Source organism: Colius striatus, chromosome 5 (assembly GCF_028858725.1).
Source record: "Colius striatus isolate bColStr4 chromosome 5, bColStr4.1.hap1, whole genome shotgun sequence".
Taxonomy (NCBI): domain Eukaryota; kingdom Metazoa; phylum Chordata; class Aves; order Coliiformes; family Coliidae; genus Colius; species Colius striatus.
Window position 1 is genome coordinate 12,676,483 of NC_084763.1, and position 72,089 is coordinate 12,748,571.

A 72,089-nucleotide genomic window follows, 5' to 3' on the forward strand; every position below is an offset into this window, starting at 1 on the left:
CTCAAAACACTTCATAAGGTTCAGAGATGGTTAACCTCTTCAAAACAAACGTGCCTAACTCTTGTATGGCTGCACTGAAGGAGTGAGGAATAACACCCTTGTGTAGCAGCAAGCTGCAACTGCAGATTTGCAGAGCGTGTATGCTGGTACAGATGGCAGATCACATGAACTTAATTTTAAAGATGAAGAGAACAAAATAGATGGCCTCATTTGCTGCTCACTGCAGCCAGCAAAGCCAACCAGACATAGTGGTGTCCATGCTCTTTTGAGTGTTAGGAAAAATTAGGAAATAATTAGGGAAAATGTAAATTATCAGGAGCTTTAGCACCCATGTGCTTCTTTGAGAGACAAAGCCCCTTTGAGACACTACTCAAAGTTTGTGACACAGTATTTGGCCCTTGCTTATTCAGCTTTGTGTTTAAATAATTCATGGCTCATGCTAAAAACTTTCATGGTTTGTAGGAAAAAACTTGCCTACTTGCACAGCTTGGTAACAGAGGTGGAAAGAACAAAATCTGTGCTTTGGTGAATTGTGGATTTTAAAACATCTCATTCCAGATTGTCTCAAGTCTAAAGACTGTTTCCACAACAAAAAATGGCCACAAAAAAGGAGGTTCATATTACAGCGAATTTTCTTTGAAATAAGAGTGTGTGTGTGTTCATGTGTGTGTGTTAAATACTGAACCATGTGAACTAGCAAAGGGTGAAAAAAGTTGTATATAGGTCTCAGAACACTCAAGAAATGAAAGGCCTCATTAGGTGCAATAGTGTTGATATGGAGGTAGGAAACAAAAGACCTGCCAAAGTCTTCATTCAAGCATTGCTTTGTTAATGTTTTTAATTCAGTCCAGCATGGATGACTTTGTATGATTCAATCAGCTTTCTTCACGTCTCTATAAAGTAATTCAAAATCACTAACTGACTTTTAAAATTTGATTTCACTGAGGAAAAGGGGGAGACATCTAACACTTTCCAACCGGCAACTAGACAAGAATTTGTTCCTCTGGAGTCCATCCCGGGTTTTACACAGGCTTCAGTACAGGCAGGAGAGGATTTTGGTGTTTTAGTCAACACTAGGTGATTGCACATAGGAGTGTAGACATGATCAATAAGGTTTCTGGTTACAGAGGTTACTATTAAAACCTTTACAATTGCCATTCTCACGTAATTAACATTACCACATAGTTTACAATATTCCCCACACTATGAATGCTGCTGTAAAGATAATTAGGTAAGAGTCAGAATAGTAAAGATTTTAATTTGTGTATTCCTTAGTATGGAGTCTCAATGCTGTGATTTAAGGAACTCCCAATAACTGCAGAAGCAGCAGGGGGCTTTGCATGGGAAAGGACGAAGAATAACATTTCTTTTAAGAGCTCCTTAAAACTTTATTCCACTTACCAAATGCTCTATAGTCTGCACTATTATAGCCTAAATAGTCTATGCTATATCCCCAAATTAACATATTTTAATTACTTATTTTTCATTCTTACATAAATGCCTGTTTCTTCTGTTAGAAGAATTCTACTTGGGAATTTCAATTTCAGGATCCAAACAAACATAGCTCTAAGAGCTCCTGATGTTTCTGAGGTCAGAGTTTTTAAACAGGTTTTCATATTTGCCAGTTTTTACAGCCCATTTTAAAAATACGTGCTATTGTCACAGAAGCCTAGCTGGGTTGAAATGATAAACGTGACTAGAAGTGCTTCAGGCTGTGGATGACCTTTTCAGAACACAGGAGTAGGGTTTAACTTTTCAGGCAAGGGGAGAGCAGCACTTCTGGCATGCCAAGGAGTTCCTGCATTGTCCTAGGTGGGTAGTCACCTGCTTCCAAAATGTGGGCCCAGGGAATAGCCACGCTGCAGTAAGAAGCCATGAGCTTCTACCTCAGCTGAGATGTGATATCTATGTGTCACCCAACAGCCTGCAGTGCAGACAAGTCCTGAATGCGTTTGAGCTGGATAAACATAACCATAAGCTAAACAATTCCATTGTTCAATACAGCTTTCTGCTGTGCTTGGAATTACAAATACCCTTTCATAAAAGCATCCTAAGGGTAATGGATGCCTAAAATACATTGACTCCGTTATCAAGGAGCAGATTATCCCAGCTGAGTACACAGTATCACAGTTTCCTGATTTGTATATAATCTGCATTCTTAACGTTTTCCTGGAGTGCTATTAGTTTGGGTTAGTAGGACTTATTGTATTCTCAGCGTTGAAAGATGAATAGGCCTATCAACCAAACAGCATAATAAATTTGCTAGGCTGCACATGTCGTGCTCCACCTCTCCCTCATTCTTCATCCTCTATAATGTAGCTTAATGCAGTATGACAGCTGTTAGCAGAAAAATGGTGCAGCAGCCATAAAAAAGTGATTTATGGCTTATTACCAAAGCAGCTAAAATTAAGAAGCTGGTGTTTGGGAGGGCAGCAAACAAGTGAAATGTGAAACACAGCATATATATATATATATATATATATATGTATATATTCATGAAACATAGGAAGCTGTGAAATGCTTAGACTGACAGTGAAATTCTCCCTGGGTATCCACCGCAAGGTCAGACTAATAAAGGGGATAATTGGTGGTGATGGTTGTGGATGTTCAGAATTGCCTACATGTCACAGCTGCTTACGCTGGAGTATCAGAAGCATGTTAAATGCATCTCCTAGCATGAACCCAAAGATCCTTACTACCAAATGACATAAGAAAGGCTAATTTAAGGTGGCAGCTGGCAGAAATAACAACATATCAAGTAGGAAAGTTGTTCTTAGCAGTCACAATGTAGAGAGGAAACAGTGGGATGGGAGAAATAACGTGGGCCTCATTCCCTGCTTCATTTTTCTTCTGGTGTAAATCCCAATAGTTTAAGGCTACAGTCATGGATTAGGGATTTCTCCCCGGAAGCCGAAACTATGAGCATCAGAAGAAATTCTGTATTTATTTTACAACATACCTAATATGAGTCAATGCGATTGTGTAACTTCTTGTCAGTTTTGCCACTGAAGGATGTTACACGTTAATTTAGGATGCTGTGAATTATAACCAGTATGTCAGATCAACCCTTGGTTTCTGTTCAACGTACACTGTGTATATATACTATAAACACACATATGTCTATGTATGTGTCTATTCAGACTGCTGCTAAGTGTGATGGTTTTGATTCAGTGGGTGGCACTCTTCCTTCTCAGTCCGTATTAAACTAGTTCTTCACCCTCATGGTGCTTAATGAATAGTGGAATATGGTCAGGTCAGAGAGGTTAATAGCCCTACTTTTGTTAAAAGTGCCAGGGGATCTTTCTTAGCAAGCAATGAGAACTTCACATTAAATACCATCTGATGGATAGCCTGGGATCTGCTCAGAGTCACAGACTGAGGTCTTGCTGTAATGCAGGAATAGGGGGAACCATGCTACATATTCAAGTGACTGAGCTGTCCTGCCCCCACAGATATTTGCCAGGTTGCAGTTAAACGTTACTTACATGGACTTACAAAATAATAACCAAGGCTAATATAGCTGCAAATTACTAGAGCCTCTCTGTGACATTTTTATTTAAATAAGTATCAAAGAAGCTTTTACATAGTAGTGTGTAGTCATGTTGTAAACAAAGTGGGATGAGGATCTCTCAAACCCATTGTATTATACTCCTGGTTCATTAAATATTGAACGAGTTGGAACAAGTAAGATTTGTGTCAGGGATGGCCACATTTTGGGATGTGGTTAGAAGCCTTGCCTTGGACAACAGTTTCAGTCCTTTTTGGATTGTCCTGGTTTCTATGCATTCATTGTCCTGAGTGATTTTTTAGCTGCTGGGTAATCAGGATAGAAATTATTTTAACAGGATGTTTTATGTTTGGGTCATATCTATGGTAAAGCGAAGCTCTATTTTGTGAAGCTATGTTGCACTTCTGCCCTTTGCAACTCAGTGTGGCTAGAAGCTGCACAATGGTGGCTCTATGGGCCTCTGTGAGATGATAGACACTGATATTTAGCCATCAAGGAAGTTAATGTGACTGCACGATTACGTACAGATTTTGTAAATGGCAGCACTGCCTTGATATTGCACTAGAGAGGCATTTTTAACCACAGAGCATTTCTCCATAGAGACTTAGTAGGTCACTGATATCACACTCAATTTTTCAATCACTTTTCAAATCGCATCCAGGTCCTCAATTAGCCATTTCCCAAGGACACCAATGATACATTGTCATCTAACATACTGCTAACCAGTTTTCTGAGGGTTCAGCTCCCCTTCCCTCCTCAGCTTTTCTGTTCAATGCAAAAGGAAACTCTTTTGCATGTGCAGAGGAGCTCAGTCCCTGCCAGACTGCTGGTGGTGACTTCAGCCTCTACAAGCCATTTGGAGATTCAGGCACCAATTCTCAATACATGCTCATGTCTTAGAGGAGAATCTATGATTTTTTTGCAGCATTGCTCTATGACTGGGGGAAAGAACATTGTCTTGCACTGGGATGAACTGGCAGTACTGCATCATGCCAAGGAGCTGCACCCTTTGCTGGCTTTGTCTCTGCCATGAGCACCTTACATAGGGAACCTGCAGCTGCTAAATGTGACTAAATGGCTTCAAAGTGATCCTGTCCCACTGAGGCAAGGGGCCAAAAGTGACAAGAAACATATACCTAGTTTGGTGAAAATTCTTAGGAAAAAGGTTTAGCAAGGACAGCAGGATTCATCCGACTTTCTCTGTGGGCTTGAGACACCTCATAATCATGTCTTTTTACTGTAACTCTTTTCACAAGCTGCATGATTAAATTCTACTGTGTTAATCAGGGTACCATACTATTAAACATAAACTTTTTATCAATTGGTCTGCAATCTCTCTATTAGAGGATTCAAAATGCTATCTTTACATTTCTGGTAAAAATTAAATCATTCTATTAGTCAATATAGAAATAATATTGTTACATTTGTCACAAACACTGTTTGCTCACTAATTATCTCTTGGAAAGTGTGATTGTTTCAGGTATCTAAACAAAATGTTCATACTAATTCCAAGCACACAGTAGTTTGTCAGATAATAAGACCTTTACATTAATATCACCTGTTACCTGAATAGATTCCAGAAATTGAGCACAAACCATGTTAGGGATCACTTAAGCTGCCATTGCTTAGTGGTATTCAAGGTGAAACGAGGCAAATTTTAAATAGCACAAAGTAAGATTGCATAATACTTTAGGTCAAAAAATGAGTAACATGTCACATAACTGAGATGTTAGATGAGCAGAACATTGTGAATGTAGATCAGCAAATAACATGTGTCACTGTCATCATTCTAGATCCTTTTAGACTAACCATTTCTTGCAGTCTGAGTAAAGACAAACATTATCACTGCTGCCAGAAATAGTTTCTGCAAAGAGAGCGATTGATGACAAAGGATGGTTTGTATTTTGATGGGCACTGTTTAAAACATGTTTAGAGATATGAGGTGCAACTGGAAAGCTGAGGAACTTACTTTCTCATGAACGGCTTTAGTTAACTGCAATAGAAAGAAGTAACTCCTGCCCACTAGAGAAAGGGTTTGTTTTCCCAGTTTTAAAAGGGCATATGATATCACAAATGGAAGCAGTGCAGGCTGATCGAAGTAGAGGGTACTTCTTTGCCTTTACTTTTTGGAATGGCTGTGCTGCACGTGTGGATGAAAGCAAAGGGTCCTGTGTGTGGCTGAGGTCTTTACCATTTCTTCTTTTATGCCAAGTCACACAAAGGTGTTCCAACACCAGGCAGATTTGGCCAAATATTCCTAACCCTGAGGAATTATGATCAGAGGAATTTGTTAATCTATGTAATGGTTTTACTGAGCAATTTCTTTTTTTCTTAGCTAAGTGCTATATATCAGCTTGGTCAAGTATGCTGCTGAAAGTGAGAATGTTTCTACCTGTTTCCTGTCTTTCAGTGGCAATCTCTGCTTTGGTTCTGTGTGCTTCTGGCTTTGCATGAATTACTAAAGCACCAAATCCTTTACTTTTCAACAACTACCTAAGTAAGTGCAAGGTTTCCTTTGAGGGAAGCACCATAGTCACCTTCCTTAAAAAAGACAAGGGTAAGGCCATGTGTAATTTTGCACCTAGACAAACAGGTAGAAAGTTTATATGCAGCTTCAGTTCCACATAAGAATTTTTATGCTCCTCTTCAAAATCTACCTTGTTCTGCTCACTATATGTTACAATACTTCTTTGTCCTCTTTCCTCTTTACTCTCTTAATTGTACAGACAGGCATTGCTAGGATCGGCCTGACAAGTAACTTTATGTGCTCCTTCCACCCCAGAGTTTTCTTCAATAACGTCCCCAGCACCCTTGTAGCAGTCCAAAATTGGGGAATTTCTTCAACAGACAGAACTGAGCTGTAGTGCCTCTATTCTCTGTTGACTGAAAGCACCTGGGCTTGGATCCAGCCACCAGAAAGCTTTCTGAGGAGCCCTGTGCCTGTGCTTATGTACCTTTTTGCTTTATGTAACTTTTATTTGGGGGGTGTGACTGTCTTCAAGTGCTCCATAATGAAGCATATTTCTGCCTTTATTTATTTCAGAGTTTGTTAGATCCTGATTTCAATTATACTTGCCTACATCAGAAATAATCCTAATGCAGTAACTGTAAATCTCCTCTGATGTCCCTGAGATCAGGTCTGACTCACTTTTTCTATACCTAGTCTTTAAAATCAAATCTGTTCTTCTCTTTAAAACTGTCATTATGTTCTACTGTACTTTAAAGTGTAGTATTACTTTGAAAAAAAGAGCATAAAAATGACATTTCAGGGTTCTAAATTTGTCTGACAGTTGTTTCTGTTGCAGAAGTGTTCATTTGATAAGTTAAAAATCTGTCTTTCCAAACACTTAGTCCTGCAAAATGCACAGGGTGTTATGATTAGAGCTATTGACACATCATCATCAGATTCTGCAACCTGTGTAGATCGTCTTATATTGTAAAGCCTCTGTCTGCTTGTACCACCCTGTCTCCCTCAAATCATGCCCTTGGTGACACTGCCAAGTTCTTTGCATTGCATAAGTGTGTTACAGGTCTAATAGACCACATTAAGCAAGGAAAACATACACCATAGAACAAAATGCATCCCAGGCTTTGTGTTAGAATGGCAGGAATGATGAGTATTAATAACAGTAAAACTTTACTTCCCATACCAGATAAAAGTGTATACCCACTTGAGGTCATTCTTTGGGGGCCAGGTTTGAGGCATAGCACTTTTAGTAGACAGATCTGGTCAATATTCTGATAAATGTATTAGGAAAGCCTTAATTTGATCTCAAAGGTACGTCTAAGAAATTTAAAGTGGCACCTCTCAGTTCTGCACACATGATGATGTGCTCAGCTGCTTTGGCAGGAAATATGTTGCTAAGGGTGCCTAGGCATCAAGCAGCCAGGGAAGGAGTTAACTGAAAATGGTGATTGTAGCACATTATGGCACCAAGCAAGCTTCCACATCTTGTAGTCAAAGGTCTGTCTTTCATTTTCTTTTATAAAATGTATCAAACAATTTGGCATTAAAAGTACAACTTTTGTCATATTGAGAATAACAACGTGTTACAAGACAAAGGAACAAAGGCTGGAAGTTGAGGGAATTGAAAAAGAAACAAAGAGAAAAGGAAGATGTGAAACAGTTGTGTTTAGTTTGGGGGGGGAAGAGCCCTTCATCTTTCCCCTCCCTCTTTTTTTTTTTTTTTAATATACTTGAAAATGCATCATTTGGAAAAATCTACGTGTGTCTAAATTTACACTCTGTGTTACTTTACATTTCTTTATCACACTTTAGTCATCCATACATCATTTTGTAGAAAGTGTATGTGGCAGGCTGATGAATGTCTTATTTTATAAATATTTATTACCCACTGGTGTGTTCCTATCTTTGAAGTTACATCCACTTGTTCTTTTCAGTCTATGTTCCCTCCTTTTGCCTATTAAAAAATCCTCTTGTCAAACAGTTTGTTTATGTGGAAATAGTGTCAACACTAGTTTAATTTTGGTTTTAGCCTCATCTTTGTTTAAGCTTGCCTTGCTCCCCTTCCCCACCCCTTTTCCTTTCCTTTTTAGATAGTGTAGGCCAGGAATAATATAAACAACATAATCTGTGTTGCTGATGCATGAATTCAGTGAGGCAAACCTGGCCATTCGTAAGCTGATTTGCCCGTTCCTCTTTCTCCCCAGGGAATAATATGGCTGATGCAGTTGAAACATATAGGAGGCCTTGAACTTGAGCTTGAAGGAAATAGTGACTGTCCTTTGAAGAAAGCTCAGAACTAATCACCACAGCCTGTAGCTCTTTATCAATGAGGACCAAAAACCAACTATAGTTTTGTCTGGTGCTGTTAAGTGAATTCCCTCTGTACGCATAAGTTCAGTGCCTGATAATAACCTTGCTTTCTGTGCTGCTCAGTCAGTGTGGTATTATACCGAAGTAAAAGTGACATGATTGATGGAGAACAAGCAATGAGCTTTTCCAATAAGAAACACGATGACCTAAAGATTTTGTCTTCTTTTTCTTTGCTCTGCCTGTCCCTTTAAGGAGATTATACGAAGAGAGCGTGAGTGAGCTGGCCTTTCTCAGCCTGGAGGAGAGAAAGCAAAAGAGGGACCTAATTGCTGTCCTCAGTTACCTAATAAGAGCTTCTGTTTTAACATGAAGTCTACCATTCTCTCTTTCAATACCCAAAACTATGTCTGCATTTTCCAGCTTTAGAATCCAGTCTAATAAGCAACAAACTTTTTCTTGCCTAGCAATCCGTACTGTTCAGCTTGCATTTTTCAGTGATGATGAGCATTTAGTTGACATTGTTTGTTACAGTGCTCAAGTCCCTCTCCTGAGGGGCAGCTCACTCCTGTGCGTGCGAAGTCGGAATTGTTTTCTTCTATGCGTGCCCTGTGTTACCTCTCTTACTTTACAGTTATCAATACTGATTTCCAGCTGCTCTTTCATTATTTTGTGAAGTTCTTCTGCAATTCCATGCCACTAGTCATTGCCTTTGGTATTTTGATTAACTTAGTATTTTTGGGAGACAGTCATCTGACTTTTCATCCACTTTTCAGACTTTTGTGCTCATAGCACAGACCCTAATGGAGTCAGGCACTAATGGCTTCTCTCCATTTCTTTCATCTCTTCTAATTAAAACTGTTAGGTATGTGTGTGCTGCCTTCTTTATCCCTTGATGAGTTGATTTCTTTAGGAAAAGTTAGTGGGGTTCTTGATAAATTCCTTCTGGAAAATGCAAGCTGACTATGTCAGCATCCTTTCCTTTCCATGAATTTCTTGTTTCTTTCAATGAAATGAAACAGGTTTTCCACCTACAAAGCACAAATGGACTCTTACTGCACTTGTCCAACCTGTTCTAGGGCAGATCTAGTACTGGGCTTCTTTTCAGACCTAGAGTTTCTATTCGTAGCGAATGTCTCTTACTTGTTGACTTAATTATTTATCTGATCTCTCACTTTCCTGCCCAGACATATGGGGGTGGCATAAAGCTCCTGGGTTTGAGAGTATTTTCTTAGGCTATAGAAATACAAATGGAGAAGTGAAGCCTGAAGCCTAAATCTAGAGCTAGTTGTACCACAACAGTTGTGTACAAATGACCAAGGTGTCCACTGAAGCATGAGAAAGGAGTAGGATTTCCACAAAAAGGTATGCATTTGAAAGCATGACAAATTTAAACCTGATTCATACTAAGGTAATTTCGCAGTGCTGAGACAGGCCTAAATTGCTTCTGAGGGTTGTGTCACACACTTGAAATTTCAAAAAGTTGAAGTAGTATGATTTGTTACTTGTTAACCAATTTGTCTGCCCAATCTTTAGATAGATTTGTGGCCTCTGTACACTCAGAGTTGAAAAGACAGTGAGTGTCTGATGCCTGAAAGTGAGGCTGCATCTTCTTCTTGCATTGCAGCATTTCTCAGGCTGCATGACCGTGGGAAGGGCTGTGTCAGTGAAGCAGAAGATGCACAGGTCAGCTGAGAACTAAAATTTAATTTAGACCTTTGAATGGGCTCCTTATGTAGAATGAACCTGTGAAATTGCATTCTGTAGTTTGAGATTTTTCTACCTCTACCCTGATTTAGGTTATCTTCACGTTTTTCAAAGTCATTCAATTCTGATCTCTCTCACACACAGTTCATTACGTGCTCACATCATCTACCATCTTACTCTTTGCTCTTTTATACTCAATGATGTTTCTTGAAAAACAGAACTTCATTTTACTTTCAGTTAAGCCATCTAGGTCTGCAATAGCCCACTGACTTCATTAAGATCAAGCCCAGGCTTATAAACTGCATCCTACTGCAGCCATAAGAGGCATTCTTGTGTGTGCGTAAGTTGTGGAGGAGCAGTCTACTCCAGAGCCCCTCTGGGGACCTCTGCTAGTGTCTCTTGCCAGCTTTCCTCTGAATGTTTTTCTTGTTTAATAAAGCTGCTGTGTTGTTTTTGTCTGCTGTTATATGAAATTCTGGAGGCCGTGACTCTGGTGATACACATTCCTATCTTCTCAGAAACAGAGTCACTTTCTCATGCAATAGAGATTATATGAGTCAAATATGTTAAATAATCGCTATGCTGCTTCCTGATGCAGCACTGTAATGTGTACACTGAATTTGCCGCTGCATCCATAAGCTGCAGTGGCACTCTTCAAAGACAAAATAAACCCATTCTCTCTCACCATCCTTGAAGGAAGAAGATACATGGATAGGGTCTGCTCACATGGGCCTTTCTCATAACCCTTCCACTTTGGGTGCTTGGTGTTGCTGGCTGTTGGAGGGGAAAGGGAAACCTCAGTGTTTACTCTGCAGAGAGGATTTGAGATGCTCTTGCAAATGATTTTCTAGCAATTCTAGCCAAGCTGTTGAGAAGCTATAGCAGACAGGAGAGATGTGACCGAATTATGACAATGTGCAATATACCTCTTTTGAAATCATGAAATGCCCAGAGGTCATAGAAGTGGAGTGACAGGTATTTGCAAGCCATGGATTTGATCGCTATCCTATATTTCCATCAGCATTATAAGGGAAGACAGTCACTCTGAGCCATAGGCAGTACTCGTAATCAATCTGTGGTTGTATTTCAGGGAGTTAGACAAACTTAAGAAAGAAAGAGATCACTGAGGGCAGCCGTTGAGACTTCCAAAACATAGACTCTGTTAGCCTTGTAACAAGCATAGAAAGAATCACGATGCGCACTGAAACTAGCTCAGTGACTCCATAGTCCAAGCAGTAGCATGAAACTATTCCTCTAAGGTAAGAAAACCACACTGAGCAGATACTATCTGTGTATCTGTTTTGCAAAATCATTCAGTATTCTCTGCCTTTTTCTGTAAGTTATTCTCTTGGTCTAATTTATTTTGGGTGGGGTGGGGGAGTTCAGTTTTAGCAGATTGATCAATAACAACAATTCTCAATAACATTCTCAGAATAAAAAGAAAATCAAATGGCTGGAGAAAATGGAAAAAGATGGATTACACTGTCCAGTACTTCACTTTATGTCATGCCTGATAAAGGATAACTCCCCATTTTACACCTGAAGTGCAAGTTTCATTTACATCAAGTTAATGGAATAGCAGTTAGAATCAAGTAGCCCTTATGATCTTATTGTCATAGAGAAACTTCCACATCCAGTTGGATTTACCCTTAATAATAATAATAGTAATCATAACAAAGGAAAGCAAGCAAATATTCCATCATATCTTAATTATATCCAATTTCTTCAGCTCTTTTAACATGGATTTATTGAAAACTTATTCTCAGTAAGGGGAAAGCAATTCATTTCTCCAGCCTTTGTAGAAAGATTTTCAATGCCTGAGTATCAGAAGGCTTGCTTATAGCTGCAGTGGCCTGTGCTTGAGCACCGTGCAAATAATCCATTTAAAGATCAACCTCAAAATTCTTCTTTCCTGATTCTCACCCCACTGGAATGTAGCAGGAGTCCATTTATCACTGTAGGAATGCAATGACTGGTGGAAACCATTCCTAAGTTCACGTTACTTTCAAATATAAGAGTATTCAGACAATTTCTCACTCAGAACAGGTATCAGCTGCCTGTGATCGGGCCTCTTTGATCACTTCATCTGGCTACTACTCAGTTAATAAATTAGTGCATGTGAGCTGACAGCCCTGCAATTTTGTCTCAGTAGTACAAATTGTCCTTTATCTGTGTAAGCATTTACTTCTGGATTTTTCAAGGAAATTGTGTTGATGGTAGCTGAGAACCTAACAGCCTGCAGGCAAGGGGAAGCTGCAGTTGGCTTTAGCTTTTGTGCTTGGGTGCATTTCACAAGGAGAATTGAACAACCTAAAATTCCATTGCATGTAAGGCCATGAATTCGAATATCCATTTGGCATAGTCACACCAAAGAGAAAGGCATCACACTGTTCATGTCAAAGAGACACCCACACGTTTCACCTCTGAGAGTAATTTTTTTCTGTTAGTTCTCCAGCTGACACGAATTTCCTAACCAGGAATGCACATTAAGGAATGATTACACGAGGCTTGGTGAAACTCCCTTTATTTATTTCACTTGTGTTGTTGCTGCTGTTGTATAAGAAAGAGCAAAATAACAAAAAGAACAAAGTAAAATAAAATAGTAGCTGACCCAAACATTTTTAACACGTTGAAATCCTCTTCCAGATGCAAAGACTCTTTGTTTCTTTCTTACTTTCTTTCCTTCTTTCTCCCTTTTCTTTGCATTGATTCGCACAAGCATTTTCTCGGTGAGCCAAATACATCTCTGGTATAACTTCACTGAAGTCACTGGACTTACACCAGAGGTGATTTTGGTCCTCTGTCTTGGGTAAATACAGTAGAAATAAATTGGTCACGCAGGCAGAGTGTCTGACAATAAGTGCACTGAGTGGTCCTGGCAAACCAATATGAAAGATCTAAAATAAAAAATCCCAATCAGATCTCTTTTTTTTTTTTTTAACACAGGGCCTAAAAATCTACTGGGAGCTGCTGAATACTGCCCACTAACTGTACAAAGTATAGGTAGCATGCCTTCCAAATATCAAAATACCAGACGGAATGCCGTGAAAATAAATAACTTCTAATATAAACAAATGAGAACATATCAAACTGTTACCTCTTTAAACATAATGTAAATAAAAAAAATACCAGTCCTTCTACACAATAAATATTAAGAAACCATTGACATAGTTGAAATGTACTCATATAAATTAACAACTTTAATTACATTAGCCGAACAGACATTGGTTAAAGCACTGCATGTAGTATGCAAAATAATAATAATAATAACAACAATAACAATAATAATAATATCAACAACAAAACACAAATTGATAAAAACAAAATAGGCTTCATAATATCTTGGCTTTCATAATTTATATATATGTATATACATATATATAGTTGTGTGTGTATATATATACTGTAGATATATATATAATATGTATATATACATACATATATATATCTTCAACCCATCGTCAATCTATTGTTTTTGAAAGTATTTAAATACAAAGAAACCCATTGAGAATTAACACAGATTCCCTATATCTCAAAAAAATAAATAGCTATATAACCCAGAAGTGTTGTTTGTTTGCGCCCATGAAAATGTTGCTTATACTTCTTCACGAAAGGTCAAATCATGATATCACTTACTCGTACTGAAAAGTTTTTTACTCCACATGTAATGCAGTGAAAGCTGATGGGGAGTAAAGTTTTTTTCAGTATAAGGAAAGTGATTAGCATCTGATTCTTATACTGATGCACACTACTGACATGAGGCCTGACTTCAAAAACTTAATCATCTCTCCTACCTACACTTCGGACACAGATTTTGCTCACTTTATTGATGCTGACTCATAACCTTCTAGGAAAGCAGACCCTCTGAAATCAACAGCATTGCTTACAGGGTAAGGCACTATTCCACACGAGTCCATAAAAAAGTTCTTTTTGAGCATAAAGTTTACAGATGCCTGAACTTCTCTACCTTGAAGATATTGCTGCCAGCCTCTGTGTGGGCTTGTGGTGTCACACTTAAATGGACAATGGCTTAAACCTCAATGAAATGGAAAAAAAACTCAAAAAGGAGGTATATATATAATGGAGTCTCAGTTGGCAATGATTTGGCAAGAGACTGTTTCTATTGAAGTCAATGACAAAACTCCCATTTCATTCAGTTCTGTAGTTTTGGGCCCTAGATCAGTATTCTGCTGTGACATATGAGTGCAGAATAATTATAAGCATCTGTAAACATTTCCTTTTGCTAAACCTCAAGAATACAAATACATTCAACCCTCCCAAAGAAATATCTTAATGTGCATTTCTGCCAGATTCTTAGGCCTTGTATCCAGTGAGCATCTGACATGGAGAGGGGGGAAAGACAACCAAATGTGGTCAACTGTGAAGCAGGATAATTGTGGAGGTATTAAAAAAATATATTTCTATGATTAAGTATATACTGAAAATACATTTCCAATATAAACAGGAAGTAGGTTTTATGGAAAGGAATGTGCTAGTAGTTAAAATCTTCTTATTTTGGGGTTTTTTTGGTAGTCATACCTGAAAGGAGAAGTCATTTTTGAGACCGTATGCCCTTGAACAACAGTTTAAATATGGTAACAATTTCTAATGCTATTTTAAGTACATGCAGATTTAATTAAATCAAATTATCAGGGATGGGGTGTTTTGCTGGAATCAGTCAGTCTTGATTAACATCCAGATTTTTTATTCTATTTTATCATATAGTTTTTCATTTCCCCCTACTTTAAATAACTCTGACCACAAATCAAAACCCCATGACTGAATCTCTGGCAAGTATACACACAAAACGAAAGCTAAAAAGCAGGGTTTAGGAACAGTTACTTCTTGATTTGAAAACCTTCTTCTGGTTTTGGTATATCTATTACCATATCTAAAATCCTATTTTATTTCTTCGCTTGGAAATTGTCTCAGTTTAGTTTCATGCTTTCTAGGGCCAGTCTCATTCATCACGTAAAAGCTGCTATCAAAGTCAGCATCAGTCATCTTTTGAAAGGTTACTTCTGCTTTGTCAGGGAAAAAAACATGAGTCTAAACTTATGGTGCTTGCAGCCAATGGGAGTTTTGCCATTGTCATTTATTGGAGGGTGCTGGGCTTCAGGTCTCCAATGCTCTCTAACTAATCACACTGGAGAATAATATTTACCAACATGAGCCATCTCACCTGCTTCTCTTGCCCACTACATTCAGAGATCAGCCATGATGCCAGCAGCCCAGTTTAAACGAAACAAAGTTGCATATGGAGCCATTCATTCAGAATCCTTTCTCTCTCTTCACACTGACTACAGCAAAAGAACCTGTGATTCACTTACTCATGTAAGTAGTTTTACTGCTCTTGTAAGGAGACCGGTAGACAACGTCAAAGAGCCTGCTTACATGAGTAAGGGTTCTGGGACAATATGCATCCAATTTTAAGGCCAAGTCTAAAACCCAGTGAAATAAAAGATACTGTCCTCGACAAGTGTCACAGACTATGACTCTACTTCTGCTGTTCCAGTGCCTGGATCTACTTCTAGAAAATTTATCAGTAATTCTGCCACTTGCTTCAAATGAAGCAGGGTCGGGAACTTGGTTAGTTTAAGTTATAAAGATAAATTAGTTGTGCATCATTTTAGTTTTATTTTTTCATTTCCTATTAGCATTTGGTACCCCTCCTTTTACCCAGGGAAAAAAAACCCCAACACTAAAAATCCAACAAACTTCTGCAAATAATTTAAATCAGAAAGCCTTGATATTTTACAGAATACTTTAGTGACAAATTAAGTGTTTACCCAATCGTTATTTTTTTTAACTTTTTTTTTTTTTTTGCAAATTGCAAAGAAGTCTGTAAAAAAAATGCGCTGTATAAAAAGTACATAAATGTATAGCCCATTAGCTGTACTATGCAATCTAAATACTGTGGAATAAATTAGATAGAAAACTTAGCTACAAGCATGTATGTTGATATCTATCCAACGGAGGAAAGGGCTTTTTTTTTGTCTTTATTTCTTTTTTTCCTTTTTTTCTTTTCCTTTTTGTTTTTTTCAAATCTCTACTGATACATACAAATACAGACACACACACACACACACACATACACACACATGCCCACATGGAGAGCAGCCATGCACACATGCACACACAAACAGTTTTGGCTGACAAAAAACCAAAATGAAGGCCCTGATTACACTGTTCAAACATGGTTCTTGCCATGAAGGTGCTAACACGCTATCTCTAGCCAATGTGACTGGGTTAAATTGTGCTATTATTTTTTTCTCTTTTTTCTTTTTTTCTGTTTTTTTGTCTTTTCTTTTTTTTCCCTTACAGACTGTGCTCTCAGCAGGACGGGGAGCCACATTAGTGCTGCTTTCTGTGAGAGGCGTTTCAAAGCCTGTCCTGTCAGAAAGCACCTAACAGGGGCTTGGTCCTGTGAACCTGTGAGAGTCTGAAGCTTCAGGCTCAGGGTTATCAAACTCAGTGTAAACAGGGCCTAAAGGTTTCCCTCGTTCCCTCTTTTCATCTCCCCCTACCCAAAGACAAAGGTTGTAACTTAAACATTCTGGTTTTAAATATGACAGCGATAGAATATTTTTTAAAAAAACTATCTATTTATGCCCTATGGGTTGGACCCTTCAGGTTAGGTGTTGACACTGAAAATTAGGGTCTTACAGGTAACACACAAACCCATGAAGAGTTGTCATGCTAGAGGGTGGTGGTTGAGACAGCCAGTCTTTCACCAAAGACTGCATTTCAAACAGAAATCCTACCATAACTGACATTTTCTGTATATTTGCAGGGGTGATGGTGGGCAGGACCCAAAGCTGCTTACAATTTCACATCAAGACTTTCTTAAGTGTATATCAGCACTTTAGGTTTCTCTTGCACAAATACCATTTTGAATGTGTAGCCTCCCACTTGGTAGTAACAAACAATTTTCTAACATCCTGTGCTTTGCACACAAACATTCATTGTTTTTAGAACATTAAAGTGAAGCCACAAGTGCTTATACGTTGCTTATGCATACATATATACATACAGAAATATATACATATATATGTATATCCCTTATACAAAATTATTTCCCAATAATGCACAGTTGCTGTGCATCAGGGACAAGTCTTAGTGTTGTACATGCAAAAGAGTACAATTATTCTTAGCTGGACCGTGGATCCAATTCCAAGGGCTTTTCTGGGCTTTCTTCAAATGGCAATTTTCTGTTGAGGCCACTATTTGAATTTAAGTATTTAACAGGTATTCTGACTTGAGTGTAGTCAACCCGCTGACCCTTAATTCAAAGCCTAACTTAGTACAGGTGAATGGTACCAACCACAAACAGACTTTTTAGAGGCTCACAAAAATGTCTTTGGTGTATGTGTCTATTCATTTTAAGGTACAAAATAATAATAATTACTATAATAATAAAAATAGCTATTTTGTGTGCTGTAGCAGTTCTTGTATAGCTCACAATAAGTGCAGCTCTCAACCCCTCCCAAACCCAACCACCCTCCCTTGCAAATATTTGTTAAATAAGGATTAGACAGGTCAGACACCATTGTAGTGCAAATAGTAAACGATTAAATTTTTTTTTTTACAAAATATAGAAATGTTTGGCTCCAGTAACTGGACAAACATGTTCCTTTCAAGTATCTCTCACTGAAGAATTTTTTTAAAACAAGTTACTTCTGTTTAAAAAAAAAAAAGTCTTTCTTTTGTTCTGTTTTTTTTTTTCTTTCTCTTGCAGGTAAACAGTTTCAAACCAACTAGGTTGCATAGTTCTAACGTTGTAAGCACCTTTACAAAATGTAACATTTATTCTTTCGTTTGTTCTTTTTTACTCTGTTTTTTCTTCATTTTTCTTTTTTCCTTTTTTCTTTTAATTTTTTTTTTCTTTTTGTAAATGTAGTGCAGAAGATGAAGGTGTGTACACCTGCACAATATTGTCCCTTTACCATTAAGTATGTGTGTATAGCGTCTGTATGTATAGAGATATGTATTAAATACATAGCCATATATATACACACACAAACGCTACACACCTACTCAGTTCCAGGGTAAATTTGGGGGGAAAGTGCCAGTGAATGTAGTATTCATACACATGGCTTTTCAAGAAATTTCCATGACATTTGGACTTAGTCCAAATTGCTGCAGGTTAGATGAGCTGCTACCATGGCTTGAACTGATGGGTAACTAAGGGAGGCAGTGTTAACTCCCCTAGTAGTAACTAATGTTTAGTATACTATATAATAAGATAAGGAGCATACTGAAAGGAAGGGGAAATCCCCAACCCATACTGCCATTCAGACGTATCTCATTCAAGCCCGGTTTCATGAAGCTTTCTTCCTTTTTACAGCTGAAGTCTTTTCTAATCCTCCATAAGTCTTTTCTCTTTTTTTTAGTGTGTGTCTTTTTTTTTTTTCCCTCTCTCTTTTGTTTTAGCTTTTATTTCCGATGATTGTTTCATTCAGAAAAGGTTATACCATGCCTGGTCTTTCCTCTGCTCGGGCTTCTGATACATTTTCTTCTTGCCAATAAGGGTCTTGCACACACAGGCGTCTATGAACAGCCACATTCCTCCACAATCATATTCTGTATGTCTTTCTTAATGATGTTCTGGCCATCGTCGTAGTACAGCATGGACATAGGCCGCAGCTTGGTGGGCACACAGCATGACTTGAGGTTGGCAAAGGGGCTGTGGCCCCGCATGCGGTAATGGTTGATGACAGTGGAGTGGAAAGATAATGATGAACCAGATGTGCCTGCTATATGGCTGGGGCACTCTCCTTCGCAGTAATTGGCATGATAACCTGTAGGTGCAATGATCCAATCGCTCCATCCTATGTCCTTGAAGCTGACAAAGAACTGCTTCTTGCAGCAGATGTTGACTTTGCCATCACACTCCAGGCCTCGTCTCCGTCGCCTGTGCTGGCGGTCCTCTGAGTGCCGGGCAAGCATCATCAGGAAGGGTCGATGTGATTGCTCCTTCTCCTCTTCTCCTGTGAATTCTCCAGCTTCCTTTTCTCTCCCGTCCCCATCATCTTCCTTTTTCTTCTTCTTGCCCAGCAACACCAGGCTGGCACCAGTCTCCTGGCACAGGTCACAGGCGATCCGCACATCCAAAGAGCTCTTACCTTGGTCTAGGAGTCTCTGAACACTGCTGGAAACAGGAAAGATGTGCCAAGTGCTCTTACGGGTGTCCACTGCCTTTTCCGAAATCAAAGTCTCACTCTTTTCACCTTTCAGCCCCAAATCGTCTGTATCTTCTGCTCCTTCAGAGTTGCCTTTCGGCTGCCGCTGCTGTTGAAACAGGCGGATAGTGACTTTTGTCCTGCTCCGGTTGGCCTTGGAGACCTTGAGGAAGAGCCACACTTCAGCATGTTCCACCACTGATAGTTCACTGCCTTCCTTGGAAATCTCAAAGTGCAACATTTTCTTGGCTGTGCCTGATTTAGTAAATGGAAATAGACAGGAAGAACTTGTTAGTATGTCTGCTTGCATTCTGTTAAAGAGAATTCTGTTACTGTCACCACAGGCATGAAGATCCCTAGGTTTCCTACTTGGCTCTTTAAATCTTATTGATTCTTCTGTTCTAACCTTCCTTCACCTCATCCCCTTCTCGGTTTGCTTTTGTGAAAATTCTCTTTAGAAAACTGTTCCTTTGCCTGTTGTTTTCTGCTATCATGTTTTAATCAAATCATTTTGTTATAGTAATGATATAACAATTTATGTAAAGCACCTCAAGGCAAATAAAAGTCAGTAACTGCTAAGAGTTGGTTTGCCTGAGCTGTCTCTGTGATCACTGTTGGCTGAAAGGCAAAACTGGTTTTGTAATGACAGCCCATAACTATATGTACCACAGGCATACAAATCTGTGCCTAATAGCTAAAGTTAGGGAGTTCTCGCCCTGCCAATTCTTTGGCAATACTTTGGAAACCATGTGGGAATGATGTCTGCCCTTTCTTCCTTCATAAAATGCCGTTCTTCATATGCATCTTAAAACGACTTGCAAATGTCAATTGTTTCAAAAAACAAAGAACGACTAAAATGTGAGCCTCAGCCTTGAGAGGTTTGCAGAGTTACATTGTAAAGAATTGCATCAGGCAGACTCTTCATCCTGTGAGATGTTAGCTGTAGATCCTGTTCTTAATTTAACACAATGTACTAGCTGTGATTATAGTAATGGTGAATACACTGAGAAATGAGCTAAAGAACTGTATAATTATGGGGATGGTTCTCTGGCATAATTGTATCAACTTGCTGAGATGTCATGATGATGATTATGATGGTGAGGGGGTGTTGCTCTGATACAGAGCTCATATCCTGGCAGAAGTTGGAATGAATAATGAGGGCTGTTTAATGATTTGATCACTAGAGCATAAAAAAGTTAAGAGAAAATGAATTAGCTGAGGGGTTAGTGATGCTCTTATTTTTTTTTTTTTTTAAGACAAATACTTCTCTGTTTTCTTGGCAAAAGAAAAAGCCACATCGGCATCTTTTGTTCTTTCTCTGCACAGAGGCCAGGATGGACCAGGGTCACAGATTTTAAATGCCCAGGTGTCTGATCTTAGTAAGACTGAAACAGTATTCATAATTATCGATTTGCCATTAATATAATTCTTGAGCTACCCTCAATGGTTGATGTGATTCTCTGTGCAGTGGTTCTGCTTGTCAGGAAATCGGAACTTTGCACCCTAAAAGGGGCAAGTGCTGATCAAAACTGAAGTATTTATGCGTATTAAGGAAAAATTCCTCTCATGACAGCAAGACTCTCCTTGCTTCCCATTGCCACTGAACTCCACTAGTACGGGCTCCTTGACCATCTCCATGTTCCCCCATTCTCAGGTGAGACAGAAGTGGAACAAAATCTCAATCTAACCTCTATTCACTAGCAAATTCAAGAGTTCCTGGCTCCTAAAGACTGTAGGCAGACTGTGCTGTCCTTTGAGCTACCTGTTGCTTTCCTTCTCTGCCAAGTCCTGTCATTGACCCATTCAGCTTTCCCTGGTGGCGTTCCCAGGTCAAAGAGACGGGCGTTTCTGAATTACAGTGGTTAAAGGGCACAACATTTTGGTTTTGTTTTCCCTCTAAATGAGAGTGTGAAATTGTAGACTTTAACTGTCACTTGCTGAGATAGGGAAACACATGGTCTGCGTTAACTGTTTCTCACAGACTTGGCTGATGCCAGTCTCCAAAGTGAGTTATATTAATTTCTTAGGGAGCTGTGTGAAACAGTGAGACTGTGCCTTAGGAATTAAGTGGCTTACAGAAAAGATGAAGCAAACTGACCAGTACTGGGACACATGGTGGACTTACTGTTTTTCTATTATTTTTAAAATAAGATTAATTCAGTAATGACTGAAAGTTCGTTATTCAGCCTTTACCAGCTAACATTATTTTCTTCCATTCTGGAAATGAAACTATGGCAAAGCTGCCAGCTGTGTTGGAGCACAGGGCAGGTGATAGGCATTAATCCCCATCCTGTCTGGGTTTTGGAGCATGAGGAGGTGTACAGTGACATTCCTCCATTCCACAGGAAGTCTGGTCCAAGAAGCTGGTCTTCTGGTATGTAGAGATGTTATAGAATCATAGAAGGGCAGGGAGCCTTAGAGGAAGGGAGCTTTAGAGATCATTTAGTCCAAAACCTCTGCTAAAGCAGGAAGATATAGAGTTATAAAGAGAAACATAAAGAGTGTTCTCTATGAAGATGGATGCTCCTAAGGCCTGCAAGGACAATCCATGCAGCCTGTAGCTTCATTCACCCTGACTCTCTCTTCTAAAGCAAGCTTCTAACTTTAGCTTATCCCTTTCCTCTGCCTAGTCTTGATAAACTCTTCCTGAGGGACATCTGGGCTTCAGAGGGGTCGTTGCTGCCTTCAAGTCTCTCCATCTAAGCCCTGCTGCTTACTGCCTGTGACCAAGAAAACCTTGCAGGGGGGAAGGGGGGAAGGACAGTTTAGACTGAGCTACAGAAAGTGTTCTGGCACCAGCAGCCTCTTCCTAGTTGCTTTCTTTCCCCAGAGCTCACAGACTGGTGAGGGGAATAGGCATATATTGCTGGGAAGTTCAAAACTTACTCTCTGTTGCTGAGGTACCAAGCTGGGCATAGACAGCAGTTCCAGCACTGGAAGGGATCCTGTGCATGAGCAGATCAGCTGTGCTGGATGTGAACATGGAAAACTGTCTCAGTCATGCGCTCTGAAGAAAGCAGCCGGGGTGTGCTGACCTGACTCAATGGGGGAAGAAGCTGCTCAGCCCATCTGATTCGAAAAGCCAGACAACCCCGTGTTACAGAATAACCTAATACTGTTAAGTGCTAATGCATGATATTCCACATTCTGTTATTTCCATGCTAGTGGGAGTTGAAAATAGTTACGAAATGACATATCTCCCTCAATAAGTATTCATATTATCTTATGCACTGGCCAGAAGTGTAGCAATGCAAGCAGACTTTTTGACAGATATTACATGAAAGGAGCAGGATTTCAAGAACTCTCTTGATCAGTTTTTCATATGCTCCTTTATGAAACTAGAACTCTTCCTCATTACTAAAAATATTAGAATAGTGCCGTGAAAGTACCCAAGTACTTGCTTTTTAATCACTTGAGGGAAGTGAGCTGGAGAAAAGTAGTATAAGACATGTCCGTATAGAGGAATAAAAGCCTCCCTGTAGGCTGTTAGCTACAGTAACAGCCCCTCTGGATGTGGTTAGCTACATTTTCACACACAAACGGTGGATTCAGATTCTAAATAAAAAATGCAGGAAGCTTGTATGAGTCTAATATTTCTGGACGAAACAAAATCCTGAGTCCTCATACCTGCAGAGGTAATAAAAGGTTGTATAGCTATTAAAAAAAAAAAAACCTTTCCCTTTCACAGATCTATTTAGGAGACATTAGGAAAAAAACAAAGCTTTTCTGAATTCTCTCCACATTCACAACTAGTTTGTTACGATCACACAGCACGAATGGTACGAATCCTGCTGTCTTTACGAGGTCACTATGCTCAGACAAGCTCATTTTAAAATCAGAGTTTGGCGTGTACGAAAACTTGAGATCTCTGGATCTGGCTTATTATGATCACATATTCACTTTATAACAAGATCTTTATTTCCAAAGGATTCAGTGCTTCAATAAAAAAAATTCTTCAAGTGTTCTGAGATCAAAAAAAGCCCAACCAAAAACAAAAAAAACCCTCTGCATTTCATTTTCTTCAAATGTTGCTTCGGGATTTAGCAGCCTTTCCTTTTTGGTTCTGAGTTAATGACCAGGTTCAAAGCTTTGGAAATATATATTGTTCATCTAACTGAAAGTAAAAAGGAGACTTTCCTGAAGCTTGGGGATGGTATCACTTCCATAATTATCCTTTGTTTATCCTCTCGTCCTGCTTTTTCTCCTGCCACAGCTGATTTGCAAGGGTCTTTTCCCATTTCTAATCATCCTGCTCCTCCTGCCTGACTCCTGTGGAAAGACCCACAGCCCAACAGCGGTAATGCCTTCATCACTTCCATGCTCATATAAACAGCAATGTCAACAGCCTGGATTGTTATATCATAGCAGAAAGCAGCTGAAAAAGGAGACGTGTGATTACTTTGGGCCCCCTTTGATTGCTTTTCCTCATCTCCCCTTCCCAAAGCCTGGGAGAGGCCATCTCTCCGCTTTACTGCTGAGCAAAGTCCCTTCCAGGAAGAGGGCTGTGACACCTAGGGAGTAGTCTGGCAAAGCGAGTGACACCGGCGAATGCTGTGAGAAATGGTTAAAAACACAAGCCCGCAGAAGTAGTGCATATATGGTAAAAGGTTTAATGGAAGGAGTTACTGAATGGAAAGAAACTGTAGCATCAGTATATATAGCATGAAAATTCTCTCGTATCTGTTTTTCTCTTCAGTGGTGCTCACGCACCTTTTTAGGAGAGAAACCTGCAGAGGTGAGCAGCGAGGCGGCTGCACAGGTACCCCCCACCCCAGGGAGGGCTGGTGTGTGGGACAAGTGGCGCTTGGTGACAGGCTCAGCTCAGGAGAGCATGCAGGCCTCCACAGGGCTGCCCCAGGCCCAGGCCTGGCGCAGCTGGCAGGGACAGCCCTGTCTGCGGCTGAGGATCCTTCCTTTGGTATTGCTGGCTTTAACTATGCCATAGAAGCTCATTTATTTACAATATGCAGCGGGATTCAAGATCAAGCCTTTTTAGTTCAAACCATGCATATACTAGGTAGGGTCTATGCTGTGCAATTAAGAGAATCTCTTTTTTTTTTGAGTAAAATGCTAAGACACTTTAAATTACTCTTTTTTTTTCCCTAGAAAAACTATGCTGTTAAATGACTAAGACTGTTTTTCTCATACTGAAAGTGATTATCCTTTCTGACATTCTAATGGGACTTATTCTTAATTTCTCTTAATACACAATATTTAAATTTTCCTTTGAAGAATGCTTACTGTGTAAGAAGGTGCTGTTACTTTAATTTTCCATGCCTCACCACTGCTTTTTGAACTGTTTTTACGTTATACTGTAAGTGAACTGTTTTTCCATACAAAGCAAGCTTTTTTTTCCTTTTTTAGTTGCTAACTTTACTACTGCCTATGTTTAGATTTGGGGGAATTTGTACTGCGTGCCAATCTGTAATTACATTCAAAAGCATCCTTCTCTTCACTTCTCATTTCCGTTCCCCAGGAGACAGAAAAAAAATAGGTTACTAGAAAGGTTCCTCTAAAGAGAGTGAAGGGAAGAGCATGGTTATTGAGAGATAATTGCTCAAAATGTTTACTAATGAGTGACCAATAGAGTTAGATGAATTGTTCACAGCGCAGAATTTATTCAGTGAATTTAGCACTGTTATCGTCTGGCAATTATCCCCTAGGGAGACTGATTATTACAAATGTGTTATTACCACGATTAGACAGTGTCCGTTCCTGTGAATGCATTTCAGTCTATGGATCACTGGCAAACGATTTATTCTAGCTGTTCAGCACCCCTCACATGTGACTGACCATCCGCTTGTGTACTTTTGTTGCTACTGCCTGACTTTTGCCTCTTAGCAAGGGAGAAGCAATTATGACACCAATAGCAAACACTTTATCTTTTTTGTTCACATACCCTTTGCTCCCTGCAAGAAAAAAATAAACCAAAAAAGAAAACCAGGTAAAAGAACTATTCCCCAAGCATTCATGGGGAGAAAAAAGCAGCAGCAACCTTATTTAAATACCTTTTCTTGAAAATTTAACTCAAAGGGGCATTGACAAGGTCATTCAGAAGGTGAAACAATTCAGTTCTGGTGAACTTTCACTCTCCTCTGCGATTTTGTTAGGAGGGAAGTACTTACATCCATAGCCCAGAATTCTTTCCAAATTGAAAGCCCTTCCCCCATATAGTTTTAAATATTTAGAAACAAAACCGGTGTTTGTTTGAGTGAAGTTTTTTGTGACTTGATTTTTTGCATTTACATCTAAAATAGCTCAGGTAAAGTTTAGGGTCACTTGTATCAATAAGGTATTTCAAGGTAAATAACAATGCCAAGTCTTTATCTTTCCCAAAAAAAGATAGTAACTTTTTTTTTGTACACACTTGTAACAATTTGTTGTACATTCTAAAATTAGGTGGATCAGAAGTCGTCAGTCTGTTTTCATTAAAATACTTAATTTCTGTGCACTAAGGCCCAAATCCCAAGCCCACTAAAATGAATAACAGAACTTCCAATTGCTTCCAGTAGACTAAGCTTCAATTCTAAATCAGTCTTGCAAAGCCCTGCTGCATTACATGAGATGGTCTTTTTCTACCCTTATAGGCATATTGAGATAGGACTCCTCAGAGTGAATCATTTATACATGTGCAACATAGATACACCCTGGACACAGGCAATCACATGAATGCACATACTTAGCTGCAGGAACCTGTTCATATTGCAGTGGTGCAGCTACATGGGTATATCAGCAAGTCTGCCTTGGCATACCTGTACAAGTGGGCATACATATGCTGCTACAGGGAGACAGGCAAATGCATAGTCAGGTGTTCCCATCTGCATACGAAACCGTGTGCATGATTATACACAGAGATGGGCACAGGTGGTGCTTTCTCTCTCTCTTTCTCAGGTATCTTTTTCTAAACTGGTTCCCACCTCGGATTCGTCAATGCTTTCTCAAGTCCTTCTCAAACCAACCAGCCCCCCTGAATTCTCACAGTTTGTTACAATGAGACAGATTAATGCAGAATGGCTTTCTTCTTCTGGAATTAACTTGCTTTCATTTACTAAACTTGAAATCTTTGATTAGTATGCCAAGCAAAAATAAATTAACGAATCCAGGGGAAATAGGCTTGTTTTCTAAAAACCAAGGAGACTGCATTAAAAAAAAAAAAAAAAAAGATGTGAGAAAATCAGCTCAGATGATGATTCACAGTCACATTTCTCAGTATCTTGTAAAAAATAATGATAATTTCTGATGTCTCTAGATTTCCAGAACTTCTAGCATCCATCAGTTTATCTTTTCCCCCTTTGCCTGTTTCCTTCATGCATTATTTTACTCACAGTCTTCCACTCCCATGAATCTCTGCCTTTTAAATAAACCAGAAGAGAGAAACAAGAGCTCCACTCAGAGAGCTACAGATAAGCATAAAGCTCCCCGGGATTCAGGATCCAATTAGGTAAAGTAGGAGCTTGCAGGATGGTTGCCTTGCGTGGAGCAAAAAGCCTTTGGATTGTGCCCTCTCGTGGCCACTCTTTATTCAGTACGGATACCTGGGCCATTAAATCCATCTGCTTTCAAACGAAAATTGATCAGATGATTTAAAGAGGCATAAGCAACGCATCTTCTCTTTTCCCTCCCGAACTGCCAGCCTGACTGTATACAAGTAGGTGCCTCACTAGAAAAAGGCGTGAGTGTGTCCGCAGGTGTATCCCCACGCAAAAGTGGGCATCGCATGATCAAGTCAGTTCACCTTGAACTCAGTCTGAAATGATATAAAAAAGGTAGGAGAGGTCTAAAGAGCTGTCAGGCTTCTAGTTGTTTTCCCTGACAGTTCTCCTAACCATGAGCCTTTAGATTTCAGTATTTTCATCCACTAATTCTCATCACCTTCTTGGTGGCTGATGTTAGCAACCCATTTCATTGGTGGTTTAGTTGCCAGGATCAAATTCACCTGGCAAAATTCCAGGTCTGCCTAATAAGCTATCTACTAAAAATAATGAAGGAGTTAGTAGCCAACCATATTTTATAAGCACTGTGTGTGTCAGTTATAGAACCTGTTGGATTTGTTTGTCTCAAAATTATCCGACCCTTCTCCTCAAAAGAGTATTTTTAAGACCTTGAAGTAACCCACAGAGCTCTGACACAGCTGCCCTTGTCACAGAACTAATTGAGGTAAGTAATCTTAGTCTGATATGCAAGTAGAAAATCATTTTCATGTTTTACTTGTAAGAGTGCCAAAGGACAGTAGGGTGCATTTGTAAACTTTTGCCCAATACTCACGGTCATTAGTTTTGCAAAGATCTGCCTGGATTTGTTAGCTGTGAAAACTACCTGCCAACTATTTTGCTGATTTCCTGGACATAACTACACCTGTGCTTCAGACAAGTTCCCTGCATTTAGTTTCTCCTCTAATTGAAACTTGTGCTTGTTTGAATTTGGGTCTGTTTTAGCAAACAGCAGCCTGAAGCCAGAGCCACGTGCACAGGGCACTGTTTGTTCATTCACTCCATTTCAATTGTATGACTGAGGATACAGCTGATGAAAGATGGAAATAGTACATTTTTATGAAGGCAAGTAGTAAATGTAGCTTCTGAAAGGTAGGGGGAATGGCTGGTTTATGTCAAGTCATACCCAAAGGGACAAAAAGCCTAAAGTATCTTTCCATAGACCTTTATTTGATACAATGTGAGATGTTTCCATTCATTTTCATTGATTTCCCATTGCCCTCTTTCGAGGCAGAGCGAGATTTGCATTAAAAGCAGGAAGAACATTAACTTTACTGTGAGAGGAACACGTTTATCCTCCTGCTTGGTCTTTTAAACTTATCCATATTCTTCCCAGTTCCCACAGGGTGAAAAAGGGGGGCTCTCCATGTGGCTATATTCTATTGTCTTTTTCACTCATAATTCCTATATGATGTGTCACTTGCCTTCTTTTTGCCTCACTTTCTTCAGTAGGAAAAATAATATTGCTTTAAAATTTGACACACAATTCTGCTGGCCCATGAGTGGAAGAGATCCTAGGTAGAGGTCACTTAAGTTGTTGCAGCATTGGGACCTGTGAACTGTGGTGGATTCTCTCATCCTCTGATGTTAACAAGACACCAGATGTGAATGGATATAGATGAAAAATATGTTTTAGCAGTCTGAAGTTACTCCACAGAGTAGAGTTTTCATTTCCATCATCAGCACAAACCCTAGGGCTTGGTTTCTAGGTTGCTAGTTGCTCCTCCCTCCTCCAAAATCAAAGGCTAGCAGGTATGGGAAAAAAGGCTGGAGCAGCCCTCCTGCCTTGGCTTCTAGGACGGGCTCAGTGGGAAAGTGGAGAACAGCGAATGCCCCCATTCTCCAGCTGCACAGCTCCATACCATAAGTCTTCTTCAATTAATGTGGCTAGCAGTGGTAGGACAACGCTATGTAAATCAAAGCAAGTGACGTGCTAGGGTTGGGTCATTTGTGGCAGGGGGGAACTCTGGCTGGACTATTGGCCAGCGTGTGGGCAATGGCATGATTTTCGCTGTTCACGTGAGCCTGAGAGCCAATGGCTTCAGGAGCTGCCGTTGGAGGGTGTCGTACCGAGTAGGCATATATCAAATTCCAAATTCCTTTGTGTCAGAGCTCAGGAGAGACAATAATGTGTTTACAAATGATTGGGACTCACACAGTGAAGAGAAACCACTGTTCATGCCATATGTGTTTCACTCTGCTCAGAGCGAGCTGCCGAAAACCAGGTGGGGAATCCGACTCATAGACAGCCTAGAGATTTCCTTGCTTTTAAAAACTCATTTCTAAACTAATGATAAGCTGCCCCTGCTTCTAATGACCACTTGCACTGACACCTTCTGCCTGCTTTCTGAAGTGGAGGGGATATAAAAACCGAAAAGCTTTGAGCTTTCATACCGAAGGAAACTGATAATGTGTGTACTGACAAGGACTCCAAAGGCAAGGGCTCCTTGTACAGTTGGAAATCGGGACAGACAGCAGGAATGTCTGCTCTTAAAAGCATGCACACTTCTTGTGCATGGCTTCCCTGCAAACAGAACATCTGAGTCAACAGGTTTTCAGGACTGGAAACTCTGAGTGTTGTCTTAATTGTTTATACTGCTGCAGCAAACTTTTAAACAAAAATGCTTGGAGTTCCTTTGCATACTTTGCCTACCATATGCTGTACCAAACAAAACAATGACATTCTTTTAAAACTGTCTTGGCAACAGGAAAAATGCTTTGGCTAGACAGCATCATAAAAAGTTGCTGTTAGTTAGATGATAGAGTTATTGCGAGATACCGTTATTGATGCGTGTATAAACATACTCACATATACTATCAGAGATACGTGCACATACATATATATTGAATTAAAACAGGTTCTGGTCCTGTTCATGCAGGAGCAAGATAGTAAAGTACAACTTCAGAGCCATTTCCTATAGGCAGTTGATGTGAAACTTATGCCATTACTTTGTAAATATCTAAATTCTAACCTCTTACTGTATGGGAGTCAGGGAAAACAGAACTGTGAAAGAGTTCAAAATACACCCTACCAAGGTTGCATTTTTTTTGGCCGGAGCATTTTAGTAGCAGAATCCTTTCTCTTTATTCCAGTATGCAGAAGTCTGCTTTACAAATTGGATCAGCTACAGCAACTTGTCTGGTTCTATTGAAGTCATCTGACAGTCCTTGCAACTCTTTATTGCCGAGGATGCTGTGTTAAATTAAAAAGAAAAAAACGAACCAAAAACAAACCCACAAAAGAAGCCCTCTCACTTCTAAAAGTTAAAGCTGTTTCATCTGCTTTTATAACTTCCACTATAATTTTTATATGAAAGGGTTGTTTCTCAAGGAGTTTGTAGCTCACTTTCTGCCTTGATGAACTCCCCAAAAGGCTTCAGCCCTTTTTCTTTCGCCGTAAGCTCTGCAATCCTGTACTTTACTGCAAGTACTCAGGCTTCACAGGCACAGTTTGGAGGACCCCGCTGCAGCCTGACTTTCTGCTCGAGATTGGTTAGAGAGCTTCCTCCTTGTGTGGCTGTCTATGCTTAGCAAGTGTAATCTGTAGCCAAGACTAAGTCAGAAAAATCAAATTCCTTCAGAGTCCTGTCCCCTTCATCCCATTCCCCCTCCTCCCTTCCCCCAGGTCTCATCCTATAACCTTGCAGAAAACATTATTGCTGAGAAGAAGAGAAGAAGTTAATTGCAGTTCTGGCACAAAGGACATTTTACAGTTTTGTTTTTCAAGCACTCACCTGATTCTGCAAAAGTGATGATTTCTGAGGTTTGCTCCACAACTTCATTCATTTCAGCTCTTCTTCCAACGTCATCCTCTATTTCCACATAACCATCCTCTCCCACCTTTCCCACATGGAGTTTTTTGATGGCATTTAAAAGTGCTGCCTTGGGCACCGGCTGGGTGATATTAGGTCTGTCCCTCAAGTGCAACATGTTCAGTATGTGCTTCTTTACTGCTTCCACCATCTCAGGCTGTGAGCTGGGCACATCCTTTGAGAGCGTGGCAAGGGCACATGATGGACAGTCAGTGACTGAACTGTGCCCCTCGGATCCTGGGGTTGGGGAACTCCTCACTATAATCCAGCAAAGCACCAACAAAAATCCTCTCTTCCAAAGCAAAGGCATCCTGGCAGCAAAAGTTGTTGTGATTCCCTTTTTAAAAGGCCCTGCTTTTCCTCCCCCTTCACGCACAGTTTTTTTTGGGGCTGGTTTGGTTTGTTTGTTTGTTTGTTTGTTTTTCCTTCTCTTCAGCAAATTCTCTGGAACAAGAACGAAAAGTTTTCTGTGAAGTTTTGTTTGCAGGTTCCCTCTCTGAATGCAATAAGTGCTGTAGATGTTTGTGTCTGTCAGGGAGAAGAGTTCTGACTCTGTCTCAGAGTAGGAGAGAGACACAGAGAGGGGGAGAGAGAGAGAGAGAGAGGACGGATTGGCCTAAAGTGAGTGAGTGAATGAGAGAGGGAGGGAGTTTTGTCTGTGAGTAAAGGCTATGATTAGGAAGGGGGAGGAACAGGCAGGCTGGCTTCCTTATGCTCATTGCTCCCCTAACACACACCTCTCTTCAAATATCACTACTCGTGGTTTCTGCCCTCCCCCCTTTCTCAAATCTCTTTTCGTTCCTGTAAATTTACTCTTCTTTTTTTTCCTCTCCATTTGACCCTCCTGGCTTCCCCCTGGCTGTCATTCCCCCCCCCCCCCAACCCCAACCCCCAACCCCACCCCCCCACCCCCCCCCGGGCTTTTTTTTCCCTTTCTTTCTTTTTTTGTTTTGTTTGTTTTATTCCTTCAACAGTATCACTGGCTTAAGTAAACAGAGGAAACATGAATGAATGAAAAGAGTGAAACCTTTTCTTAACAAGCACCTTGCTCTTGGTCACGCCTGGTATTGTTAGGAATAGCAGGAGATGTTAAATAGCTTGTGAATGAGATGGGGATGAGGGCAGGGGCTGCAAATATTTTGGGCAGAAAACTGTTCTGCCTGCAGTAAAAGAGAAAAGATCTCTTCTGCTCACTTCTAAATGCTGGAGGTTATCAACACTGGCAAGAGATCTGACAGGAGCAAAATAACACTGTTGTTTGGAGGGCTATATAGTACATGATATGCTCTCCAGCTGCAATATGCAGTGAGGCACTGAAAGCTTAAGCAGGAGTCAGTACAGCACATATCTGTGACATGCTAAGGTCATGGTCTTGCACCAGAAATATCCCTACTTCTATGTCAGTCAGTGCCTAGAAGTTCTCAGACAGATATATTTAAGTTTGGGGTTAACCAAGTAGTGTCTGAAAAATGCTTTGAAGGTGAAAAGTGTTACATGTCATCTGGCCAGATCTTACTCGCTCGTGACTCAGGCAAATCCCCGATCAATGCCAATAATAATTCTGTCTGAGTGAAGGCTGAGTAAGATCTTCTGCATTTGGCCCATTGTTAATAGAAGGCACTTTTTCTTTCATTCATTTAAACCACACAGTGCAATCACAATATTGGAATAACACAACGGGAATGAAGAGCAATGTAAAATGCTGCTAGGAGCTGGAGTTTCAGCCAGTGTTGGTAGACTCTTGCCAGTTTTCACCTCTGAGAGTTTTGCTCCGGAGTGAAAAGGCTATGGCTTCTTGTTGCTTTTAAATTCTGTAGCTTCTCCATTCTGTTCTCTACCTAGCAAGGGTGAAGTGAGCCACCTCCTTCACATTTGAGCTCAGTAATGGAAAATGAGAAAATTACAGCTGATAGACTCCAACTTTTGAGGTTCTTCCCCTCCAAACTTTAACTTGCACAGATTTCTTAGAGCAGCTTCTGCTTTATTTTAGTATTTACCCTTTTTCTTTTCCTTCCTTTCAGTCTCTCTCTCACACACCTCTGTCTTCTCAGGTGCACTTAACCTACCCGGCAAATATTCCACTTTCACTAAATTACCATCAGCCATTGTATTTTAGAGGAAAGGAGTAATTTATAAATATAAGCATTATAAGGTCTCTAAACTCCATGAGATGACTACAGGCACATGGGCTGAGAGACAGGCAAGGAATTATAGCTAGAGTAAATGAAACATACAGAAGTATTTGAACAATCAACCAAAGTTTTACAAATGTTATATATTGCAAGTCCTTTTCAATTAAGCTCTTTTATAAGTCTTTCACTGTTATAAGGCATCCACAGTACACCCTCATCTGTGTTTTACTGACCTCAGTTGCTATACTGTTATACACTGTTACACTTAGGGGTCTGTCAGCATTATAAACCCTGCAGCCATTCTTATAAACACATCTTTGTAACACAAACCTCGCTATAATACATCGAAATTTCTTGGATCTCGCGAACAGCCCAAAGTCTGTTGTAATTACACGAAGTCTGAAAGTCAGCTTTAAATAGAACTAAAAGTTTAATTGGATGAAAAAATAATTTCAGATGAAAATATGCATTCATGATTAGATGTACTAACAGATGACATAATTAAAGGGGTTATTTATAGTTCTAACATAGCACCTATCCCAATAGTGTCTGATGAAAAGTAAGGGATAGGCATACATCAATATAAAATACAGATAAGTATATTTGGGTTTTTGCTCTGGGGTATATATTGCTCGGCATACATAACAAGTACCTTTATCACAGACAATCTCTATTACATATATTATAGCATATTTTACTTGCATGCCACGATGATGACAGATTTCACATTAAAGTATAACTTTCTAAAACCCACTGTTTTCCTAAAAGCGAGTCTGCTGATACCGCTGATACCTGGTTCATTCGTACTTACATACATACACACACGTACAAAAAACACCTAGCGCTTGAACAAACACAGAAATGGTAATTCAGACTCTTTCTATAAAATTCCCTCAGCTGCAAAGCTCTGTCTATGCATTCATTCAATACAGCCCTGACAGTATGCAACAGTATGCAGAGGAATTAAAAGTTTCAATTTTAAAAGAAGAGGGAGGGGGAAAAAAGCTGATTTAAAGTTTTACCTCTCTAGTCCTGACTCTCAGAAGGAGACTGCTGTATTGTGCATTAAGAACTGCTGAAGTTCCTCTTTGTGGTATTTATAATGCGAAGCTTTATACTGTACTTCTCATGTGTACACTCAGATATAATGCCTGTCAAAAGTAAGTGGGACGGATCACTGTGCTGGATTGGTTAATCCTGTTACATCAGCAATTGACTGTTTTTCCTGTATGAGACATACTTCTGGTAATTATCTAATGGAAACTCCTAATTGTCTAGCATGACAAAATATCGTGGATTCAACTTGTAGTGGTGATCTCTGTATCCATTTAAAGAATAGAACTTAAAATCAGACTGAAAGCAAACATTATGAGTCAGGAAGACACACTCCAACTTGTTTTATTGCATAGCCAGATATAGATATTATTAGATGTAGATACCACTGATTTAGTTCAAATACAGTACTTGCCAGACACTTAATTACTAGTTTGCAAATTGTTTTCTTCTTCTTTCATACTTAAGGATATACTAGGTAATCTATTTACAAATCTGGCTTCTTTTCAAATTCAGGAAGATGCATTTGATTAAGAAACCTCTTGCTGTGGATGAATTTTTTATATTCAGTCTTTGTATAAATATGTCCTTCTGTTAACTTACAGATCCCTTTCAAGCACTTAAAAATGAATCATATTGCTCTTGTCCAAGTCTCCTGGCTTCTTGACGTTCAGATTGCATCACACTATTAAAAACTATTTAGACATCTAAAAATAAGTTACAGTGAATGACAAGCCACTTTCTTTTTTTTTTCAACTGTGATATTAACACAGAAAATAAAATGTCATTTTCCTTTCAGTTTACATTCATGAAAATTAGAAATAACTCTATGCCAATTAGGCAGTGCAAAAGCAATATATATATAAGGTCAAAAGTAAATCCAAATTCCATCTCCTTTCTTAAACACATATAATAGCTGGCTTTCTGTGATACCGTTTATGACAAATGGCATGATCATGCAGTCTTTACTCATTCAAAACACCCACTGATTACCAGAAAATCCCCATCCTTCAGATTTTTTTTTGGCCTGAATCGTACTTATAATTGTATTTTTATGTCCTGTTGGTAATTTAACTTGAATCTATCTTGAAATATGGCTGGTCTGGATCAAGGGAAAAAAAAAAGTTTTATATTTTCAATTTACAGTGATAGCAGGGAAGTCCTTAGAGCAGCATTGACTCCAGTTGGGGGGTGTGTCGTGTTCACACAACAGCTTTGGTAGAATGAGAAAAAACATCAGGACTTAATGGGAAACATATGACCAGATAGGTTGTTTTGTTTCCCAGGTTTAATAGGCATACAATAAGTTTTCAGGCTGTATCGTGCTGCAGATTGAAGCCTCTTGAAACAGGTTTCAATAGCTGTCCTGCAACCTGACATCGGTGATTCCAGTCATTACAAAGAACAGCTTTTTTTTCCCCTTTTTTTTCCCCTTCAGAGACAGTGAGAGACATGCACTTACCTAGTTACTTGCAGGACCTCATTTTTTAACTCCTCAAACTGAATTTTGACAAACTACTTTTCCAGCATGGAATTCTGTTTTCCTCGGGACCAGACTGAATTTTAGTTTTCACTGGCATCAAAGAACTCTTTGAACTTAGTTACATACTGGTAGTGCAGTGACTGTTGTAATTTGGCAGCAGGCATATGCTCAGCAAGACGTCTTGTATTGCATTGGTTTGACAGAGAGAGGAAAAACTGCCCCTAAAGTACCCGAGTTATCTTCTTGGCCTGGGAGCAACACGGGGCTCCGTTCACAGCCCTAGTGCAACGGCTGCTGCCCATCGTACCCGGCTCGGGCAGCCCTCAGCCAGCCCACAGCTTCTCCCACAACAGCAGCGGGTCAGAGTATCCCCAGTGTGAAAGTGTGTGGTCTGTGGCAAAAAGAGAAGGCTACCGAGTGAAGCACAGCAAACGTGTGTGTGATTTATAGTGCAGGATAACTTCTGAAAGGAGATTAAGAGAAGTGAAAAGCATTATTCATTTCAGAGCATGCTCCTTATTGCCTCGGGGAATTTGTCTATAGCTTTACCAAAGGCCTAATGAAAGCTTTACTCAGTGACTAATTTTTTTTCACACCTATTTCTCTCTTTATAAATATTTTTCTCCCCACCCCTCCGCTTCTTTTCATTTTGTTGAACACAGCAACACCTGCTGGCAGTGGTCCGTGAGTACTGCTGGAACGACCCACTGATCTAACTCTTCAGACCAGCTGCCATTAAGCACTGCCAAGCCATATTAATGAGCTGCCTCTATTTTTACCCCTTCCTGCCAGAAAGGGCAATTGCTCTTGGGAAAGACTGTTGCTTTTTTTTTTCTCTCTCTCTCTTTCTTTCTTTCTTTCCTTCTTTCTTTTTTTTTTTTTTTTTGTTGTTTGTTTGTTTGTTTGTTTTGTTTTGGTGGTGGTTTTTTTTTCTGGCAGCTTCAGAATCCTGATGATCATTGTTCATTTAGTGAAGTTGGTATTTCTGACTTAAATTCTGATACAACTGATTGAGACCACAGAAAACATTGGAGTGATGCTGAGCCTGTCTTGCCGGCTCGCAGGCAGGTTTTAGTTTCCTGATGGATCAGAAATAATTAAAGGAATGGGTCTGAGAGAGAAAGGTTAGTATTCCAGAAACCTGTCTCTTTTTCTTTTTTCCTAATTGTAGATTTTATCTTACAAATAATTTTTAAAAATGGCCCAATACCACTTCATTCTTCACCTAGGGGAGACTGTGATTTACTGGATACTTTGGAATCCCCGATTCCACACAATAGTATTTGTGCATCTCCATTCCTGCTCTAAAGAGCAGTCAGTAGAAAAGACATTGGCACAGATTTTTGTGCAATTCAGCTGGAATCTCACTGTGTTGTACCTTATTTCACTGCGATAGCAAGAAATGATATGCCAGCAACTTATATTTAGAAATTTTACGTTTCTACTTTTATGTAAGTGGACCAATTAAGGACAGTCTTGCTGTTGCTGCTAACTCTAATTCTTACGTGCTGTTTAGAGGGGCCAGTGATTTCAACCATAATTAGTGTGCTGGTCAAAAAATAAAGTTCATCTGAGGATATGAACTCTGCCTAGAGGATAGGGTAAAGAATAGCTTTCAAGCTCCTGCCTTTTTTTTTAACATTAATGGACGACGCTTTTTGCAAGGGGACAGGATGAGTATAAATGTTCTAAGAAAACACTCTGTAAAATCAGTCTAGCTAACAGAAGTGAGAATGTTAATTTTCTTTCTAAACTATACCTGTCTCTGCTGCCATGTCATTCATTGATCTTTTTTCTTGCCAAGTCATGGCACAGTGAGTTGTTTAACAGGGATATTTTTATGTCCATGTTATTATATTATTGCCATTTTACACTTAAAAAAACCCCCCAGGAGATACCAGTACCTAAGTCAGGTGACACAGATGCTATGATTAGCATGATGTTATATGACAGAATTGTGCTCTGTAGTCAGAGCATGTTCAAAATTTTGTTTTAGGGCAGAACTCTATTTGCAAAACGAATTTTCTTGAATTCATAGAGTTTATGGAGTTGTTGTAACTGCAGAGGGTAATCCAAAGGACTAAAGTTGTTCACATAGCTTGTTCATTTGACAGGCGATTTTTCAGTACATTACTGGAAAAGTCATTTTTTTTCCTTGAGAAACAGCTCTGTAATGTGTAACGTGTCTTGAGTGATGCTGTCTTCAAAGATATTTCCGGAGATTATGATTAGAGTCACATCAATGATTTAAACCACACAGGGTGGGAGCCCCAGATGACAGATCCTATTTGGTTCCAAGTAGGGTGAAAAATTTATAGCTACAGTTAGAGCAGCATTTAACGTTTATAGCTGACTTAAAGCTATTATTGAAAGGTAGATTCCACTAAATTAATTTGCACGCTGTTGAAAACTTCAGCTGTTGCCCAAAACATAATTCCTTATGTAATTGTACTTTGATCAGTGGAGTTTTATCAAGGATATGTTTGGGCCAGCTGCAAAATAACAGGGAGTGAGTTTTTTTTCTCTGACAAGCCCTGAATTCTCTGTTCTTTGCTCCTTTTGCTACAGTTGGTCAAATCACAGAACACACAATGGTGTAAGTGCAGACATTTGTTATCTTTTAGCTTTTAGGAACAATATTTGATACCATTGGAGTTAGTGCTGACTATGAGAGCAGAAGTCAGCTGAACCAAGTTCTGACTCTGAAGGTTAATATTAACCAATGTTGGATGAAAAGAGAAACAAGAAATCAGCTGTTAGATTAAAGCTGTTCAGATGATTATTCACTCATGTACATCCCAAAGTAGTACTGCCCGTGGATTTTAGAAAGATTTACAACTCTTTTTGCAAAAGGAGGGCAAGAGGAGTTTAATGTAAATGCCTCTGACTTCTGAGACTGAGTTACATCACTAGAAGACCTGATATAAAGTTCTAGAGGGGTTTTAATTTAATGCCTACATATTAATGTGTGAGTTTTGGCTTTTCCTTTTGAAAACAGATCTCAGTTTTTGTCTTGTGAGAAAAATCCAATCTCATCTTCTTTCGGCTCTCTCAATGATGAGGATACTATTTACCTATTATGTTTTGATTACTTCTAAATCTGCTGACATGTGGGAGAACTGAATGCAGCTCATAAGCCTGCCACTGTCGTTGAGCTAAACTCAACGAGAGGTTACGCTGGCAAATCTTCCAAGGTAGTCATCATGCACGGGCCACTGGGAAAAGCTGCAGTGTCACACATCGACAGATATTCCCTCTCTGTGACAGTGGCCAGCACAGAGTTGGCATAACTGAAATACTGAGGACATCAACAAGTAGCTTAACAAGATTGTGTTTATCTTGTGCATCATTGCTGCTTTCTCCATTGTGAGTCCCCTGTGGAGGAAATCACTGTGGAAAAGTAAATACATCCTGCAGTGAAAATGGTAAGGGGAAGCCTGAATGCTTACAACTGTTTACTGAATACAGTATTAGATGGGGACTCAGAAAATCTGGATTCTCTGACTCTGCCCTCGACTGCTGAAGTACCTCATCTCCCCATCTGTAAAATGGAAAGAATCAAGATCTGTGGGTCAGATGTTAAACAAACCCTTGCTATTGTTTAGTTTCTCATGACCCTTCGGGATGTGAATGAAAGAAGCCATAAGTGGAGGCTGGGTGAGGGTGAGGGCACAGGCACCAGCTGAGCTTGTCTGACATCAAGCCAAGTGTCAGTGCTCTCTGCGCATTCTGCCTTTCTTTGGTACCATCTTGGCACCACTTTTCCTTGGTGTCATCGAGTGCTGCATTCTGAAGCATCAATGAGCTTGCAAGAATGGCCCTTTCTAGCCCTGCATCACACAGGAGAACCTCCTGGGACTCTCCCAGGAGTAAGCGTGAACATCCATGTCTTCACTGAAAATGTCAATCCAGTATTTTTTCCATTAACCACCCAATTCAGAAGCTCCCTGACTTAACATGATGCTCTGCTAAAGCACATAGTGTGCAGTGAGAAATGCCATACTGTATGCTTTACTGTCAGCACTGATTTTCATGTTGATTGTTTAACATTACATTTGGACTCACATCCAATACAGACACAGGTTAACTCTAGGGGATGGGTTGAGGTTCTGTGAGTATTTTCAGGGGAACACGGGAAATTACCGAGAGTATTTCACATGGCGAGTAGGGGGTGTGTGTGTGTACAATAAACAGTCATCATTTGTCGACATAACGAAGCTGCCCTCATTTTAACAAGCATGGGGGAAGACCTAGAGTTCCCAGGTTTAAATGTAAGCCTAAGACTTGAGAATTTATCTCATAGTTTCCCTCCACTCTGGATTTGTAACACTTGAGATTTGACTTGGTACCACTGAGGTTAAACCTTTGGCACAGCTATGAGGTCCTCAAATCTGGATTTAATTCACTAATCCACTTCCGTTAATTTTTCTCATGTGACTTCACATTTTATGGTTGAAATTTTATACTTGTAGTTCAATACAGGTGGGAGGTGGAACATATAGACAGTTAAATACCTGCTTGCCTGGTGTCTGCCAACGGACTACAATGTGCGTGAACAATAAGATTTAAGCCTGTTTATCAGTTGGCACAAAATGGTACCTGCTGAGCTCAAAGTGGTCTTGTAGAAGTGCTTTTAATATGACCTTTACAATGCCCAGTAACAACTGGGAGAACAGAGGGCTGATAGGCAGCAGGGATGGCCAGTTGCCTAGAATATCAATTCCTCTTCAATAACTTTTGTATGCCAACTATGAACTTATAAACAGTTATTTTCTTTATTCATTGTCTGCTTATTGGTGTCGTGCCCTCGGGATGACTCCTGCTAAAAGGGGTGACATAAGGTAGCTCAGAATAAAGTTTTTGTGTGCAGACAGGGCTCATCTGTGTGTCCATGCACACATTTTTTAATTGCTCCTTTGAAGCTGCCCGTTCAGGGACAGTAACCAAGCATCTAGGAAGTATAAAACCAACAAAGAAGTGTTCAGATGTTTCTCATGAAGCAGATTCTTTTGGGGGAGGTTAGTGCACGTTTCCCTCCCTCTCCCCCGTCCCTTAAAACTGAATTTAGCTCCTGTGATCAGAGCCAAATTGACAACTTTGAACAATAATATCTGTTTGCTCACAGGAGAGGTGCAGCAGGGACAGCCCCAGGACAGCCTTCCTCACTCACGTTCTAAGGTACCAGAGGCTATAGCTCATGCCCTTGGTCCAACAAGTTCTTGGGACACAAAGCAGAGCTGCCTACTGTAATGTCTTGCTTTGAGTGGAAGCTGAACTGAAAGGAGTGAGTCCTTTCATATCAACCAACAAACAGCTGATCCAGAAGTGACATCCAGGGAAGTATTCCAGAGGGGTATCTGCAGCCTAGGAAGAGAGGAGTCTTGGAGATTTAGAGATTTCCAGATTAACACATTTAATGTGCTGTGGCAGCCCAAAAAGCCAACAAAATGTTGGGTTTTGTCAGGCTGAATATAAGCACAAGACAGAGAGCACTGTTTTGCCACTATATAAAGCCTTTATGCACCTACGAGGTGGGTGTTGTGTTCAGTTCTGCTCTCCATATCTCAAGAAGGACATAGCAGAGTTAGACAAGAGCCATTAAAATGGTTGTGGAGTAGCTGCCTAAGAAGAAGAAATTGAAAAACAGCTTGGAGAAAAGAAGGCTGAGAGAAGATAGGCTTGGGATTTATAAAATCATGAAGATGGCAGATAAGGTGAATACCGAACTGAGTACTAGGGGGAACTCGTTGAAACTAGTAGGAGAAGATTTAAAACAGATACAGTGCTTACACAATGGAGACTGAGCTTCTGGGATTTGTTGCCACAAGAGGCTGGGGAGGCAGACAGTATCAGAAGACTCAAAAAGGTCCATAAAAAACTACCAGAGGGAATAGGCAGGGACGTATCCTTTAACATCCTTAATACAACAATTGTGATGCTGGGGCGTTTGAAGGGACGAGGCCTGTGGAAAGTGGCCAGGATCACATTTTCTCTACAAATAGCATCCACTATTGCCACTGTTGGAATGAGAAAAGGGAGTTAGATGGACCACCAGCGGGACCCTGCAGGCTGCTTCTCATGTCCTTACATGGTAGTGAGGTGCTCCTGTCTCTGCCATGGAAAGAAGAAAAAAGCTCCTGAAGATGATTCAGAGCAAGACCTTACTGTTCCTTCCCTGAATCACCCTTAGAAAAGCCTATCTCTTGCCATCAATTTCAAAGAAAATCCACACTAGACAAAAGTCAGTCTTGTGAATAAACCACGTTAGTCACAACTGACACAGGTTGGGTTTGAACTGCTGATCTAGAACTGAAAAAAAGCGCAACACACAAAAACTCAATCCAGACCCTCGTAGTCATTTTGGTGAGTGTTTTTAAGAGCAAAAACACTGTATCAGATTATTGGTTAACTTTGATCACAGGCAATTGGAAACATTTCCTCAGCCAGTGCTGTGGAAGCAGTACGTCAAGTTCTGGTTAAGATGAAAAGTTAAGAAAACATCTTTTGTATACGTTAGGCTGCTTTCTCATAGTCTCGCAGCTGAATCACTGGGAAAGACTGCCTCTGCTGTCTAGCTGCAAAGCTGTTCTGAATTGCCCAGGTATGGCCGGATATCCAAAGTTTATGGGAAGCCTGCTGCATGTCACCATCTGGAAACGGAAACAGGCTGTGAGGCTGGAACTGCAGGACGACATCTGACTCAGAAAGAAGGGTGAAAGTCAAGAGGAGATTCTTTTATGCAAAGCTACCCCAGTAGCTTCCTTTGAGCACTCCAGCTTGTAGGCAGGAAATAACTGCATTATTTCACAGTAATACCATGGTTTGGTATTTCATTACCTGATCTCTACATACAATTAGTTATTTGCACATGCAAATATAGATATATTTGGACATATATCACTAGAGTTACAGATGTTGTGAGCATCTGCTGAAAATCTGATCACTCTGGAAAAAAAACCAACACAAAAACATTCCCAAGCATATACTGAGATTCAGGAATAGGCTAAAATGCACAGAATCTAATCTTGCCATTTAAATGTGTTCTAAGCATGAAATACAAGGGATAAAAGGATTGATCGCTAGTAACATGAATACTTAGTATTCAGATGATACATAGATCTTTTCAGAAATGAATTGATTCATCACTGCTATATCCTTTGAAACAGGCATGTGCCTTTTTATAACCTGGAATATGTAAGGTGGGAATATGCTCACAGTGCTTAATTTGCTCTCCAGGGCTACCAAAGAAGTCTGTGGTCAGGATGGAAATGGGAACCTGCCACGGCTTCCAAGCTTTACCCCCTATTTGCTAAAGTATGCTGTTACCTACTTAGGAACTGTAAAGCCATTCCAAGATGCATAAAGCCTCTAGAAGAAGATGTTTAAGATACAGTTAACTGGCCTGTGGTTGAACATTTCAGTATCTGTAGTACTCCTCAGCTCATCTTCTGGCTGAATTTCCAGATATTACCATTGGGACCATTATTCACTGATTCAGTTTAGAAAATTCTTTTTGTTTCCCTCACAGGATGTCTTTGTGAAAATGAGAAGCACAAAGTTATTAGTGTTTGGACAAGTAAATAGTAGTTTGCACACTATCTTTTGTTTAATTAACGTTCAAAAAGACATTTGAATTGCCCCAGCTCAGATAGCTTTTTAATAATGTAATGTCAAGCTCTCATTTGGGACTGTTTGTGGGGCACAGAAGTTGAAAGTAGTGTCATATGCCCTTTTTATTATCAGTGCAAATGCTGTCCACCTCACACAAAAAAAGTTAACTCGATAGAAAGAGTCCAAAGTATATGACCTTCTCTCAGAGCACCTCATAGCTGTACTCAGGGCTGCACAATGCAAGTGCTGTTACTCTACGGGGGTAAGAATTCAATTTACACTGGCGTTGCTTTCACAAGAGCATTTCAGTTCAGTTGGTAAACATTTCCAGGTGGCTAAGTCTAATTTTAGGGAGGGCAAATTTGCAAAGGTTAAATAGCAAGCAGGATTGCTGTAAGCCTCTATCAATTTGAAAAAAGAAAATGTAATTCAACACAGCATTCTTCCAGAGACTAACCAGAGGCTTGGCATGCTACATTCCATGTCTAACTTTGTGTTGTTGCTGTTAAAGTCCGTGCTTCAAAGATCCCCAAGTTCCTTTTGTAAAGATACTCTGGAATTAGTAAAGAAGAAAAAAAGTCTTTATAGTACCAGATAAGGCAGAAAACAAAGGTTGTGCAGCTTTATGTTGGAAATGGCCATTGGGATAGGTTTTGACCAGTTTTGGGTTTGTGTGTATGTGTGTGTTTATTGAATAGAGAAAGGAAAGAGATTGCTGTAGGCCAGCCGAAACAGCTTGCAACTGTAAAATGAAGTAGAAGAGTTAAGATGGTGGCTCCTATTCAAAAGTTCCACCAGAAGTGCCTGGCCAGTTTCAAAGGCCCTTTGTGTCGTCAAATGCTGTTAGCCCCTAGTTAGTCATTGCTAGAGTAAAAAAACCTCAACAACACACAACTAAGTTTGGTCAGTTTGCTCAGCTGCTGTTGATGTCACCCCTTGCCCACTAAGAGTAAGTTACTGTAATAATCCTCCCCTTTTATTAATCATAACTTTGTAGAAGGCAAGAACCAGGTGACATCATTGTTGAAGAGGACTGGCTAACTCATGCTCAGCTTTAGTCAGCTTTGCTATAACATCTCTCGTGTGTCATATGAAAATAATTACCAGCTCTCACTTTCCATGTCTGACCAATCATCCCCCTTTTTCCTCTTTATGAGGTTACAGACCTCTGCCTATTTCAAACACCTGCTGAAGGTGTAATCTATTTAGAGATGAAAGAGAATATCTTTAACTGGAAGCTGGGACATTCCAGGGGATCTTCATAGGATGAAGTCACTTGCCATATAAAAATTAGCTGTATTTATTATAGTGAAAACATCACCTTCCATAGCATGTTAAAGCACTTCAGAGAGAGGCTGTCTTGGTGCTCTGGATGTGGCTTCAGAATTGGTACATTCCGCTATGTATTTTCTGCCCTGCTTTTGTTTTGGATAACATAAAATGTTTCTCTGCTTTTATATCTATCTATATAAAAAGGCAAGTAAGCCAAATTTCAAGGATACTTTTTCATTGTTGATGTTTTGAAGGATATTTCTTTAGTTATTTGTTAAGAAGCCAGTGTTTTTCTAGCCTTGGTGACCTATTGCTTTTTAACCAAGGAAGAGATAGACTCTCCCCTTCACTTTTAACTCCACATTTCAGTAATTTTTAGCCACAAGATACCTTTTCACTTCAAGGGAAGTGCAGTTGAGTATAGGAATTTATATAGTAAGGGAGGGTTATTTCATTAGATCAAGTGATGAATTCACACCAAGGAAGGAAATACAAGCAGGACTTTGAGTTAGACGGCCTTCATCTGTTAAGGGTCAGGAAAAAGAGCAAAGAAGCAGCCGTGACTGAACGAATGGGAAGTACTAGGCAAACAGGTCAAACATACAGGCAGATAATTTCAGAAGAATACCCAGCAACCTGAGATGGATATTTCTATAGCTTTCAAGCTTTTTTCCCACACTGTCTTTTTTTCCACTGGGCACATTTCCTTTTGGACAGAATAGATACATATCTTTTCTCTAAAGATCTGGTTTGATTTCTGTTGCAATCAATGGCAAAACTCTCTTTGACTTAAGTTAAACTGGAGTAAATCTTGGGTTGTATGTATTATGGTCAACAGTTTTAGCTCTTCAGCTTTGCGATGTTTGAATTTATGTGAAATAATTGTGATGGTCTGTCTCCCTTTCCAAGTAGGCTATGTAGCTCCTTAAGAAAATGTAGAAACATGATATAATCACAAAATCATAGATTTAACATCATATGACCCAGACATCATATAAAAGGTGTTGAATTTCCCCCACTAATACAAGCATTCCCATCTCTCCTATGTGAGCAAGGGTTGATTTTCACAAACATGTCGACTCTTGATAAAGATCCTAAGGATCAGGTTCAATAGCATAAAAAGTTCCTAATTTTTCATTACAATCATTGGTTGAAAGTAAGAGAAGTAGAGAATGAGACTGATTCCTGGGTAAATTATTTGTGTGAATAATGGCCATTATTAGTAGGCAAGTGCACCTTAGTTCCAGTTTAATTTCAGCTAACATCAGCTTCCAGCCATATCACACTGTCATGTTTGTCTGCTGGTTAGGGACGGTTTGACTGTCTAGTATCTTCTCTTTCTAGGGGAATTTGGAAATAGTCATTAACATTGCATCTTAACACTCTCTTTGGAAGGTTAACTGCTTGAGCTTCCTAAGTTTGGCACCAATGAAGAGTCTTCCCAGGGTAAGTCTTGTTTAATTTTTCCTGAAACCTTTCTGATTTTCTGTCGCTGCTTCAAAACTTCCTTTTTTTCCTTTTTAAAGTGTAGTTTCACAAACTCAGGAAACACCCTTCTTTTACTCCTATGCAATACAATACAAATAGCTTTGCTTATTTCATTTATTTACTACGAACTCTTAATTTTTCCCCTGGAGTAAAGTGCCACATCCTGCGAGGATGACATGTACTCTCTGTTGAAAGATGTATTGCCTTGCTCTTCATGGTAATAAGACACCTGTAATGCCCTTGAGAAGTTAGGAAGCTGGGTCAGTGTGTAAGACAGGTCACCTATACAGATCACTGTCAACTAAGCACTCTATGTAAATGATCTATTATCCTTATTACTAAGCTTTCATTACATTTAGCAGTTACCAGTAATGATTTAATACTGTGTTCCACGTTTTGCGTTCAAGTTGCTCTACTAAGTAAGACTGAAACACTGGAAAGTTCGGTGGAATTAAAATGAATCGCCTTGTTCTATAAAATTCTTCAGGAATAGTTAAGTTTACCAACTAATAGTTAGATGTAAGCCCACATAATGTTTCCTGTGCTGATTTTATCACATTGATTTTGTTTTCCAAATAATTGTTGGTACTCCATGGAACCATTTGGATTGGTATGTTTGCTTTAAGTTGTTGGGTTTTTTTACTGAAGGAACCCAGAATCAGTTATTTTGCCTTGGTCAGTGTCAAAATGTCCAATGTTCAATAATGATTTTCATCCTATGTACCTGTTTTGAACTTTAGGAAAAGGTAGTTTGACTTATCTGAATACTTAAGAATCAGAGTGTAATGAAACTGTCTTCTGATTTTTTTCTAATAATTTGAATTTTCTCTTTATTTTCTAAGTATTGAAAAATCAATACTCAGGTAATAAGAGAGCATTGAAATCAACTCCTTTGAAATTACTTGGAGAAATGCATTCAACCTGCTAGCACAAATACATTATAGGAAACAACATCTGTAGTTATGTCTGAAATGGAAAGTAATCCATTAGAAAACATGCATGCAATCTCCCATTCTCTTTTTTACAGGAAAATACAGAACAGAAATATTTATCATGCATGTTTGCCTTTTTTCTGTTATTATTGCTGACATCCCAAATAGAAGACAGAAACATCCCAAATAGAACTTGAACTGATGTATTGCTCATGTTCCTTTTCTGCCTGATTTATAAACTAGTTGGGACAAGAAGTATTTATTTTTGCAATTAACACCTATTGATCACTGAATTTCATGAATATTTTTAATTTCCCTTATCAATTATTTGCATTCCTCTGTGTCTAATTTATATTCATTGAAATACCATACTGTTCAATATTTCAGCAGAAGCTGTGGTTTTAATAGTTACTAGGGGATTTAGGAAAAAATAAAATATCACTAAAGAAATAAGGTGACTCAAACAAATACACAGTACTAGAGACGAGCACCACTTAACCTCAGGTCAGTTGATCATACTTAACCTTCCAGTCTGCTTAGGTTAACCACGTTGCCATAATGTTTAAATGTCAATCCTTCTCAAGGCTGTCTGATTCATATTTAACATCGTGGTATTGGTCATATATACCATTTTGACTAATTTTCTAGCCAAGTCTATCTTGAAATATGCTATAACCTTTAAAAGGAAGTTGTTTATGTCAAGTTTGGATGGTGTTACTGGAAGAATGCAGGGAGATTGCACCGCCTCTGCCTGTAATGTACTTTGCCCTGTGCATAAAGGGGATTTTGGTCTTCAAATCTTAAATTTGGCATTTTTCATGAACTTCAAATTCGCAGAGAAAAAAGTTTAGCCCATGAAATAAAGAATGTTGTATGCTTTTCAAATCTCAAGGAAAATACAAGTAGTCAGAAGTTACTTGTCCAGCTTAGAATCTGGCTGGAGTTACTTGACATGCTTTTTCATAAAATTCAGTCTGCCCAGATTTGATAACCAGACCCTGTATGACCTCACTCCAGTATTTTCATTTTCCTATAATATACTTGGACATATATTAGCAGCATGCTGCAAAATATAATGCACCATCAGCAACATTACATGGCTTAAGTCATATGGAATTTTCTTTTCTCTAGTATTTGCTTGCTTGAGTTTCCGTATGTTGATGTCTGATTACATCTACGTACATATATATAACACATGAATATGTGAGTATGATTTTTCTGTGTGTGTGTGAAGCCAGGGACTTTTCAAGCACCTCTGCATGGATTGTGCTTTGAGGTTTTTGGGGGTGACATGTCAGTTTATGCTTGTTAAGCATACTTTCTTTGGCCTGCATATGCGCCACATGCCATATCTCATTCCTTCACACTCAGCAAAGGCAGAGTTAGTGAGTCTGCCCCAATCTCACTCTGTATCTTTCTAATGGATGTGATAGCAGAGCAGTAAGAAACTGCATTGTAACATTGAAGTAGATGTGTCCTGCTGTTGATCTCTTAATTTCATTTAGTTGTCTTACATTGTTGCAGATGATTGAGACCCTTTTTTCACATCAAGGTGCACCAGGCCAGTACAGCAGCCATCATGGTGTCTTGCTAAATGCTTTTGCTTTTCTTGTGAAAGCCCCCTTGTCAAGGGCTTTTCATCTTATTTCAGTTTCAACCTGTGTCATTAATTTAAGATTATTTTTGAAGGAGCGGCCCTTGTGGAGTCTCTGCTTCTGAGATTCTTCTTTGAAAACAGGTGTCTGCTCTTCTAGAAACTAGTCTCTTTTCTCATGGTACAAGGCAGAGATTGCACAGTTGAAACATCATGCTTCATAGAGCTCAAGGGGTGATGAGGGCTGTTGCAACACCTGTCATCTCTGGTAGGAAAGTGCACGGACCACTGGAAAGTCTAGCTGGAAAGATGTTGGTCAGGATCCTTTATGCCAGTCAAGGAACTTCTGAGTTTATCAGAGGCATTGATTGTCACCATGGGTCTGTGAGCTCCACCAGCTGTGGTCACATACCATGTATTTCCATTTCATTGGTCGTGTGCTCAGTGCCATCAGATGTTGCATGTTTGTTACCATGTAATAAACAAATTAGTCCTTCACCTGCTAAACTGACCATTTCTGTCCCTGTCCCATCTCTTTCAAGGCAGAGTTGTCTAACTCTGGTGTGTTTCCAATACTTGCCAAGCTAGGTATCACTTTTCACTGGCCTATTTGCTTTTGGATATTTCTTCTTTGTATCCAAGATGTAAAGTCTTTTCTAATGATAGCTCAGATTGCCAGTAATATAAATATCATTGTAACACAAAATCACAGAGTTACAGAACGGTGGGGGTTGGAAGGGCCCTCTAGAGATCATTGAGTCCAATTCCCTGTTAAAGCAGGTTCCCCTTGATCAGGTCAAACAAGAACATGTCCAGATGGGTTTGGAAACCTCCAGAGAATGAGAGTCCAGGCCCATCCTGGGCAGCCTGTGCCAGGGCTCCATCCAAGGAGACTGAGGGGGAACTTTACCAATGCTTATAAATACCTAAAAGGTGGATGTTAAGAGGATTTTTTCTTTGTCTTTTTTCTGTAGTGGCCAGAGATGGGACAAGGGGTAAAGGTCACAAGCTGGAACACAGGAAGTTCCACTGAAACATGAGGAAAAACTTCTTTATTGTGAGGTAACCATAATCTCCTGCTTTTGTAGCTGTCTTTCAAAGGTGTTTTTCAAGCAGTCCTTTGTTAGCAGTAACTATTCACAGGTCCCATTTTCAACCATCGTTGGACTGTATTCTCCTGCAGCTCCTGTAGGCTTTAAAGTGTCTCATTCTCCAGACATTTTTCCCGGGAAAATTGTTGGCAAAGAAATTTGTCTCATCAATAGAGGAGTAGATTTGGAAATATCAAAAGTCTCCATCCTCAGTTCTGGGACACAACTGATCTTTGAAGCAAATTCCTCCTAAAGTTCCTAGTAATTTCTGTTGTAGCATCATACCAAATGTTTTATTGAAATACAAACTGTTTTATTTTTCTAGGAAATCACTGTCAATAACAAAGATTTGTGGATGTTTTGGCAAAAAGTACTTAAGATAAAACCCTGACCACTTTTTACCTGTTTTCTACTCGGCTGCATGCCCTCAATTACTCTTTTCTTTAAAGTACCCCTGAGATCAGTCACATGCCCTTTTTAGCCTAGATCACACTTCCCTCCGTTATTTCTAACTGCCACACTCAAAATTTGCCAGTAATTCAGTGCTCCCACAGCTTGACAGATTTACTAACAGATTGTTACCAGGCTTACTGTTCAACAGGCCAATTTAAAAAAAAATGGGGTGGCAGTTACCTTGTGATTTGAGCATGCTTAGCTGTTTCAGTTTTGGGTTTACTTCAGGTGTGTCCATTACAAATTCTAATTTGCATTTGCTCTATAACCTTGTTGTTCATGCTCAGCAGCTGCAACTTTGCTGAGAGGTGAGGCAACACTCTCAGCTCATTTTTGGAGCCACATCGAGTCCTATCCCACCCTTCGTGCACAACAATAATTCTTCTTGTTTTATTATTTGTATTGAACAAATAAATTTTTGTTCTTTGTTTTAAAAAAAAAGTCTTGAAATTGATGAAGTTTGGCCCAATATAACTTTTGGCAATCTTCACTCTCCTTGACCCCCAAAATGCAGCCTCTTGCATGCATAACTAGTTCTTTTTCTGTGAAAACATCTCTATACAATTCTAATTTTCTTATGGTATCCCCTTCCACTCAGTTAGATCTGAAGCCTTTGTCAGATGTTTTTTTCTCTTTCTGGAATACAAGTCCAGGGCTAAATGAAAAGTTTGGTGTCTGTTGAAGTCTTCAGGAGTGGCAGAAAAGTATAAGGCATGAAAGCTGTTAGTTTTGGGTTTTGTTTTTTTTTTTTTTTAATTTCCCAAACTGCAACAGAATAAATAAATCAAACAGAAGATTCAAAAAAGTAAATCTTCATTTTATGGCATCATATTTCACAAAGAAAAAGTAAAATATTCACTTTATGGCATTTTATATCTACTTCCACTGTTTTTAGTTTTCTAAATGATCACACTATCATTATTTGAGAATACCATTTGAAAAGTGTTTCAAATGCTGTTTGTCAATTTCTGAGTGATTGGTATTTCTAATGGGACAGAAATTGCAGGTACTTCTTCCATCTTTGTTTCTCAGTAAAGATGTTCAGGAAAGCTGTCCTTTTCTACTAAGCTTCAGTTTACACAAATCAACCTTTTTGTGTGGAAAAAACTTGCATGTGATCAAAAATTTTCCATCCAAAGAATTCCATCTGAGTTTTATTCTCCAGAGCTGCATTATAATGCAGTGTCATATTAAGCCACTACCTTCTGTCACTTGGCTGTCCCTTTCATTTGACAAGATGCGAGTTCATTATATGCTGTAGTATTCCAGTTCTGAAGGATTTAATCATACAAGCTAAGGTATAAAAAGCACAGCTATTTGCCTTCTGGCAGTACCACTATTCTGTATTTTATCCAGTTAATGTGATACAGATGGGTCAGCATTAGATGAAATGAAAGGTATCGGTGTGAATGGAGGGGGCTGATGAAAAAGAGATTCTTTCTCTGCGAGAACATGTACTGGTATGTCAGAAGCTGAAAGGATTAATAGGGGGATAGAGATAATGTCTTTGGGAGATAAGCAAGGCCAAATTTGCACTCATTAAGGTTCCCAGTTTAAAGGCATTTTCTACAAATGATCCTATTCAGTCCTGCCTCTTTGACCAGTTCTTACTTGACAGTTACATCCCACTGATCTAACTTTCCATCACAGTTCTACCTACATGGCACCTTTCTGCACAGCAAAAGTGTGACGGTTAGAAATTGTCACCCTTCACTTCTGAGCTAATTGTAGCCAGCTAGTGGGAAAAAGATTGGGCAGTCTTTGAAGTGCATAATGCTCAGTTTCATTTGTGATTGCAGAAGGATCAGCCGGCTTCAAAACTGTCTTAATAACTCCCACAAGCAAGAGTGGATTTCTAATACTTGCCTGCTTAGTTTCACCTTTTGCTCTGTAGAGACAAAAAAAAAAAAAAGGTATGTGTACTTCAGTGAAATTTAAAATGTGTCCATTCTTTGTGTGCTCCACAGATCAGTGATCAACACAGAGTGGAAGTTCTTACTTGTGTGTGGAGTCAACACACCTTACTCTATGTTGTGCAGCATAACAAGGTTCTTCTTTCCAGACCTTCTCAATAGAAGCTGGAAGTCTCCAGAGAACAGCAGCTTAGCTGAAAGAGTACCCTTCTTTTTACCATTGTTCAGCTCCTAAATAAAATAAATTTATAGCTCTTGCTTCCTGACAGACAGTAATTTGTGTCGTGAAACCTAAGACCACTAACTCATAATTTGCACAGCTCCACCATTTCTGGTCAGGAAAGTCTTAAGTGTGAACTCACACAGAGGCTGAATTATCTCTGGCCCCACGAGAAACAGTCTCTCCAGGTCATGGTTGAGGTCATTATTAGAGTGTTTTCTAAAGGTTTTTTGGTATTCAGAGCATATTGTTTGCTTGTTCTTGGGAGATTTAACCCTGCAAAGTGCTGAGCATTTCTGATAGATACTGACACCATCAGCTTTCATTTGGATTAAGATAAAATAGAGGACACTCAATCTGTCTTGAAAATGTTTAGTATTTCGTAAGATTGAACCTTGACCAATTTTTTTTCCCACTTTATAGTCCCTAAAGAATCTTAAATTTAATTACACAAATTCTGCTGAAGCTCAGGCAGGATGGACACTAGTACATGCCAATGGCATTTAAAACTATCTGTCAATGGAGTATTGAATTGCTCAATATGGAGTTTACTAGCTTTTGTGAAATCAGTAAAAAAATATTATTCAAATCCCACGTAATGGAAATGTAATTAAAATGTACTTTTAATGCAGGACAGTGACTGCAGAAATTGTTGGATCTCTCTCCTGTACTTAGGGGGAAAAAAGAAAAAAACAAAATAGACATTGAGCTTAGGAGCTCTTTTTAAAAGTCTAGTGAGGGCTTAACATTTCTCTATGCACTCCTTGAAATCAGAGATAACCAAATGATGAGATAAGTGGATAGCTCTTTTTTTGTTGTTTTTAATTCAGCGAAGGTCTCCCAGTGCATATTCCTGTTGGAGTTGATGAATAGCTCCTTTGGGATTCTGTAAGCTCCACTCAATGTATTTATGGAATACCTTCCATTTACACAGATCACATTTTTCTTGATCAGTCCAGAAGGATCAGGGGAGAGGAAAAGAAGCAGTAGACTTCTCTCTTTTTTTTCACTTCTGTACAGTTGTTTTATGCTCTGTTTTATGATTGTGGCAAACTGAAGCTGTTGGGATTCAGTCTGGCCTTAACCCTGTAAGATAACATCATCCCAAACCCTAAAGCCATACAGTTAAAGGGTCCATTTCCTTTTTAGATGAAAGAGTCACACTGTGTTTAGGAAGAATTACTGGGAATGAATAGGAAGTCCTTTTTTCAGCCCAGTCCACAAAACAGCAGCATTTTTTGATGCACTGTCTTTTTCAACTATAACTTTAGTGTAGCCTGAAATGCTGCTTATATTTTCCTTATAAGGGCACTGGCAGCAGATCAGGGTATTCTTAAATCTTTGTAGTACACACTCAGGTTGTGTGAGCTTGCTCAGGGTTGCACTTCTCCTGTATGAACTTCTCCAGCTTTTTCAGGCCTGCCTGATGGCTGAAATACAGAGGCTGTAGTACTGTTGGTGGGGGGAAATGAAAAGGAGATGAATTACAGGCAATAACACATGCTTCCGTCACGAACTCCTCTCCTGTAAGTGAGTGGGAAGTGAATCTGATTCACACACTCCAAGCTAAATGGATTGCAAGTCTTGAGGTAAAAAGAAAACTTCCCCTGGGTCAGAATAGTGGAAGCTGGGATTTTTTTTTTTTGTCTGTTTTGCCTTCCTACAGCAAAATTCGTGCTTTATTTCTCAAAATCATTCTACCCTAAAATGATGATACCACTCAGTACTTAGACGATGATGATGCCTGATGCTGAGTTCTTTCTATGGCACATTACAGTTCTGCATACTCATTATTATTCATCATCTTTCCTAATTGTGTTACATAGGAACTGTTTTATGGCCTGTGACATGTGGAGTAGATGTTCTATGCACTGTTTGCAATTAAACATCTAATCCATAGTAGCCTACAGTGCGAGGAACGACTCACAGATGGTTCCAGATGGTCCTTTCCAGTTCTGTGTTCTCACGTTTCTATTACAGTGGAAGGGTAGCAGCAGCAAAAGGTGACTGGCAATCTCTGTAACTTCTGTGGATTTACAATGTTCTTTGATCTCTATTTCCTTTGAAAGAAAGAAGGAAAAACATGTTACTTGAACTCAAATGCAGAAATGGAGGGTGAAATACAGGCTTAAAAAGAAATAGTATGAGAAATTATTTTACCATAGTTTGTTAGAAGGTTCTCACTATTTTATTTATGTCATTTTGCTTTGAATAGCAGTGCTTTGCTCTGGCAGCTAGACCAAGAGCTTACCAAATATTTTCATCCTTCAAGCAACATCTAAGAAAAATGTATTGACATCTAAGAAAAATGTATTGCCTCGTCTCTAATACTAGTAGATTTAAGTTACATTACCCCACGTATAGGAGCATTTCCCAAAATTATGCAGACATGTGTCTGTATCTATGTCTTTATCTGTATCTCTATCTTGCTTATAACTTGCACATGAAACACTCCATAGCTTGCAAACCAGACATATGACACTTTTGCTGCTGTGTAAGTACTCGACACTAATGGTCCCATGTGCACTCTGACGCAGAGGAATGAAGCAACCTGGTAGGGGGAAGCCTCAGACCAAACTGAGGGTCCGAAATGCAGAACTGGGAGAACAACAGATCTGCCACAGGAAAGATCCCAGACCTTCTCTGTAACAAGTAACTCATGCACAATTACCACAGTAATCCATCATGCTGAGTGTACAGCTTGTCCACTTCGGACAGGCACATTCAAAAGGCATCCCAGTTAGCAAGGCCAGCGGAGTACTGAAGGGCTCATTTTCCACATAGTGTGTAACACTGAGTTTCATGCTCCTTTAGTGGTTAGTTACAGGGATAAGGATCCAATTAAGCCCGTATATATTTGGAAGCTCCCACTTAGGGAAGTTCATATGTCTATGTTTCTGTAACTGTGTCTGTAATTGTGACTTTTGTATTACAGCTGGGGGTTGAAAAAAAACCCTAAATCCAGAATTAGGGAGGCATAGGGTGGACTTTGGATTCAGACCAGAATTTTGTAGCTCAGGCCCATCTCTGCTGTAAGAGTTTGTGTGGCTGTGGATGAATGGAGGCGCTTAGTGGTGTCAGTACAAGTGACTGTGTATCTAAGGCTGAAACAAGGGAGCCAAGGTGGCAAGAGGACCAGCCACGTGCTTTTGTTAGATCAGAATTTTCTTTTTATTAAACACCTCTGCTAGTGTCACTCCAGTATATTTTGAAACAAGAATTTCCTATGTGCCAGCACTTAGAAGGAAAATCTCTAGCCAGGGCATTTAAAAGCAAGCCAACCTTGTCATTTATCAGTTTCAACTAGGCCAGCGTCTAAGAGCTGAGAAAGAGAGGGTAAATCATGAGGCAGTTGTCTCCTGACATTCCAGCAATGTAAAGCAAATGAGGGGCTGTAGTGCTTTCAAGATTAACTGATTTTTCCCTGAAGGTTGTCTATTCTGGACCAAATTCATGTCCCAGACCTGTTCCTCAAGACATTTTAGAAAAGGTCTGCCATATACAAACTCATTTTCAGTGTTTCAGCCTGCAGGAGTACTCAGCTGGAGAGAAAACATTGGACTCTTTTTTTCTTCATTTAAATAAGTGATGGAGAAAGAAGCTTTAATCTTTTTCCTGTCATGGATTTCATACATTGGATTTTTTTTGTTTTCTCTTCAGTCAGTCAAGGTCTCAAAAGTGACCTTGACAAGTGATTTCTCTCACTTCTTCTGAGTGTGAATAATCCTAGTTATTTCTATGCTGATGGTTTGTTTTTATTATGGATTTCCTTGAGCCTAAGAAGCTTGAAATAGCAGCTTTTATCTTAAAATGTTTAAACTTGATTGAGTCACAATAAGTCTGCAGCTGTCTGGATATGTAGATACATATCTGTTCTTGGCACCTATATGGCCTTCACGGATGCAGTCTTCAAGCATCTTGCAATCCTAGCAGGATTTTACTCCCACTGCCCCTGCCAGGCAGGGAAGTATTAGCTGGATTTTGCAGACAGGAAGATAAAGTGTGACATAAAGCAAGGGGCCTGTCCAGGGACAACCAGGAGGTCCAAATGCAAGTTCACAGCAGCATCCACTAGTTCAAATTTATCCTCTCACCATATTCTTTGAGCATTTGTAGGAACAAAGTAAAAGCAACCTTGTTTACTCTGTGTTAACCCACTTTTGGGTTACATTTGGTCCCTCATAACACTGACAATGGTTTGAAAATAAGTTTAGGTATGGTGAATATTGTTCTTAAAAAATATACCTATACAATCAAATCAAGTTGATAGCTAAGGGCAAGTTCTCTTACCAGGCTGTAATAAGAGCAGGCTGATTAACCCTCAGGGACTTAATCTAATTCTGAATTTATGGTTGTGGAACTTAAACGAGTGAGCGAGCCAACAGACACAGACTAGTCAGTAGCTGCAATGACAAAGAGTGACAATTTTTTGCCTGCTAGCATTGAAAGAAACTTCATTTCAAATGAGGCATTTTTCTAGTTAGCTCATCAACGAATGCCACGTTTTCTTATGGGATGGATACATAACATCAATTAAGGTGTTTATGTTCATTTGGACAGTGAATTTGGGAATGTAACCCATACATAACCTAGGGCAACCCATCCCACCCCCATTACAGGGTTTGTAAAAGTGATGTGAACAGGATAGTGTAGAGAGGAAGGGAGTGACTTCTGGGGCTATCTATCTGCTTACAGGTCCTGTTATGGATGGTTCCACTTGAAACTTCTTTATTCCTTGTATGATTAGGTCAAAATTGACTTACATGTCTGTAACTTTTGTTTCTGCAGTCTGATATAGGAATAAGGATGTTTACCTGTACTTATCCAGCACTGAGTATCATGGAACCACTTGGTTTGGAAGAGACTTTTAGAGGTCACTGCCCAACTGACTGTGCAGAGATGCCCAGCTTTGATGTTAGACCGTCTTTGAGGTTGGATCTGGGGCCCCAAGGATGTTGCTGCCTCTGCCTGGGATGTGAGCCCTCATGGATTAGGAGGAAGGGGCTAGGGGAATCCGAGTGGCTGGACCTTCTGCACATCGGTCCCTGATGCAGATTCGAGGAGGAAATCCACAGCTTTCGGGAATAAAATCGGGTTTGAAAAACGCTCATTGCTCTCCTGCCTGAGGCATGTTCTTCAGTTCCTGCTTTGGAGGAAGACACACATTGCCCTTTGACAAAGAATTTGGCCTGCGTAGTGAAAAAAAAAAAACAAACCCAGCAAGCAAAAAGTGGTGTGTCTGCAAACGAACCACAGTGTGTCCGGACCCGGGCCCGGGGCAGCACCCGGGGCAGCACCCGGGCCATGGGCCGCCGCAGCCCTCCGCGCAGCCCGAGCCGCGGGAGGCGGCGCCGCGCTTGGTTGGTGTCGGAGCGCCCTCTGCTGGCGCGGGCCGCCCGCCGGGAGAGGGCAGCGCTCCGCGGGCAGAGCGGCGGCACAGCAGCGGAGGGCGGAGCGGGGAAGGAAGGGGGATGTCTTGGTGGATGGGGGTCGCATCCCGTACAGCAAGTAGGATGTTGAAGAGCACTCAAAACTTGGCCTGGACAAGTTTCTCTCCTGGCCTCCCACCCCACTCACTGAAAAAAAACCTTCCATTTTTCAGCTCTGTTTTTGGTGTCCAGGACAAATGTTTCATTACCTTGCATCTTTTCCATCACCACCTTCTTGATAGGATGAGGAAACAAGCATTAAACTGGGTTTGCACCTTACTCTTGGTCTGTCCCTGGGAAGGAAGCATCATTTTGAACTACTGTTTATTATCTCTTACAAACATCTGATTCTTAACAGAATCAGAGAGGACACAAACCTGTTAATTTGAGGAGTTTAATGTTGATTAAATGTTGACATATATGGAGATTATTCAGGAGCAGCCTTATAATTGATCTCTTGTCTGAGAAGTAATAATGCATGCATCTTGCTGTTTTGATACCATGACAGAGAATGCAGAGGCACGGTAGCTAGAGTAACGGTCTTGCAGTGAAAGTAACGATCTTGCCAAACGGTCTGGGTATATAAGTATAGTTTTCATTCATTTAAATACCTTTGGCTATGTTCAATGAGCTGCAATGCAGTGGAGACTTTTTCCTATTTCTTTCTTTCTTCAAACGATTACATGAGGGATTCTTCAGCCTCTTGTAAAGGATAAATTCTGATATGATAGAAACTGCTTGATCCACGGTCATTTGCCACAGGGACCAGCAGAGACTAAGAACATCAGGAAAAAGGAATAACTTCTACCTAGCTGTGAAAAAGTACCTGGACTGCCAGAAAAGGGAATTGCTCTGGTCTTGGACACAGATGACTTTCACATGTGCAAGAGGTTGCAGGAAACTGGGTTGAATGAGGCAGGAGGGTTCTTCATAGTCAGAAGACTATACTCTTCTTAGCTCTCAGGTCAAATGTTTAACATACTACCTTCTGCTATCTGGTGTCTGTTCCCAACTTTGTCTCACTAACTCAAAGATCAAGGGAGAAGTCAGTAGCTCAGTAAGACTGGAGATGCCATGTGGTATGCAAGGGAGAAGGAAAAAAAGCAAATCTTTGTCTGACAGGCCAGAGTTGACATAGACTGAAGTTGTGGGCCAGCCACAATTGTCTTGGGACTGCTGTTCTCTTCTGCTGGCATGTCATCTGCCTGCAACAATGTGCTGACTGAGCCTGCTTGTCTGTTGTAGCCTTTTTCCTACCATTCCTCTGCCCTGTAGAGCATTTCTCTATTTCAACTGTGAATCATAGCAGATAGTCTTGTCTCTGTCCCTCTTCACTGAAGGCAGGACCAGAAGGAAATAGATTTTCTTGCAAGCACAGATACCACCCTAGGGTGTGGGAATGTGTTCTTCAGGATCCTTGCCGCTTTTACCAACCTGTGAGTCTCTCATTTGTATTGATGTTCATGTCAGCACAGTATTTAAGCTTTGGCTGTGGTATTAAAAAGCACAGAGAAGGGTCACTCAGCCTTTTTCTCCCAACAACCAGACTACATATGTGTTGCAGTGCTGTGGGTAGTACCCCACATACCCTAGAAACTACCTTGCAGAAAGTAGGAGGAGTGTGTATTATTCCTAGAAAAGACAGTCAGGGAAGTTAGTTTTATTCAGCAAGCTCTCTGAAAACAGAGACTTGGTAATGACAAGGAAGAAGCTTTCTTTGAGAAGGGTTCCAAAGTGCTTGTGGGACTGGCAAGTACAGCTAGCAACCAGGATGCCTATGGGTAAAATGTGTATCAAAAGAAAAAATAAAAAGAATAGCTTAGAAGAATTAAATCTTTGGCTTCTCTTTCCGTGCTGTCTCAGGAAAGGATATAAACTAGCAGCAAAATATTCTCAGCATCAGCAAAAATTCTAGTGCTGTCAGAAAGATCTGAGATGTGTTAAACTTCTGCAGATGCGAGCTGAAGTAGTATCAGGTCTGATCGCTCGAGGAACTGTGTGCCCTAAAATTTCAAATGAAGCCATGCCCAGCAGCTCCCGGAATGCCTCTCAGGACTCACAGTTCTCCTTAAGGTCCAAAACACAGAGGAGTCGTAAGCATTCTTGTTTCAAAAATAATTGTCTTGCCATTGTGGTGAATACAGGCAGTCATATACTAACAGCATGGGATAGAGAAGTGTAACATTGCATGTGGTCCCTCAAAGGACCTCTGGGAAAAGCTGGACTCGCTGTATAACAAAACAGTACCCAAATACTGGAAATTAGCCGAGAGCTACAATTCCCAGATGACAGCCCAAAAGGAATGGAGAGGACTAGAGGCACCTCTTTTGGAGGGATAGGCTTTCAGAAGGGCCAAGGGACTAAGAGTCTGTTGCTAAGTGAAAGAGTTTTTATTCCCCCCTAGATTAATTTTAAAGGACATTTCTGTCCAGCTTGCTCAAAAAAAAGTTTATCACACAGCTATGGCTTTTGTTGTCCTTGGCTAACAGAAAGCAAAACCAACCTCTGCTGTATACTGAAAAAGAAAACTGTGCTTAACATAGATTTTCCCTCATAATCCCTCTGCTTCTCCTCTAACCTGCTTTAGGGATGATTATCTGAAGGTCACCTTAGATAATGCCATTGTCTATTAAATACTTGACCTCCTATCAGCAGTAGTAAGAGTTATACCAGTTGCAATGCTGTTTTCCATGATGATTTCTGTGCTGCAGGAACAGGACTGCAGTCATTAAATTCATTTTAACTCAGATCAGGATGCAGAAGTCAGATGGCAACAACTTCAAGTCATTAGTGTAATACTTGACACCGCATACATTTTTTCTGTTTTATTGTCATAGATGTTGCTTATTGCAGCACCTGAGACTGATTTATCATCAAAGAGAGACTTTGGAAGAGTGAATAGATTTTACCTGGAAAATCCCAAAAAATTAAACACATCACAATGGACAAGCTCATTCCTCTGGGCATTTTGCCACTTCCACATAGATAGCAAAGAATTTAAATCAAAACCTATTGAAAAAAATGAAAGCAACGGTTCAGATTTCTGCATTTCAGAGTGTTTCGTAAAGATACTAAAGGAACTTATTTAAATGAATTGTTTCTTCCAATTGCTAATAAAACCTACTTTCTTGATAGTTGTCACAGTCTCTTGAGGCTCAGCCGGGTCTGTGAGACAGGTGTGGGCATGAGAGTGTAAGTGTGTCTGTGGTGCCCTCCTCACACCCTCTTACCTGTTAGAGCTGCTGTAACCTGTTTTGCAACAGCAAATACAGATCTCAGCAAAACTCAGTGTTGCATAATGTTTCTCCTAAAATAAGGATGAACTCCTTCCTACCTGCTGAGTTGTAATTTAGTGCCCTTGTCACAAATGATGCCCCTCTGTTGCAGTGAGAGGCCAGTTTTCTTCTCTTACTTTGCACTGATGACTAGCTGGGATGTCACTGGCATCCGACACAGGCAGCTGGGACAGCCACATCCAATGTCTGTGTTTGAGATCTCAACCTCATTATGAAAGCCTTACCCCATTTCTTCTTGATGTGAGACATCTTTGGTTTGTTCTCACATGGATAGCCAGGCTTGGCATTGTGTCTGTAATTGTGGATTCGTCGTCTCTGGAGGTATTCAAAAGCTGTGAAGATGTGGTGCTTAGGGACATTGTTTAGTGGTGGCCGCGGCAGTGTTGGGCTAATGATTAGACTCATTGATCTTAAAAGTCATTTCCAACCTAAACAATTCCATGATTCTGATTTTATGTGTCATTCCTCACAGATTTTTTTCCCTTTGCTGTTTAACACCACTGTAAATACACAATTTACTTATGGATTTATGACTTTCTGAACAGAAACACCCATATTCAGTGGCAGCAGCACTGAAGAAACTAGTTCTGTTCAGCGATGCAATCTGAAGATCCAGTTGGATTCACTCACACACATCTTTAGTGAACTTTTGTGCTGTGTTTAAGGGAGTAATGTTGCTGCAGGCTTTCTCAGCCATCTCATTGCCCTGTCAGTGTTTTGAGCAACTGATATACCTCACTGGGTCTTCACTCAGCAACTTAAACTGCTGATATTCTTCTCCTTGCACATCATGGTTGGATATGCATAAACGTTGACACTATAGTAATTGTTTATTAGTTTTGGCTTCTCTTTGAATTTTAGAGTCAGAATCATATTCTAAGAAATAGGTTTTATAGGTCAAATTCTCTCTTGCTTTTCCCATAGTCTGTCATTTCATGAACTCAAATCCATTTTTTTCATTTGTGTTCTTTGGAACTATCATGTCTTTTATCTAAGCATATATCCCAGGCCATAACAAAACTTGTCTTGCTCTTTGCTAACTTTATTCAATACCTATGATACTGTGTTTTTCCTAAACTGCTGAAATCATCATATTTCTCCTTCTGACCCTTCAAGGTTCTGACCCTTCAAAGTTCTGACCCTTTAAGGTTCTGACCGTTCTTTTCCTCCTAAAATGCCAAAAATGGGGGTATTTTGCTTACTTTGTCCTTATAAAACAGTAGATTTTAGTTATCACAAAACTAAAGGGAAGAAATAGATCTCTGTGATAGTTTTCTAACTCTGTGGAATTAAAAGGAATGTGCTTTGTTCTTAGTTGGTGTAAATCTGTTTATTGCCTTGCTAAGCATATGACCCATCCTGAAGTCAAATTATCTTTCCTATCTGGGTTTTAGTTGTAGCTAAAGACAGAAATAAATCTTGTAAAATATGTTTTCAGTTAGAATAGAGTTTATTTATACAAGTATTATGCTTACAGAATGGTGGGGGTTGGAAGGGACCTCTAGAGATCATCCAGTCCAACCCTCCTGTTAAAGCAGATTCACCTCAGTCAGGTCACTCAGGAACATGTCCAGGTGGGTTTTGAAAACTTCCAGAGAAGGAGACTCCACACCCTCCCTGGCCAGCCTGTGCCAGGACTCTCTCACCTGAACAGTAAAATAGGTTTTCCTAGTGTTTAAATGGAACTTCTTGTGTTCCAGCTTTTGTCCATTATCCCTTGTCCTGTCACTGGACACTACAGATAAAAGTGTTATCATATACTCTTGACATCCACCCTTTAGATACTTATGAGAAAATAAAAAAGTGCTGCCCCAGCTTCTTGACATACACCTTTTAAATACTTGTAAGTATTAATGAGATGCCCTCTCAGCCTCCTCTTCTCCAGACTAAACAACCTCAGTTCCTGCAGCCTCTCCTCATAAGGAAGATGCACCAGTCCCCTGATCATCTTGATGGCCCTGTGCTGGACTCTCTCCAGCAGTTCCCTGTCCCTCTTGAGCTGGGGAGCCCAGAACTAGACAGGGCCAGTTCATCAGGGCACAGTATAGGGGGAGCAGAACCTCCCTCAACCTACTGGCTAAACTCTTCTTGTTGCATCCCAGAATGCCATTTAAGGCCTGCATCAACTGTCATGCCTTTGACTATACCTCTTGCTGTCTTTCCTCTTGGTGTGTAGGGGTGGGAAAAGTCACAACATGTTGCAAAGAGTCTTAACAGCTGTCAAGCCCAGAACTGGATACAGAGGACTCCAGATGAGACCTCACCAGAGTATGTCAATAAAGCTTGAAACAAGTTGCCCATATTCTCTGTATCAATACAGACATGATATTTGTGTTCCATTTAGGAGGAAACAGTGGCTGCAAGGTTGTTCAGAGATGCTGGTATACATAAACCACTGACCTTTCTGCACTGATTAAGTACCTGTTCCATTGAGAAGTGCATCAACAAGAAAGTAGGTGGGTCAAACAAAAATATTTTTGAAGGAATAGAACTCTTGGGAGTTGAAATGTTTGGGTTTAGATATCTCTTAATGCTACACAGACATTACTTTTCAGAGGAATATCTTCAGTAAGGCACTGAACAGTCCCATTGATGTGACTTACCTCAACTGAAGTCACCCATATAGGTTAGTGAGAATGACCATTGTTGTCAAAATGATATGTTTGCTTCAGTGTTTCTGCCAATCCTACCTGGCAGTGCTACATGTTTCAGGGCAGAGAAGGCCACTCAGTGACTTCTGAGCATTTCAAGTATGGATTGAGTGATCTCATTCACATGCCAGAATGTGAGCACAGGCCAGGGAAGAGAGGACTGGTTGATCATGACTGTGGGAGAAAATGCCCCAGCAGCGATTGTTGAGGATGGAGTCAGCTCATAGCTCAAAGAATGAGCTATGGGCATGATATGGAGCACGATGAAGCAAGGAGGTGCCTAAGCTAGTGAAAAGAATTGCTGCTGTAAATCAAAACTTTCTGCTTGGTTTCCATTCTTGGATAGATGGTGTCAATTCAACCAGATTTAACTTCAGGGTTATGTCTCTCTATTATATGGAAAAATTATCTGTGTCAATATGATCAAACCTCCTCTGTAAACTAAATCATCAACCATTATAAATCTGTCATTTTCTTCATTCCTCAGGGATCTCTGGTACTGATTTTGAGAGTGTCTGAGGGGAAGACTAATACTGACTTAACTCAACAGACTTTATTTTAAATGCCTTCTGATTTCTGGGAATTTTTTGCTGGAGGAGGTTCATCAGTGAGGGTTTTTTTAATGTGTCTGCAGCACTTCAGCCAATACATGAATGTTCTGACACTGGGCAGATGGTACATGTATGTTGGTCCTTCTCTTCAGTAACATGTGCAGTAAGTATTGCATTTTTATTGGCTGGACTGCAAGAAAAGGTTTATGAACCTGTGGATATTTTTGGTGTTGGGCTTTACACAAATTATCAAGCTGATTTTTTATATTGCTGCTTAGCTAATGGAGTTACTTTTGGCAGATGGATCTTTAGAATTATTGATTTGCACCTCTTTGTGTGGCATTTTTTTCCAAGTCACATAGATCTGAGGGTTGTGCTGGTTAACCTCTCCGTATGTGATCTATAACATCCACAGCGAGAATCTTTTTAATGAATTTCAAAGCCAAGCAAGTATTAATCCTAACATCAGAGATGCAGCTGTATTTTTGACCTGGAGGACCATTGTTTCATTAGTCCTGATTAACTGCAGCATTATTCCACTTTTGCTCTGGTATGGATTTATATCAGTGTACAGCTTCAGTGACGTGGTAAATTAAAACCAGTGCGCCAAGCTCTGATTCAGCTGAAGTCAATAGCAGCAGTACTGCTGACCTCACGTAGCAGATTGACCTGTTTGAAAGCAGTTGCAATGTCCTCATATCTCAGCTTCCTCATGGCTTTTTGTGACTAAAAGTGGAAAAACGCCAGAGTTTTTTAATGGGTTTTTTTTTGTTGTGTTTCAACTTTCTATATGCTCTCAGCAACAAGCTATTGTGCTGCTTTTGCAAAACACAGTGTCTAACTGTTAGTGTCCAGTTCAAAGGATACAACTCTGCTGCCGTTGTCTGATTTGTTATTGTTTGCCCTGCATTTGCAAGGCCTACGAAAAGATCTGATTTACTGCCTTACTGTTACCCAACCATGGGACATTCTTGTGGCTTTAACTGTTGGAATCCTTAAGAATGGTTTTAATTTGATTTTTAAAGCATAATTGATCAAATGAAGGGAAGTTTACTGGCCCATATGCTTGACCCTTATTTAATGAATAGGAGCTTTTCCTGCTCAGTAAACTATTTGTTCTTCTTGAGCTTACTAGCTTTTCATACTTCTAAGTGTTTTGAGAATGATGTAACATGGACTGCTCCATTTGATAGTGGGGCTTTAACACTATTTGATAGTGGGGATTTAGCACCATTTACCTCAGTGTAGATCTGACAGTTTTACCAGCTGAGGATCTGACCCTGATCTCTGTTGCTTTAATTTCACAGAGGCTCTCTTCCAGCATCTCTGGTCAAGGTTAAGTCAACTTTTCACAGAAGTCAGAGTAAACATCATTGATTCATTCTATTCTGCATATCACTGAATTGCAGAATCACAGAATCTTAAGTTTTGGAAGGGACCTCAAAAAAATCATCCAGTGCAAGCCCCCTGCCAGGGCAGAATAAGTCACACAGGAACTCATCCAGCTGCGTTTTGGATGTCTCCAGAGAAGGAGACTCCACAACCCATCTGGACAGCCTGTTGCCGTGTTCCCTCACCCTCACAGTGAAGAATTTTTTCCTTATATTTCTTTGGAACCTCTTATGTTCCATCTTGTACCCACTGCCTCATTGGACATCATTGAGAAAAGCCTGCTCCATCCTCCTGGTAGTCAGTCTTCACATATGAAAATTTATTTTATTCCTGTCTGTTCAGAGATGTCTGTGGCAAGTGCCAAGCAGCTAACTAAACACTGAATATGTCCTTGTAATAGAGATACCTAGTTCCCTTAAAATCATGTTTGAATTCCAAGTTTTCAGTCAGTAATGTGAATTAGCCAAACCACAGTGTCCATGGTGGCAGATGAAAGACAAAGATGACAGATATATGACATAGTTCCTGTGATTACTTTGCCACTTACCTGTCTTATCACCTCTCTCACATGGTCTTTGTCTTTTTCTCATCTGAAAGTGCTGTGTATCTACCAGCAGAAGGGTCATCACATGAAGAAATGTCATTATCTACATGAGGAGTCTTCTCTGTGAGAAAAGATATCTACACTGTCACAGTAAATTGTTCCCATTTCCCTGCTGTAGTACCTTTCAACCATAGTGGACTTAGACTTCATTGCTAGCTCCAGCCTTGCTGGTATCAAATATCTGCCCCCTCAACCTACCCAGGAGTGTTATGCCTCACAGAGACCATGCATTTATTTAGAGGGTAAGTACTTAAATGTCTTCTGCATAGCTTCTGGGAACCTGCAGCTTATGCCGGGCAACCACATTAACTCACTGTGAAACTTTCGTCATTGACTTAATGCCATAGCAATTTCCATTCTGATGTCATGGTACCTATATTTACAGTAGACTTCGTTATCAGGGGCATCTACTGAACATGGGTAGTTTGGATAACTCCAGCTGTTATTATTGCTTTTAACCCATTGAGCTTTTGGGAATTGTTGCCACTGTCTCTTCTGTTGTGATAGTGCAGTACATAGGTTTGTATGCCACCTCAATTTTACTATAACTGAGTCCATAATGTAGCAAAAGAAAATTTGGATCTGACACATGAAAGAGTAGAGAAAGAGGAGGATTGTGGAGAGAGAATGTTAAAAATATTAGAGATTCTGAGAATCTTTGGCAATGGTGGTTGTAGACCTGTTCTGCTCAGATCCAACCCCACATGAAAATGAGATTGGCCTCAAGCTTACTGTCTTACCTTGACTGAAATGAATCCCCAGCTAACTTCCACAGGTAGAGCCATGACAGGGAAATATTTGAATGTATTGCTAGACCATTTTTTGAAATTCCTTTGTTCCAGCAGACTGGCTTAAAAAAAAACCAACCACCACAGTCTGGGCCAAGATCTGGACTTACTTTCCAGTTTCCCATATGGGGAACTGTACAGCTTGTGGAAAATAGAGAGGACACTTGCTTCTATACAAGTTATGTTAAAGTTCTGATGGACTTTATGTAAAAAACAAAATGTTCACTACTTCATCTAAGACCATTCAAGGGCTTATGCTTTCGTGTTCTATTGCATAGTATGAATGATAATCCAAGCATATAATTTTTGATTGCTGTTGCTTCATTTTCCACGTGCCTTAAATCTGCTTTATTGCACACCAGTGCCTCAGCAAACATCAATTCCCAGGAGCCATGTCTGCCAGTTTCCTACTATAACCACCAAACCACACATGAAGGATTCTTCCCAGTACATGGTGCACTCATTTGACCCTGGAAACATGGTCCTGTTGTACTGGATCATCTTCAGACAAAGCGACTCAAGACACTCTAAGTCAGAGAAATTTGTAGTGAAGAAAAGTATACAATGTCCTTCTGTTAAAATCTCCTGGGTAAATCAGGAATATATTGTCCCTACACACAACAGAAAGGCAAGAAACATTTTCTTAGCTGTGGCAAATGAAGAGATCGTGATAGTCAAAGGGCAGGAGGGACTTCAGATAAGACTCTTTTCAAACATCTTTAGCTTATAGGTCTGGATTTTTTTCTTCCTTTGCCAATCTGTTATTTTCTGCATTGCCAAATTCCATCTCACTGATTACACAGGTTCCAAAAATGCTATATTCCTACCTCTGCAGGGCCACCTGGCCCTTGAAGAGAGAAGTTATCGTATGTGATCATGATGACAGGTTTCAGACAGGAGGATGAGAAGGTCTGTGAGGCTGAGGAGGTTCATTCAGCTGATCCTGAAGTCAGCAGCTGGAAAGTTTTTGTATGCTTCACGTAGATCTGAGCAGTCCGTCTACTAGACCTGTTGCTACACAGAGTACTAGGGGTACCTGCTAGATAGAATGTTTTGTACTCATAGGAATTTCTTTCTTTTTGTCCTCATGGCAATGTTCAGTAACCTGTAATTGTTTCTACTTCATAATGCCTACTTTAAACCCACTTAATACAAAACAAGCAGTACAAAACTGAATAATGAAAGTCATTGGGGCCTCTGGAAGAAGAAAATTATTTTGAGATAACTTGACACACTCAATGTATTGTTTGCTTTATGTTTTACTTCCATATCAAATCTCAGTTGTTAACTTTTCACTCTGCAGCAAAGAATGGGGCAAAGTTGTTCTGTGAATCTGGGTACCCTCAGGTCACAAGTTTCTGAACTTTTATCAAAGGTGGCGCCAAGCTTAAGGGCAGTCTATTTTTGTAATGCTCAGAACAAAACCCTTGATTTCAAACATCTTGGCTGATCCAAGATCCAAACACTTGGCCAAGCTTCACCGCTTTAGCCCATCTCTCATAGTTCCACCTAACCTGCTTTATCCAGAGGGTGCTACCAAGAAACCACCTGTGATGTCTTTAATCCCAAAGTGTGTGTTTCATTCTAACAGCAGCTTAGCATTGCCAGATGTAAATAGAAGATAACAGAAGGAATATTCTGGTAAGCTTCATCATTTTTTTTGCTAGACTCATCGTTCAAGGCTCAGCTGCAGGCAGAGGTTGCACGGATGGTTCGTAACGAAGAAGGGATGTGCTGCACTAGGTTGCTGCTGAGCAAAGAAAGTAGTTAACTCTGCCTGTGTCTGCACTTCTGTCTCTGTGCAGTGTGCTCATTGTTGAACTGGACAGCTATCATGGAAAGACCACTGATTTTCTTCCCATGTTCTTTAACTGTAGTCACATGTGGCCAAGCTAAACCCCCGCAGTGTAACTGTTTTTTCCTATTTACACATGTTACTTAGAAACATCAGCTAAGGATATGTTATTACAAGTTTGGGAATGACCCCATGCTTGGCACAGGGCCAAGTCAAACATTTTATTTCATTTAAAAAAGCAAAATGTGATAGAGTCAGTAGTTATAATTATGATTGGCAAGCAGAGGTGGAGTGCTACTATGAAACAGAAAGACGGGAAATTCCAATAATCCTAATTAATAAGCATAGTCATTAATTCCATCAGTGGGATTATGAAACAGATATGTCATTCTGTCTTAAGAGCAGTTTGGCCAGGAAAGAGCACAGGAGACAAACTGTAAAAAAAAACAAACCGATTCCTTGATCAAGGTGCCTTGATATGATGAGAATGTTGACACCGAGGTTTTTTTAAAAGCTTGCTTTTGTTAGGTTCATTAGGCTTTATATCTATAATCAAACAAAAGGAAGCTTAAAAAACAAAACAAAACAAAAAACCCAAAACCAAACAGAAATATGATTTAAGTAGCAGTGAAACAAACCTAGAGGGGGAAAAAATGATGAAACAATCTTATGAAATAGACAAAGAAGAATCTAAAAAACATCTAATTGTCTCTAAGCACAACAGAGAATGCTTTCTCTGTCACATCAATACTGTTTTAACCAATTTTTTAGTCCTCCTCTTCTCCTATTTGCTTATACAAGAGGGAATACGTTGCTTTCTCTTTGACAGTCTCTTGTTAGACCATATGAACCACAACATTCTAGTAATGACATTGTCCTGTTTTTGTGGTTATTTTCTGAAGAGGGACAGTAATTCAGAAATGACTGTTTTCCTCTCTTTGTACTGGTTATTTCATTGTGGACTCTAAATGTTGGCATGAGACACACTGACTGCACTGGAGCAGAATTTGGAGGGGATGTTACTGGCGCACCCACTTGCACTGTTCTGCTTGAGAGTTTGTCAGTGTTTCAATTGCAGACCGCTCCTTGTAGAGATTTATAACTAGGTCATAAAAGTTCCCTCCCAGCTAAAATTTTCACTTCTTTTAAGTTTTATGACACAAGCACAAAAGAGAAGTCTGATTTTTTCATGGGATATATTTCATCATAATGCGTAAAGATTTACGCACTTAAATCCCATTCTCGTTTGAGAGAGTTACACATCAGACTCTGTTCGTGTGCATCAGTGTAGGGATGTAGAGGCAAATGGTCAGCTGGCTGGCCCTAACCTCACTGAAACCCACAGAACAACAGTTTACACCAGCCCATCTGGCTTGCAGTCAGTGTCCTTTTTTTCCTGGCTGTGACCAAATTGTTTTTGTCAGTCCCTTGATCAATATGATTTCAGTATACTGCCTAAACTAATGCCGGAGAAGAGGGAGAAGCCGTTTCAATGTACCTTAGAAAGCTGGAGTCAGAACAACACATAACAGATGTTACAGTCTGAAATGTACTTTTTTTTCCTCTATCAGAACTAGCAGCCTGAATCCAAATTAGTTGGCTATTAATGGATGTCATTGTCCTCATTGATCTATCACAAACTACATAAAGCAACAGCTGGAAAACCGTTGAGTCAACAATATTCACAGTCTCCCTTTCACAGGAAGATCTCCACTGTTATGCCAGGTACAAGGTTTATTACAGACACTGAAAAATCGGCATTTCATTTGTTTATGAGCTGTATTTCATGTCAGACTTAAGAATTCTTTTGCTTTTTTCCTGTCTATTTGCAGACAAAAGCTGTTCATGAGGACCATTTACAAACATTATCTAGGGCTGGCTGTATGAGAAGCACATGGGCCATTGTGTCAAAGGTCCACTTCCTTCCTGAATCTTTAGCAGACCTGTCAGAGATTTATGTTTCATTCCCAAGGGTACCAACTCTTCTTCCATATTTTCCCTGGACTCTTGGAATATCTTCCCATTCAGCCAGAAGCCAGATCTTCAGGTAGTTGTGATGAAAGCTGTGGGCTGGACAATTAAGGGATATTGCAGTTGAAATCCTGCCAAATCCATTGGGCTTTTTTCAGAAACACAATATAAATACTTATGCTGCCATTTCACATTACACTTTTTCTAATGACACCGTTGCCATTTTACCAATCCAGTTTTCACAGATTTAGTTCTCTTCTGTAGACACAGCTACCCTCTTTTTCCTGGACCAAAAACTAGGGTCATGGGAAATACACTCTGTCAAATCCCAAACATCGTCCCAGGTTTCAGTTTTCATTAGGAACTCAAAATTCAGACCAGGATGGTCTGTTGAGGGTCTGGTTTGCAATGGTTAACAAACTTTGCAAACAAATTTTGGCCCTATTTTGGTTAACTCTGCTTCTAACAGGCATGTTTCAAAACCAGGTTGAAGATAGCTTCACCTGATGCATTTCCCAGATCTTTGGTTAATCCAAGCAGGCCAACCAAGCCTCCACATTACCACACCTTCTGAACAAAATTTGCAGCATGGTCTGGCACTCTTTGTCTCTCAGGTGGTTAACCTATGTTGGAGTAAAACACTGAAATAGCCATTTCAAATTATTTTGAAACATGCCTTGTTTTCAGTACCAGCATGGAACTAGCTAATCAGAGCTGCATTGATACAGTGTTCAGGCTTCTTGGTCTCCATCCAAGAGTAGTCAGAGCTTAAAGTTTTAAGTTACTCCTCAGTTATACATTCAGAACAGAACAACACTTTTAACTTCTAAATAGGTTGATTAGAAAAGTCCCCTCACTCCCAATTTTAATGCTGTGAAACAACCCTCACCATTACAGTGCCCAGTGTCCAGGGGAGTGTATGCATGACACTTTTTCATTACAAAAAAGAAGTATGGAGATACTTTTGCTTTTTTTTTCTGGTGTCTCTTGGTGTTATGTTCCTAAGACATTGTTTTATCACCAGATGAAAGCCTTGGCAGTGAAATATTGCCGTGTGGCTTACATTAGTGATAGTATTAGTCTGCTCCAGAATTACCCACCCAACATGCCTTTGAATATATTTGACTGAATTGACCCGTCAAGGTCTCAGACATGGCTAATCTTTGTTCTCTGGCAGACTGTCTTCATTAGGACATGGTAGGATCCTGCAGGAGTAGCGTTCTGTTGGGATAGTGTCATTTCACTGTATGAAGAGCTTACAGTCAGTAGATTTGTTACCTGGCAGCACAGGTCATATTTAACTGAGCATTGGTGGTTTTGTTTGGGCTTTGGTGAGGTTTTTTTTTTTTCCCCTATGCACACTAACTCCAAACCTGAGGTTCCTCATACCGGCTCATACTGCATGGGCAGCCAAAATAGGCAAGCTGTATGTGAAGGAAAACTCTTAAGTCTGGGAAAAGCACTAAATCTAATATTGGATGTGGCACTGTTAAAGCTAATTCTGGCTGGGAAATATGAATGAGACTGAGTAATGCTGCAGTCTGTCACCTCTCACCCTAGTTAGTGTGACAGCACTTGCAAGGCATCCCGTGTAAAAATAAAATATTTCTTTAAGAGTGTTAGAAGCTGGTATGAGGTGACTTATTTGATTTGAAATACAGAGTTATCAAAGAAACCAGCCCTTTTTCTGTGCAGCTGTATCCAGGGAACAGCAGTCACTTCTAAGAGTGCTTTGGTTTTGCAAATGGTCCGTACAAAATATTTTCCTCTCTAGCTCTCCCAATACTTTAATTTATCTACATATTTAAAAGAGGTCCAACTTTCTGTTCTTGATGTTCTGTTCAAGTTTATTTCACTGTAATGAGTCACATAAGAGAAGTGAATTTTATTTATTAAT

General features: G+C 39.8%; 1 protein-coding gene across 1 annotated transcript; it reads right to left on the reverse strand.

Annotated features, from left to right (window-relative positions):
• Positions 1-18,539: 18,539 nt before the first annotated feature.
• On the reverse strand, positions 18,540-30,783 carry INHBA (inhibin subunit beta A). Its single transcript, XM_010198278.2, has 2 exons — positions 30,396-30,783; positions 18,540-19,426 (listed from the first exon to the last, which is right to left on the reverse strand). Exons 1-2 carry the CDS (start codon positions 30,781-30,783, stop codon positions 18,540-18,542), a joined length of 1,275 nt encoding a protein of 424 aa, XP_010196580.1.
• Between the last annotated feature and the right edge of the window lie 41,306 nt (positions 30,784-72,089).

Bases quoted from the DNA above. Each gene is read 5' to 3' on its own strand.
- INHBA (XM_010198278.2), bottom strand. From the start codon at position 30,783: ATGCCTTTGCTTTGGAAGAGAGGATTTTTGTTGGTGCTTTGCTGGATT. The intron at 19,427-30,395 runs GTGAGTGCTTGA...TTACTAAATCAG, and splicing joins CATCACTTTTGCAGAATCAG to GCACAGCCAAGAAAATGTTG.